Source organism: the organism of the source record quoted next, unplaced genomic scaffold (assembly GCF_019419815.1).
Source record: "Pyrus x bretschneideri cultivar Hongxiangsu unplaced genomic scaffold, Pyrus_bretschneideri_v1 Contig5, whole genome shotgun sequence".
NCBI lineage: Eukaryota > Viridiplantae > Streptophyta > Magnoliopsida > Rosales > Rosaceae > Pyrus > Pyrus x bretschneideri.
The window spans coordinates 10,803,175-10,874,617 of NW_025999787.1; the positions used below are offsets into that span (position 1 = coordinate 10,803,175).

General features: G+C 35.0%; 6 protein-coding genes, 1 long non-coding RNA gene and 1 pseudogene across 13 annotated transcripts; 4 read left to right on the forward strand and 4 right to left on the reverse strand.

The window, feature by feature from the left end:
• Positions 1-373: 373 nt before the first annotated feature.
• On the reverse strand, positions 374-8,377 carry LOC125470198. Of its 7 annotated transcripts, none has more exons than XR_007252436.1 (5): positions 8,167-8,377; positions 8,000-8,056; positions 6,800-6,858; positions 3,862-3,975; positions 374-580 (listed from the first exon to the last, which is right to left on the reverse strand). It is a non-coding gene; the product is annotated as an uncharacterized LOC125470198 (long non-coding RNA). The 7 variants fall into 7 exon arrangements; XR_007252435.1 differs by having other exon boundaries at positions 3,862-3,972; positions 8,000-8,040; positions 8,167-8,376; XR_007252434.1 differs by having other exon boundaries at positions 8,000-8,040; positions 8,167-8,376.
• Positions 8,378-13,788: 5,411 nt separating this feature from the next.
• Positions 13,789-17,184, forward strand: LOC103956911 (pentatricopeptide repeat-containing protein At3g61360-like). The gene is given in 3 exon segments (XM_009368969.3): positions 13,789-14,402; positions 15,503-15,871; positions 15,874-17,184. Coding segments are annotated over 2 exon segments (1,533 nt in total). The 5' UTR covers positions 13,789-14,402; positions 15,503-15,588; the 3' UTR covers positions 17,124-17,184.
• Positions 17,185-17,971: 787 nt separating this feature from the next.
• LOC103927470 (heterogeneous nuclear ribonucleoprotein 1) lies at positions 17,972-20,700 on the forward strand. Its single transcript, XM_009336396.3, has 6 exons — positions 17,972-18,136; positions 18,417-18,457; positions 18,813-18,976; positions 19,103-19,202; positions 19,359-19,528; positions 19,800-20,700. The coding sequence occupies exons 1-6, from the start codon at positions 18,081-18,083 to the stop codon at positions 20,322-20,324; spliced, it is 1,056 nt and encodes a 351-aa protein (XP_009334671.2). The 5' UTR covers positions 17,972-18,080; the 3' UTR covers positions 20,325-20,700.
• A 1,421-nt stretch (positions 20,701-22,121) lies between these two features.
• On the forward strand, positions 22,122-24,895 carry LOC125470237 (ER membrane protein complex subunit 8/9 homolog). The gene is made up of 5 exons (XM_048569013.1): positions 22,122-22,429; positions 22,576-22,722; positions 22,818-22,877; positions 24,322-24,485; positions 24,581-24,895. The coding sequence occupies exons 1-5, from the start codon at positions 22,223-22,225 to the stop codon at positions 24,609-24,611; spliced, it is 609 nt and encodes a 202-aa protein (XP_048424970.1). The 5' UTR covers positions 22,122-22,222; the 3' UTR covers positions 24,612-24,895.
• Positions 24,896-25,525: 630 nt separating this feature from the next.
• Positions 25,526-27,357, forward strand: LOC125470403 (annotated as a pseudogene).
• A 110-nt stretch (positions 27,358-27,467) lies between these two features.
• On the reverse strand, positions 27,468-30,989 carry LOC125470461 (oligopeptide transporter 1-like). The gene is made up of 6 exons (XM_048569564.1): positions 30,509-30,989; positions 29,968-30,065; positions 29,258-29,830; positions 28,757-29,024; positions 28,414-28,596; positions 27,468-28,280 (listed from the first exon to the last, which is right to left on the reverse strand). Exons 1-6 carry the CDS (start codon positions 30,968-30,970, stop codon positions 27,660-27,662), a joined length of 2,205 nt encoding a protein of 734 aa, XP_048425521.1. The 5' UTR covers positions 30,971-30,989; the 3' UTR covers positions 27,468-27,659.
• An 888-nt stretch (positions 30,990-31,877) lies between these two features.
• Positions 31,878-37,898, reverse strand: LOC103927474 (oligopeptide transporter 1-like). Its single transcript, XM_048569159.1, has 7 exons — positions 37,436-37,898; positions 36,496-36,938; positions 34,194-34,291; positions 33,527-34,099; positions 33,153-33,420; positions 32,803-32,985; positions 31,878-32,663 (listed from the first exon to the last, which is right to left on the reverse strand). The coding sequence occupies exons 1-7, from the start codon at positions 37,500-37,502 to the stop codon at positions 32,043-32,045; spliced, it is 2,253 nt and encodes a 750-aa protein (XP_048425116.1). The 5' UTR covers positions 37,503-37,898; the 3' UTR covers positions 31,878-32,042.
• Positions 37,899-63,950: 26,052 nt separating this feature from the next.
• LOC103940709 (oligopeptide transporter 1) lies at positions 63,951-67,806 on the reverse strand. Its single transcript, XM_009350874.3, has 7 exons — positions 67,648-67,806; positions 66,813-67,258; positions 66,610-66,707; positions 65,848-66,420; positions 65,347-65,614; positions 65,083-65,265; positions 63,951-64,735 (listed from the first exon to the last, which is right to left on the reverse strand). The coding sequence occupies exons 1-7, from the start codon at positions 67,718-67,720 to the stop codon at positions 64,115-64,117; spliced, it is 2,262 nt and encodes a 753-aa protein (XP_009349149.2). The 5' UTR covers positions 67,721-67,806; the 3' UTR covers positions 63,951-64,114.
• Positions 67,807-71,443: the final 3,637 nt, after the last annotated feature.

A 71,443-nucleotide genomic window follows, 5' to 3' on the forward strand; every position in this document is an offset into this window, starting at 1 on the left:
TATGCTCCCTAATATATTGTATATGTATGTGTATATATATGTCTACATATATACACACACAACATATATATACACACACACATGGGTATATTCATCAAAATTAACAAAAAAAAAAAAAAAATTGTACCAAAACAAGAGCACACCATACATTCTTCAAAACCACCAAGAATAAAAAATAGATATTAGGCTTAATGACACTAGTAAATTTCAATTAAACTCAACATAGATACATTCTCAAATCAACGAAAAAGAATGTACCCATATAAAGTTTAAAAATGAATTAGAAAAAAAAATTGAATTGATTTTATATAAAAAAAAAAAATGGGTACATTTTCCACATAATAAATTGGTACATTTAATAATGGGTAAATTTAGGATTAAAAAATTTGAAAAATTATATGAATGGCTAAATAAAAGTGATAATGCATGGCATGTTCAAAGCATACTACTAATTCAAAATACAAGTAGAAGGTTATTAGAAAGTGCGATTACAAGAAGCATGGATCCTACATTGAGAGGACTCGAAGATACCAATGCGGGAGTGCCTTAACGCCAAGATTGTGCGCCTCAATTCTAAGTCCTAAGAAGGCGCAAAACAAAACATAATACTAAACACTTAATCTTCTATATGCTAACCCCCAATTTAAAAAACTCATATAGCATAATAAGTATTGGTTTTCCTAAAACCCTTGTATAACATAACAACACACCTTTCATAAAACGTATATCATATATAATGTGCCTGGTAGTGGTTTCACAATCTATATTGCCCAACCGAAGCCATATATAAACATCATTTGCCCGTAGGCATATAGTATGAATAATCACTAAGTAAGCACATAAAATCTTGAATGTAATCTTTCCTAAATATATCTCAGTAAACAGCTATTCAATAAAACATGATATTTCATAAAGCGTAAATCTAATATACTAAAAAACTTAGTTATAAACTCATGCTTTTCATGTATGCCTTTCTAGTAGTAAAATAATGCATTTTGAAAGGGATCCATTCATAGATACTCCATTGTCAAAGAGCCATGTGAACTAGGAAGGACGTAACGCACCTAAACACATAAAGGGACCAATTACTAAAACCTTACTAACACAATCGAATTTGGGAAAACGAACGTCATAAACACAATTAGGATGTTGGAAAACCTAAGGGGGAACCTCCCGTACCCCCATGCACTACCACGTGCTGAGTTGGGTCACTAGAAAGTTGCCTTGAAAAATCGCCATCAACGAAGCACAGTACCTTCGACGGAGGCGCGTGTGCTCCACGCACTGACTAGAAACTAAGATTCGGTATGGTCTGATCTAATTCGAGTTTTGGGTATAGAGCTTGATTTCTGGGCTGGGTTAGGTAGTTGGGCTTAGGCCAAAAGCTAGGGGTTTGGACCAGGTAGCAAGTTGGGTTCGAATCCAGGTCTGGTCAACCCGATTTCAGGCCGTTAATAATGGGATGGCCACATGCTGGCCGACACCCGAGGATGACACAAGCCATTTTATAAATGCATATGCCGAAAACATGTTATGCATTATCACTTTTAAATTGTTGACAGTTGAATATTATATCTTATTAAGGTTTGTACTTGATTATTACATTGCATGATTACATGCAAAATGCATGTTTCACATGTTTTCGGTATATGCATTCATGAAATGCCTTGCGTTACCTTCGGATGTCGATTAGCACGTGACCATCCCGTTATCCTTCAAACACTAGGATCGGGGCGTCTTTAATTCTACAGACTTCGATCAAAATTAACAAGGTCTTAGTGAATGAACATTTGTAACTAGGAACTACAAACAAACTTTCTTAAAATTATATACCCTTTGGTTGGTGACATTTATGACTGGTGCATTAGGACTTTCATTTCAATTGTCTTTAACGATTGGAATTGCTCTAGACTTCAAACGTTTATGATTATGTAAGTTAACGTATTTAATGTTGCTGCTCAATTTAGTTTTGTAAATCTAAAGGTGAAACTGCTCATGAGAGGCGAGGATTTTGAAACAATGGGATGAGTTTAGAGGTAACGCGATACATAGTACATGTTAAGGGATAAAGTGAGACAAATCTAATATTGGTCTTGCTAAGTCTAGTTTTAATTAATTTGTTTATTGTTTTTTACTCGAGTACTTGCACCTTATTTGCAATTGCAGAAACAGTTCAAGATGCACACTTTTTAGCTTAAAGAGGAGAACGTTTTACTCTCTCCACGTGATTTAGCAATGAATGTCGGTTAGCTATATATTTACTACAAACGTAAAACGTACAGGACGATAGCTATTTTGAGGATGCATTTTCTTTCATTGAGCATGAGGGTGTTCTATTGGAGAAAGATTGTCGTTACTCTGATGATTGGATAAAGGAGGCAGCATTCAAATGAAAGAAAATTGAGAGAACAGGAAAATACATTTTTATTAACTCGTATGAGATACTAGAGGACAAGGAAAGTCTTTTTGGAGCTTTGATGACTCAACCAAAAAAATCGAACATAAAGGTCGCAACAAACAAATCAGTTACAACTGATTGAGTCGTCAAAGCTCTAAAAAACCTTTCCTTATCCTCTATGACCTCATACGAGTCAATAAAAATACATCTTCCCATTCTCTCAAATTTTCTTTCCTTTGAATGCCGCCTCCTTTATCCAATGATCGAAGCAACGACAATTTTTCTCCAATAGAACGCCCTTATGCTCCATGAAAGAAAATGCAACCTCAAAATAGGCATCGCCCCGTACGTTTTATGTTTGTAGTAAATATATGCCTGGCCAACATTTATTGCTAAATCACATAGAGAAAGTAACACGTTCTCCCCTGTAGCTAAAAAAACGTGAATCTTGAACTGTTTTCACAGCTACAAATAAGGTGCAAGTATCCGACTAATAAACAATAAACAAATTAATTAAAACTAGACTTAGTAAGACCTATATTAGATTTGTTTCACTTTACCCCTTAATATGTACTATGTATCACGTTACCCTCTAAGCTTGTCCCATTGTTTCAAAATCCCCACCTCTCACAAGCAGTTTTAACGCCAAACTTGCAAAACTAAATTGAGCAGCAACATTATATATGTCAACTTACGTAGTCAAATTTCCAATCATAAGCCTTATAAGTCTGGAGCAAATCCAATTGCTAAAGACAACTAAAATGAAAATCCTAATCCCAAACATGAAGCACCATATAGTGATAATCTAAACATATGAAGAAAAAAAAAAAAAACCAGTAAAGAAACAGTGAGCAGAAGAATCACAAGATTCATAACCAAATCAAGTAATTATTATCTCAAACTGAAGCTTCTAAACTCCAATTCCTTGATTTGAAAGTTGAGTGAAACCTCTAAAAGTTGGTGACAACTTAAACAAAAAACGTCGGAGCTCAGATGGATCAGGATTCAAGACAAAAAAGGTACGTAGCATGATTCTTCTGGAAATGCAGCCAGACTTGGGGTTTTGGCAGCTCACAACACAATTTCCTTGCAATGAAGGTTTTGGCAGCCACATTAGAAAGCTCAGAAGCATGCTCTGCTCATTTAAGGGGACATGGCCTGTGGCAGAGACGACTCCTAGCTCATTTAAGGAGAAGGAAAGAATCCTAGCCACATCATCCGCACCTTAATGGAAGAATTGGCAGATTTTGGTGGTAGGAGAACTTTAAAACATTGAGAAGAGTTTTGAGTGAAAGCCTAAGTTGCAAGGGTAAAGTGAGACATGTGCAATAGTTGAGGGTGAATAGATCTAGGTACTTTGTGCCAATCGAAAGGTTCTGATTAGTCAAAAGGAAAACTGTACATTTACAGTTCAATAGAATGAGAAGTTTGTCCATATTTCAAATTAAGTTAAAGATACTCACCCCAATCAACTTTACTATGAACAACTGGGCTTACATACCCACACGAACGCCAGTGAAAAGGCTTCAAAGTCATGCTATTAGCGGATGAATGATGCCGAAAACCTCATGTTGCTGCTGCAAATAAAGTAAAGTAGGATTGGTCAGTCAAAACGGCAACAAGGCAATCAAAGAGGCATATAACACACACAAAAAAAAACATACAAGTTGAAGTAGCGCACCATTAACAAACTTTAGCCAATATAGCCATAAACTCAAGTAGCTTTCCACTAAAACCCGATATAAACACAATGGGTTAAAGGTTCGACATCACGTGGATGCCCAAACGAATTTAAGAAAAAAATAAAAAAGGTTACAAGATGTTCTAACAATCATAAATTTGAAAAGTTTGAAGTTAAATGAAAACTGATCCATCAATGTACAAATAAAGTGACAAAAACGAGAGCAATACTAAATATCAGTGGGTTTGGCATATATCATGCTCTATCAATATTGCTCAACAAGTCCAACCAAACAAAGGCAGCAGTGCTACAATCTTCTTCCCTAAATGACGTTTCACTTTGTTGTACTCAATTAAACCGCATTCCATTTGGGAAAGTTACAAGTAGAGTAGGTACCCTAATTGATTCTAAACAAAAATTGCTATGAAATTCTGGGAGTTTTATCTTCTGTTTGTACTTTCTAGATATATGATGCAAATGACTTGGAGCTTGTTTGGATGTGCTTTTAAAATAATTAAAAGTATTTTTGGAACCAAACCTTAGTAAAAATGCAATTAAATTCTTCAGACACCGGGATTGGGGCGTGTCTTTAATGGTACAAACTTCGATCAAAATTAATAAGGTCTCAGTGAATGAACATTAGTAACTGCAAACAAACTTTCCTAAAATTATATACCCTTTGGTTGGTGATATTTATGACTATGGTGCATTAGGTTTAGGATTTTCATTTCGATTAGATTTGCTCTAAACTTATAAGGTTTATGACTGAAAATTTGACTATGTGTAAGTTAACGTACTTAATGTTACTGCTTAATTTAATTTTGCAAGTCTAGAGGTGAAACTGCTTGGCAATGATTTTGAAACAGTGGGATGAGTTTAGAGGGTAACGCGATACATAGTACATGTTAAGAGGTAAAGTGAGACAAATCTAATATTGATCTTACTAAGTCTAGTTTTAATTAATTTGTTTATTGATTTTTACTCGGATATTGCACCTTATTTGCAGTTGCAGAAACAGTTCAAGATGCACACTTTTTAGCTAAAGAGGAGAACGTTTTACTTTCTCCACGTGATTTAGCAATGAATGTCGGTCAGCCATATATTTACTACAAACGTAAAACGTACGGGGGGACACCTATTTTGAGGATGCATTTTCTTTTATCGAGCATAAGGGTGTTCTATTGGAGAAAGATTGTCATTATTCTGATGATTGGTTAAAGGAGGCAGCGTTCAAAGGAAATAAAATTGAGAGAATAGGAAAATGTATTTTCATTGACTCGTATAAGATCATAAAGGACAAGGAAAGTCTTTTAACAGCTTTGACGAATCAACCAAAAAAATCGAATATAAAGGTCGCAACAAACAAATCAATTACAACTGATTAAGTCATCAAAGCTCTAAAAAAAACTTTCCTTGTCCTCTTATGACCTCATACGTGTGAATAAAAATACATTTTCTCATTCTCTCAATTTTATTTCCTTTGAACGCTGCCTCCTTTATCCAATTATCAGAGCAACGATAATCTTTCTCCAATAGAACACGCTCATGCTCAATGAAAGAAAATGCATCCTCAAAATAGGTGTTACCCCGTACGTTTTAAGTTTGTAGTAAATATATGGCGGGCCAACATTTATTGCTAAATCACATGGAGAAAGTAGCATGTTCTCCCCTGTAGCTAAAAAACGTTCATCTTGAACTGTTTTTGCAACTACAAATAAGGTGCAAGTACCCGCGTAAAAAACAATAAACAAATTAATTAAAACTAGACTTAGTAAGATCTATATTAGATTTGTTTAACTTTACCCCTTAACATGTACTATGCATCACACTACCCTCTAAACTTATCCCATTATTTCAAAATCTCCACCTCTCACGAGCAGTTTCAATGCCAAACTTGCAAAACTAAATTGAGCAGCAACATTATACATGTCTAACTTACATAGTCAAATTTCCAGTCATAAGCCTTATAAGTCTGGGGCAAATCCAATCGCTAAAGACAACTAAAATGAAAATCCTAAACCCAAACCTGAAGCACCATATAGTCATAATCTAAACATATGAAGAAAAAAAAAACAGTAAGGAAACAATGAGCAGAAGAATCATAAGATTCATAACCAAATCATAAAATATAGAAAGTAATTATTATCTCACTGAAGCTTCTAAACTCCAATTCCTTCATTTGAAAGTTGAGTGAAACCTCTAAAAGTTGGTGACAACTTAAACAAAAAAGTCGGAGCTCAGACGGAACAGGATTCATGACAAAAAAAGAAAGTAGCATCAGATGACTATTCTTTTGGAAATGCAGCCAGATTTAGGGTTTCGGCAGCTCACAACACAATTTCTTTGCAATGAAGGTTTTGGCAGCCACATTAGAAAGCTCATAAGCATGCTCTGCTCATTTAAGGGGACATGGCCTGTGGCAGAGACAACTTCTAGCTCATTTAAGGAGAAGGAAGGAACCTAGCCACATCATCCGCACCTTAAAAGGAAGAATTGGCAGATTTTGGTGGTAGGAGAATTTTAAAACATTGAGAAGAGTTTTGAGTGAAAACCTAAGTTGCAAGGGTAAAGTGAGACATGTGCAATAGTTGAGGGTGAATAGATCTAGGTACTTTGTGCCAATCGAAAGGTTCTGATTAGTCATAAGGAAAGCGGTACATTTACAATTCAATAGAATGAGAAGTTTGTCCATATTTCAAATAAAGTAAAAAAATACTTACCCCAATTAACTTTACTATGAACAACTGGGCTTACATACCCATGCGCGCCAGTGAAAAGGCTTCAAAGGTATGGTATTAGTGGATGAACGATGCCCAAAAACAAAAAACATGCAAGTTGAAGTAGCGCACCATTAACAAACTTTAGCAAATATAGTTATAAACTCAAGTAGCTTTTCATGCCCAAACGAATTTAAGAAAAAAATAAAAAAGGTTACAAGATGTTCTAACAATCATAAATTTGAAAAGTTTGAAGTTAAATGAAGACTGATCCATCAATGTACAAATAAAGTGGCAAAAACGAGAGCAATACTAAATATCAGTGGGTTTGGCATATATCATGCTCTATCAATATTGCTCAACAAGTCCAACCAAACAAAGGCAGCAGTGCTACAATCTTCTTCCCTAAATGACATGTTTCACTTTGTTGTACTTAATTAAACCGCGTTCCATTTGGGAAAGTTACAAGTAGAGTAGGTACCCTAATTGATTCTAAACAAAAATTGTTAGGAAATTCTTGGAGCTTTATCTTCTGTTTGTACTTTCTAGATATATGATGGAGCTTGTTTGGATGAGATTTTAAAATAACTAAAAGCACTTTTAGAGAAAATATTTTTGGAATCAACCCTTAGTAAAAATACAAGTAAATCTTGAAAAAAAAATTTCTCTAAAAACATTTTCAAGTGCTTTCGGAACTTAAAAACATTTTCTCTAAAAACATTTTCAGTCATTTTAAAAGCACATCCAAACGAGTTTTTGATGAAAAGATTGAATTATCTTGACTATAAGAATACTCACGTGTTACAATGTGCCGTTTTAACTAAGGCCGGATTTTTTTTAACTAAGCCACTTACCTATCCAAAATTCCATCTAATACCTACCAAAATTTAACACCAAAAATCCCAACTTTGAGCTCAAAACATATGAAATAGCAATACATATTATATATAATCTAGGTGATATATGACCAACCAATCTAACCATACATGGTTATCAACTCATTTGGGAAGGAAAACATACATACAAAGTTTGATAGAGAAGATGAGTTTGCTAGCTCTAGGCGTTTCTTTTTGAAAATGTGTTATGGATAAAAAGAGGAGAGAAAGACTGTACAAGACAAAGAAATTGATGCTAATGAGGCAAAACTAAAACATGTATACATAAAACTAAATAAATCAATAATCACTTGGTTCGTTTACTTACCAGTCAAATTAGCGTCAATGCTTTTTCTTTCTTTCCTAACCCTTCCATTCCAAAAATCTTGTTATGATTAAAATGACATACAAAACACAAAGGAAAGAAAAAAAATTTACAAAATAAAAATGCAGCTACAAATATAGGTCGCATCAAAGGATAAAGAAGGATCTTACCACGTGGAGAGAGAGCGCCCTCGGCGTGGGTGGAACGATGGGAGGGAAACGTAAAGCTTTGTCATGGCACCTTTTATAGGCTTACAACCTTCCGGAGGAAGGTTTAAACATGTGGTGATGGACAAGCCACCAAGTCCAGAATGAGGTGGATCCGCGCAAATAAGATATTATGTGGTCAATAGGTTTAATAGGTCCACACAAACCTACGAGAGCTTGAAATGTTTTTTAGTATAAGTAATGCAATAGAAATTGAATTTGTATATTAATGATATGCAAAGTGAAGATTAGATTATTACTTAAATATTAATAAATATGTTTATTTTTTATTTGTGATACATTATTTAATTTGTAAATTTAATCAATAGATTTAGTTTCTCTAACTTTACCTTTTGAATGTTTTTCCTTTCTCTTGCACATTTTGGATTATGTACAGATGAGCACAAGTAAATGCATTCTATCTTACAGATCCAGATCCTCTCTGGATCTAAGGATCCTGAGCCTAAAGATCAATTGATCCGGTTCGTTGAAATTTGATCTAACGGCTACAAACAGGAAATTCCACTAAAAATTATAATAATTGTAGCCGTTAGATCAATGATCAATTTTCAATGAGTCGGATCAATTGATCCCTAAGCTCAATATCCTTAAATTCGAAGAAGATCTGGATCCCTATCTTACCAACCACCGCATCATGCAGAGTGTAAAGTTTTACAACCATTTGATCAATAAGAATGTTATAAAGAATGACTAATGAAACTAGAAAATATACTTAATGGATGTGCTCAATTGGAATTAGGATCCTAACCGGATCCTCTTTGTAGGAATTTGGATAATCAATTAATTGTGTTCGTTCATCATACATTGTGCATTCATAAATTATTTAAAATTTTTTATTTAAAAATAAATATAAATAGTACCTAATGAAAACTGACTACACGATATACGATTAACGAATATGATTGATTGATTCTCTATATTCTCACAAAAAGTATCCAAGATCCTTTCAATTGGTCCCTAATTAGCGTATATCATATACATGGCAAAACGGTTTATCTACAACTGTCTTTCAATGATAGACCATCAATCGTTTTTGGTTTTCGCTATCGGTTTTTCCTTTTTTCACGTGGGTTTTTTACAAAGTTTCTTTCGGCTATGTTTGGTGAGAGATTTCCAGGTGCCGAGGGATAGAGGAAAAGTTAGTAAGAAATAGAGAACTTCATGTTACAAAGACATGTATGAGATAAAATATTTATGAACGAATATGCTCATAAAATACATTTCTAATTCTTTCTAATATTTTATGTTCGATGTATTCCTTATACTAACCACACCCCAATTCTTTTTTATAGCTAGCTTATGACCTCTACGTCAAGTGGCATGGGAAGATATATATGTTAATCTTAGCTTTGCAAAAATTTGAAACATCACTTTGTATTTTTTAAGAACAGAAGTTTACAGGAAGAAACACTACTTAAGTGAAGACTTGATCGATGTAGGGTTTAGGGCTTAATCATGTCCAATTTATGAACCTCACCTATAAATACATACCTAGGTTAATGGTCATCAATATCTAAAACTGCATGAAGTTTTTTTTTTTTTACAAAACCCTAACCAAATTACTTAGATTAACGTATATAAATATGTTTAAAACATTTTAATGCTTAAAAATCTTTATACTTATATTTACCCCATCGTAGAAATTAGAAGTGACGAAGCCAAAGATTCTACTATGGGAGTTAAGCTTAAATATCTATAAGCTTAAAATGAAAAAGAAAAAAAAAATGACGAAAGATTATATATAATAACACAAAATCATAGTTTGAAAACTCGTTAAATACAATTTAATTTGAATCTATATTAATTAATTCTATATTTCTAATATGACATTATTAGACATAAACCGTATAATTAGGGTTAGGTGCATGATTGGCTAATTAGTGATCGTTGACACAATTAAGAGAAAAAAAAAAAAACTACATGGTAAATTTCATTCATGAGTTATATTTATGAGGATACGGATCAAAGAATGAAAGTATCATACTTTTCAATGGACAAAAATGGCCAAAACCTTACAGACTTTGATATGAAAAAACCAAATTCATAAAATCATATAATAAAAACTTAAAAGTAAAAAGGGTCAAAAGATCCAGCCTTCATTGGCTCTGCCAGTGGAAATTAGCCTTCTCACATCTAAAGCCCTTATTTTCCCACACCAAAGTATATTTTCAAGGCAGAAGCCACGCGTTGTTAAAATACTATCCTATATATTCTACTAAAAAATTCTTTTTCTGTTCTTATAGCTCATCCCTTTTTTTACTCTAATTGCACCAAGACAACTTTCAGTAAAACCTCAGATCTTATGTAGGTGATAAGACTTAAGATGAAGAAAATAACGGGATAATAACAGTGTAATTAGTAATAAACCAATGGTTTAATCCCAAAATAATTTAATTGTACTTGGCGTAAGTTATTTGGCCCCATATGGCATGGGAAGATATATATGTTAAAACTTTTGAAAGTTTTGATTTCAAATTGGTGAAACTAAAGAGGTTGAGTACATTCGAGATAAAACTACACAGGGTTCACTCCCAATTTCTTTTCTTTTTTCGTTGGTGAGTGGATTCACATGCACCATTAAATATTCACGTGGTAATGTTACAGTAGTCCATGCATGCACAGAGAATCGAGTACGTACGTCCTTATTTTGTAAGCATGCAGGAGTTTCATCACGATTCACGTGCTTCCCCAGGCTGCATAGCTGAGAAATATTAAAGAGCATGCATGTAATGTCAATTTTTATGCAGCGAATCTTCATTCTTTTGTAGTTGAGTTGAAGAAATATCTTGGTACTTCGGTAGTTGAGTTGAATAAATATCTTGGTACTTTGGTAGTTGAGTTGCATTATATGACCAGCTCTTGAAACTTTATCCTTTTGAATTCAAGTTAACTAATTATAGTATGACAATTGATCTATCGTGTTCTTAATATACTATTTGTTTTTTCCTAATTGATGGCCATTAACCTAGGTAGGTAGGTATAGGTGGGGTTCATAAATTGAAGCAATGATGTTTGCAATTAGACTGCCAAAAGCAGAATCATTGATGAAGTTGTGGAGAGTGGTTGGTATTACCAAATGCACTTATGAATTGGTGAGCTTTAGAAACCAGGAGGATCCTCCGGATTTTCTTTATGAGGATCCAAGGAATTCTTAAATTGTGTTTGTTTATTATATATCATATGACCGGTTTTTATCAAGTACTATTCATATTTAATTTAAAATAAAAGTATTTAAAATGATTTCAAACTGCAATTTGAGAATCTTATTCTCCAAATAATACAAAGTCTATTAGGAAAGATCTTCTAGATCCCAAAAGATTCCTAATCTATCTCTACTTAGGATTTATACAATCACAATAATTTGAGAATTTTTAGGATCCTTACAAAAAGGATCCGAAGAGGATCCTCGTTCCTTTACGAAGCCATTGGCCATACTTGAGCTTGAATTGGTGTAGGCCTAACAAATCCAGCTTTTGAAAATTCTTGTATGACTTTTTCTGTGATGATCAGGAGAAATGATCAAATCAATATGTATGTAGATATTCAACTGGAAATATATGTTTTCTATATATAACAAGGGAACTTGTCTTTTTATTTTAATTTTTTTTTCTCTCAAACAAACGATATTATTTAAACTAAAGGGATGGAGATGGGCTTAGCCTTACAATGAGCTAGCAATAATGTAGTTCAAATTCGCCTTTGACGAGAATCAAACCCAAGACCTCTCACTTATAAGTGAAGATAAATACCAATAAACCATAATAATACAAGAAAAAAATAAAAAACTGTTGTGGCCTATATTTAACTAAGGGGTGCGGAGATTGTAGGATAGACTTGAGGAATTGTGCGTTAATTCCCAAGTCATGTGTCTTTATTTATAGTAATAAGGATGAGAGAAGCTTATTCTCCAAGTAATACAAAGTCTATTAGGAAAGATCTTCTAGATTCCAAAAGAATCCTAATTTATCTCTACTTATGATTTATACAATCACATGTATTAGAACGTATGTCACAACAAAAAATACATTCTTGAAAACCCAGAGTCATCGAAAATCCTGATGGGGTTTGGAACATTACGGCCTAGAAGAGTGACTCCCCTCCGTTGCCTATAATTCTCGACCTTGTCAGCCGTATAAGAGGTGCCACCAGTAGTAATTTCTCTCTTTAGGTGGTCCTGTGTTTCAGACGTGCCGCCTCAAGCGGTAATTTTCCTCCACTGCCTCCTATACTTCTTCGCCGCAGTATTTGAGGTGACTTGAGCAGCATCAACACCATAATGATGTGATAACCGAGTGACGACAACCGCCCATAGCACCACCGCCAACAACATCCAACCCACTGAAATAAACAACACAAATTTATAAAGAAGAATGCTAGGGAGATCAAATTTTCAAATCAAATGATGTGTGACCAATAAGAAGTAAACACGTTAATCAACATTTAAGTAATAAACCAATAATCAACATTCTCATCATTTAGTTTAAAATTTATTCTCCCTAGCATTACCCATTTATAAATGAGAACTTGAATGAAAAGTTTCCGGTATTGTTTACTTTAACGAAAAACCATATTTTTACATTAAAAAGTCAATCATGATATTATTCATTTTGCTATTTATTGTGTTTTTATCGTTAAAACTCAAAGTTTTCAAGCCATTTTCATTAGTTTTCCATTTAAATCCCTCAAAATTTTAATTTAATACGCTCTGCTAAATTCATATCCAATTCCCCATTCGAGAGAGTTACCTTCTTCTTGTCCAAGAACAATAGTCATTGCTGGAGATAGCTAAGCTAGGGTTTCTAATTTTTTTTTAAATTTTATTATTATTAAAGGGAGGAGAAAGTTCGAAACTCGATATTACAATAATTTAGGGTTTAGGGAGTTTTAAACTTGAAACTCATAAGTGGAAGTCCAACATCCTACCAACATCTTATCTACTAGGATATTAGACTATATACCTGAATTTAATGATCGAATTTTTAACCAATTAGGAATTTATTTTAGTTTTTATTTAGGTTTCTGATCGCACTTCCAAACCACACTTCTAAACCGCACTGAACGAATGAGTTTGTGTAATTTTTTTTTATTTGAACTAATTTTTGTAAACCCGAGCTTCGAATTTCTTGTCTATAATTGTGATCTCTTGTTCATGTTGCTTTGTCTGCAAGCTTTCTATTTTGTTTCTCTGCAGCCAATCAGCTCCGCATTCACACGTGAAAAGTAATGTTCGGGGAGAAATTTTTCATTGTGATCGGAATACGGGTAGTACATCACTTGCTTTTATACAAGTGGTGGAAAATTTTACTTTTTAAGCTATTAACTTTTTAACACATATATCCTAGTATTTGCATAGTAACACGTGGTATACTATCTCGCATTCTGATCGCACTGAAAAATCTCTCATGTTCGGGGAAGTATTTCCAATGGAATTAAAGGCTGTTTCACCACCAATAAGACCAAATTCCAATCTACTAGGGGTTTAATGTTATTAGTCTACTTTGTACAAATTCATTTTAGATCAGTTTATTGATCACTGAAATTATGTACTCAATGACACTATGTAATTGCATGGTGTTGATTAATGAAAGGCTATGATATTGTTTCTGGTCAAAAAAGGAAGCCCGATGCCAAATTGGCAAATTAGCCCAAACAAATCTCAATCCTAAGTGCCGATCTTTATAGTGCGAGCTTGTAAAGTGATTAGTTGTATGAAAATTTAAGTCGAGAGTGTGAGAGACCATTCTCAGTTTAGGTCACATTAGGCATGCTGCAAGTTTCTGAGTTATTTGAGCATACTCACTGTTCATAGTTGCGTAACAAATTAAAAATTGATAGTCAGATAAAAAAATTGGAAAAAAAAAAAGAGCTCAATACTGAGTAAGGGATTGTGATTCTCTCTCACTCTCTGAAGTCTAACAATTAAGAAATTCAAATCGTTTAAGAGAAAGAGATCCGGACCTTTATTATGTATAAAATGGATCAATAGGAACCGCATAATTCAATTTAAGTGATTCAGATTTCTTGATGCTTGCTTTAAACGGTGAGATCCGGAGAGAGGATCTCTCAAACTGACTCTCTGGTTGACATACTTGTCCGCTTCTTTAACCACCAAAAATTGAGCACAACGGAAAAAACTGTAAAAGCTGAAGCACGCAACACAGCACCAACACCTTTTCCCGGTAAGTGCTTCTGCGGCTCTGCCTCGTGTTTGTATTGAACTCTGATTCTTTAGATTCCACTTTCTGGGCTTATGTTTCTTATATTTCTCTGAGGCATTCCGTCGAACAACTACAGTGCGCACTATTTTTGCTTGCTTTATCTCGAAATTGGTATGAAAAATGTGTCACTGGCAAGATTTTGATATCTGGGTTGCTCGTGTGTTGCCTGAATATTGATTCGGGTTCGTAAATATATTGTCTTTCATCGTTTACACCGTTCTGCTTTGGTTTGTAGAACATAATGTTGTGTTTGAATGGTTTGTATAACAGCACTCTTTTTTTATGATTTTCTGTCGTTATGTTGAATTTTGTAGAGATGAATATGGCTTATATTAATTGAATCCTACTCTCTCTCGCTACACAAACGTATGGATAGATGGATGAATCTTTGTAGTGGTAAAGTAACAGAATGAACCAAAGCGAGCTAAATTGGTTCCCGAAGGTTTTAGTTTAGGGATTTTTCGTTATAATTTTTTTACGAGAATGAAATTTGTAAGTCCTATCCAGTCATCTTGTTCAGTATACGTTTTCTTACAAGACTTTCAGGATATGCAAATATTTATTTCAGAAATCACAGAGGTAGTGTACGATATGAATGATTGGCTTAGAAATAATTAGTGCTGTACTTTTTCTTGTGGTGCTTGTCATGCTCGGTCTCATTACCTTTTCCTGATTAATCTTGGATCAGCAAATATACGGCTGATGTTGAAATCCCATGAAAGCATTATTCTTCCTGTGAGTTGGTTGCCTCTTTGAGTTTATTGGCCTCTTTGAGTTAATCATTACAGTTCATGAGCCCGAAATCAAATTATACCAATTTAATAGTTTGTTTGTGCTTGTAGCGTATGAATCAATGTGTCTAATCACCGTGGTGTGATTATTTTTCTTAATTCTTATGCTGCTTGAAGTGATTCATTTGTTTTAATACTAGGCCTTGAAACTTAGCCATAGATTGCACTGTTATAGTTGCTTTCCAACTTCCCGCTCGTACTTATAATGTTTTGTTTGTCTAACTGTTAAGCTTTACTGGACCTTTAACTTTCGTTTGCTTGGATATCCAGGGTATTGAGATCAGTGAGCGTTTCCAAATGGAAATTTCAAGTTGCCGACTCAGTTGTGCTTATTGTTAAGTTCAACTGAGGAGAGAATGCTCCATTTGACGAGACTAAAGAGATCCAATCAGCTTACTGAAATTCCTCTAAACCTAAAATTTTCTTTCATTAACGCCTTTAAATTGTCCACCCAAATTCTACCGTCGTCAGAAACCAACATTGAAATTGATACGATCGCCAGAATAATTAACAACCATGCTTATCCTGATCAACCACTTCACCCGACTCTTCTCCAGTACATCCCACCACAAGTTCTTTCCACCAGTTTTGTGGAGAATGTTCTTGGTCACCTTTTCGCAGCCCATTCCAACGGTCTTAAGGCCTTGAGTTCTTCAATTATTCCCTCAATCATTCCCAGTTATGTCCAAGCTCAGACGGTTTTGAAAAGATGCTGCACATCCTTACCAGGATGCGTTATTTTGATAACGCTTGGGAGTTGATGGCCAAAATAAGCAGGATGCACCCATCCTTGCTTACCCTTAAGTCAATGAGCATCATTCTGTCGAAAATAGCAAAATTTCAATCGTATGAAGATGTCCCTGAAGCATTTGAAAAACTGGAGAATGATATTTTTGCTGGGAGGAAGTTTGGTACTGATGAGTTCAACGTACTCCTTATAGCATTTTGCACCGAAAGGCAGATGAAGGAGGCACGTTCAGTGTTCATGAAGATGCGTTCTCGCTTTTCACCCAACACCAAGACCATGAATATCTTGCTCCTGGGGTTCAAGGAATCAGGAGATATTACTGCAATAGAACTCTTTTACCATGAACTGGTTAAAAGAGGCTTTAAGCCAAACAGTGTAACTTATAACATCAGAATCGACGCTTACTGTAAGAAAAGTTGCTTTGCTGACGGATTGAGGCTTTTTGAAGGAATGGAACAGGAAAACTTGTTGCCTACTTTAGAAACAATCACTACACTGATCCATGGAGCAGGGGTTGCTCGAAATCCAATCAAGGCACGACAGTTATTTGATGAGATTCGCTTGAGAAATTTGCTTGCGGACATTGGGGCTTACAATGCTTTGATGAGTTCACTTATTAGATCAAGAGATCTGAAGTCGGCAGTCACCTTGATGGATGAGATGAAAAAGAATCATATTGAGCATGATGATATGACTTACCACACCATCTTCTCTGGCTTGATGAGGACATATGATATCGAAGGTGTTTCCAGACTAGATCATAAAATGGTTGACAGAAGTTTTGTGCCCAAAACACGAACGGTGGTGATGATAATGAAATTTTTCTGTGTAAATCATCAGCTTGATTCGGGTTTGCATTTGTGGCAATACCTAGTGGAGAAAGGATATTGTCCTCACGGTCATGCATTGGATCTTCTGTTAACGGGATTGTGCTCCTGCGGTAGGGTAAACAAAGCATTTGAGTGCTCGACACAAATGGTGGAGAGAGGGAGACGTATGAGTGAAGCTTCATTTCGGACATTGGAAAGCTTTCTGGCTCAGGAAGGTGAGATGGAGAAGCTGAGGAAGCTGAAGCAGATGATAAGGAAATTGCATATCCTGTTGCCCCCTGTAAAAGGGCATACGATCGCTGATCCTGCATAGACAGACACAAAATTGTAGGGACGTTCTTTGTTATAAATGGATGATCTCCATGCTTTTTGTAGTTTGTTTGTTGTTGTTGGTATCAATCCATGATTTACTAATCACGAAAACAATCACTTGGTTAAAAGAGCATATTTACTAATCACGAAAACAATCACTTGGTTAAAAGAGCATATATTGATGGCATGTTGTCCATCTAGTCTTCTAGAAGAATAGAAGTGCTTCTTGGCAGCCAAAAGCACTTTTGATTGCAATTTACAGAAAAATTAGAAGCAGTTCTGGCCCAAAATAGCGCTTCACAGAGAAGCACGTGCCGTAGGTTTCTTCATGAATCACTTGCGAGTGATTTTCTAATTTAGCTTGTTTATTGTTAAAGTGCTTCTAATAGAACCGATAATGAGCACAATTGCTTTATAGAGAGAATCTCAAAGGGGTAGTGGTTACACGATGCACTTGAGATCATGGGTTAAGTTTCTCTTCCGTGGATTTTATTACTAGAAATTTTTAGAAAGAAAATCATGAATAAGGAAATTTATTACCACCTTTTATAGATAAACTTATCCTTAACGAAAATCCTTAATAATCCAATAAAATCATGCATCGTATGTAACTTAGCTTACATAACAATATATGAGTAGTTGAAAATACTGCTTTAGTTATATTCCCGACTCATATAAGTTGTTTTCCGTGTTTGGATGTGGCTTGTTTGCAAATTCGCAATAGAAGTCGGTGTCAAACCATAGTATATATCCCTTTCGATGTTTTCATATCGTACGATATGAGGGGTACGGTTGACATTTCACATACTGTTACACCCTCCAATATATATGGGGGAAAAATAATGTTCTCCACCACTCAAAAACCCTAATCTTGTTATTCTCTCTGCGCTTCCAACTCTTAAAGTTCATACCTTTTTTGTTGATCAAATTTTCCCGAGAAAATCCGATATCGAGCGCAATGGGTTCGAAGTCGAATGCCGGCCATCCTCACTCAGGCGATGGCGCCAGCCCTGGGTACGTCTTCCTTCCCTCCCTCCTTCCCTCTCTCCCTCCCTCCGTCTCTCTCTCTCTCTCCCTTCCTCCCCATACACCCAATTTAGCTGTTTTCTGTTTGGTATTCGAGAAAATTGGATCTTTCTGAGAAAATAAAATTGAAGATTTTATGCATCTTTATATTTTCTAGCTGGAGTTTCTGTTGTTTCCTGTATTTTCTCGTTATTCAAACATTGGGGCATCGTTTGGGCGTTTCCTCACGTTTGCTAATTGTTTTTAATATTTTATCGGTAATTCGCAGAAAGATCTTCATCGGTGGATTGGCAAAAGACACTACAAATGGTGAGTTCTCTTTTCCAACGTAAAGATTTATAATTTATTTTATTTTATTTTTACCTTTTTGTTGTGTTCGCAAAGTTAATTAGCAAAGGTTATTCTTTTTCTTCCCTGTAAGAAGTAAATTTAAATTCAAGTTGTGGCATTGTGCGGCGAAATTATGTGGCATGAAATTAGTGAAGTTTATAGAATCCTTATGGTTAATTTTTGGGTTTATAATTGACTTTGGATGATTTTAGATTATTTTTCAGCTTGCTTGGTTAGTTGGCTTTGTATGGTTTTAGATTAAATGCAATTTATCGTTTTGTTTTGTTACTAATGTGTTGCGCTTTCTTTTATTTTGTTTGCTTGGGATCAATAGCAACATTTACCAAGCACTTTGGGAAATATGGAGAGATAGTGGACTCAGTGATAATGAAAGATCGCTTCACCGGTACCCCACGGGGATTTGGGTTTATTACCTATGCCGATCCATCAGTTGTTGATGCAGTTATTGAGGAAACTCATGTTATTAATGGAAAGCAGGTAAAGTAGATGTTTAAGACTGGATCTTTGTATGGTTTACTGTAAATTATGGTGCTCAGGAATTGATGCTATTACTTATTTATACTCTTTATTTTATATATGACATTAATTCTATGGATAATGCAGGTTGAGATCAAGCGAACCATTCCGAAAGGTCAAGGGCAATCAAAGGATTTTAAGACAAAGAAGATATTTGTTGGTGGCATTCCATCATCAGTCTCTGAGGGTATGCTTTTATGTTTTTATTCTGCTTTAGTGTGTTTACAACACGGAAGTTTGTCACTTTCCTATTAGTTTCACACTGAACTTTTGCTCGACATTTACTTAAGCTTGTTTGCATTACCATCTTCATCCCTTTTACTTGGTTGCTAAATTTGCGCAGATGAGTTGAAAAGTTTCTTCTCTGAGTATGGGAAAGTGGTTGAACACCAGATCATACGAGACCATGAGACCAATCGTTCTAGAGGCTTTGGGTTTGTTATTTTTGACAGTGAGGAAGTTGTAGATGAATTGTTATCTAAAGGAAACATGATTGATATGGAGGGTACCCAGGTGAGCTTGTTTAGAAGGTCTCTGTGTAAACAGCATGTATACAAAATCCTTTTTGACATGGAGCATCAATTTTTGCATTCTGCTGTTTTGTTAAATCTATGCATTAAAGGTTGTTATCTTTCGTTTCCGTTAGTTATTATAATAATTCAAGTTAGTTATTTGGAACTAATTTTAGGTGGAGTTTGTTACAGGTATAGATCTTCTCAGGAAAGGGTGATCACAGTAGCTCCATTTCTAAATAATCTAGGTTAACTAAGTTGCTTTGTTGTAGGTGGAGATCAAGAAAGCTGAACCAAAGAAAGCCTCAAATCCACCATCTGCTCCTGCATATGGTAGCAATTCTAGGGCTCGTTCTTTCAATGATGGCTTTGGTGGATATGGCAGTTCTTATGGTAGTTTTGATGGAGGGTTTGGCCCTGGACCCTATAGGACACCAGGTGGTCTTGGTGGTAGATATGGTGGTGGTTATGGCTACGGTTATGGTAGCGATAGTGGCGAATTTGGCAGTGGTTATGGGAATTTTGGCAGCAGTAGCTTAGGTGGCTATCGAGGTGAGACTTCCCTTGGTTATTCTAGCCGCTTTGGACCATATGGTGGTGGTTATGGTGGGGGCTATAATGCGAGTGGTTTAGGTGGTTATGGCCGAGGCAATGAAGGCTATGGAAGTTATGGAGGTTCAAACTATGGTGGTGGCTATGACTCTGGTCCTGGTGCTACTTATGGTGGAGGAGCAGGTGGACCATATGGAAGGGGGGGATATAGTAGCAGTAGTCGGTACCACCCCTACGGAAGGTAGAAATAGAAGGTGCTAGTGAGTACCATCCCTATGCAAGATAGTAATGAAGGATTTTCGATGCAGTTGCTTAAGCTTTGCCATAGAAGTTTCACACAGGTTGCTTAGATTCGTCTGGCACTCGGTTAGGCACTTTCTTGGAACTGTTAGAGACTCCCTATGGTGGCAGTTTGAGAAACTTTTATGGCGAGAAGAGTTTATTAGTCTATTTCTATATTGTATGGTTTAGAAAAACTATGCAGATTGAAACACCTGGTGTCTGCTGCAGACGTCGTGTAGTTTCATTATGATTTAGTATGTTGTAGACTATAGTATCGGATGATGGAGTTTATTACAATCTAATTAGTGATCTAGATAGATGCTCTAATGGTTTAATTTATCTGCTTAGCCTAGCCTGTGATGTTTACATTAGCATTTGGTCACTTAATAGTTATATTTTGATGCGTTAGTACTATTATTCGTGTTTCCTGTCCAGGGCTGTAGTTTTGTATGTGCTCCTTCGTTAGGGTTCTTCATTAGGGTTCTCTTCGTGTGCATTCGCATACGGCCTTGTGTTGAGATTCAGGTGAATATTTTTTAACTTGCCTTTGTAAGATGGTACTCTTTCATCTGTGATTCTACTTTCCAAATCATTAAGAAATTATACGAGATGCAAGTTTCAAGTGTGATTTTCCAGTTTGGCAAACGCGGTTGATTGCTTCCGGTAGAGGGAAAATTTGACCTTATCAGTTTGCCCAAGTTCTGTTTTCAAATTTCTTTCTTTGTATTTAAGATTGCTGTGTAGTTTTGGTTGAACAATGTGATGCATTTAACTTACTAATTGCTTATACAATTATATTTACCCCCGATTTCTTCCAAGTTTTTCGAACTTTGGGAGCAAAACTTCCTTCTTCCAAATGGTCGGGCACTCTTTTTTTCCCTTTTTTCTGTTGATGCAACTGCCCTTGTTATCGTTCTCTTCGCCAGCCGAAACCCGCCATAGTCCAAATTTCATGCCCAAGTTTGAGTCAAGCACCTGCTGCGCTAGCATGGTTATTTAAACATTGATGCTAATTACCATCAAATAAATAGGAAGACAATGATGGAACTGTGGGCAGTGAGCAAGGATGGAACTAGCCACATGGTTATGGTTAGGTTCGGCCTCCAACTGTTTACGAATGATTCTAGAAGTGATTTTTGCACGTTTTTAAAAAAGAAAAAAACGATTTTCACACTTTTATTTGACCTTTTGGCTTCCCTTTTAAACAAGGTAGTCATTAAATAAAAAATTAGACAAATTCAAAATTATTGAGACTAGTAAGAAAATTGACGAACACAATTCAACAAAGAAATTCAAAACTCTTCAACGATTGTATGATTTTAGATTTGATGATTGTTGGCAAACATGATTTTTGAGAGAATATTTAAACTTTACAAAAACGTGTGTAAAAATTATGTAAAAAAATAATGTCTTGGATCCATTCATTGATTTATGTGGGGAAAAAAAATTGAGAAAAAAAAAAAAACCAAGTTTGGTTAAAAAAATAAAATAAAAGGAAAAGGATTCGGCGCGAATCCTTTTTCTGGAAATTCTAGAGATTTCGTAATCGTGATTGTTTATTGTACATCGTGCGGTCAAAAATTATTTTAAAATTTAAAATTTAAAATAAATAATATTTAATAAAAATTGTTCGCATAATGTACAATCAACGATCACGATGATTGATTCCTAAGATCTCCGGGAAAAAGACTAGAAATATTCGCATAATAACGATCAGATCCCCAAACTTACAAAAACACTGAAATTTTGGACTCTCTCTCTCTCTCTCTACTTTGCCTTCTCAGTCTCTCTCTCTCTCTCTCTCTCTCTCTCTCTCCTCTGTTGCCGGCGATTCAGCAAGTGAAGTCCAACTCAGTGAGTGATGGGTGGCCAGTTACGTTACGAGATCGCACAAAATGCCTACGTAAAGCTAGTGCTACACGCTCTCAAGCACAAGACCTCCGCCGTCAACGGCATCCTCCTCGGTCGCGTCTCCCCCCACAACGACATCGTGGAGATCACCGATTCCGTCCCTCTCTTCCACTCCCACATCGGCCTCCTCCCCCAGCTCGAGATCTCCCTCATCCTGGTGGGTCCCAAAATCCTCTCTTTTTCTCACACCACTTTGTTCCTCTAGGGTTTCAGACACTCGAATTGGGATTTTCCCGGGAAACAAACGGTGCCCTAACTCTGTAATTTGATTAATTTTTGGTTGTTGTGATTGAATTGGGACAGATAGAGGAGCACTTTGCTGCTAAAGGAGTGAGCATAGTGGGGTATTTCCATGCTAACGAGAGGTTTGACGATCACGAGCTCGGCGGCATTGCCAAGAATGTCGGCGATCACATTTATCGCTACCTTCCTCAAGCCGCAATTCTTTTGGTATGCAATTTTCAGTCCATGAAGTCCTGTTTGTGTTGTATGTTTGCTTTTTTGGTATTGGGTTTTAACATTCATGTCTTTTCATCCATTTCTAGCTTGATAACAGGAAGCTTGAAGCTTTGCCGAAGACTAAGGACCGGAGCCCCGTAGTGCAGGTGTGTTTCTTTAACTTTATCTGTTTGGGGGCGATGCATATTTATTTATGAAAAGCATTGATCTTTTTCTTTGTCTGTTTATATGATAATGGGTGCATGAGTGTATGAGTGTATTTGATTGTATGAACCGCTTGTCGGTCTTAGCTAAAAAAATGTGAGAAATGAGAAATTTGTGTGAGGTATGCGTTTTTGTTTTCCTAGCGTAATAATTGGACATTATGTTTCAAAGTTGTTGGTGTCGATTGTTGTTGATAAACTTGGGAAGTTAACCATGAGCTTGAAGAACTAAATAATTTGGTATGTATGTACACGAAGTTTTTGAGATGTCTTTTCTAACATTTAGAAGACTATATTTTGATGCCAATCTGTGCATCTCACAGTTTTTTTTTTTAGTCATTTTACTGAAATAGAAATGAACTAGATAAAGGCATACTCCATGAGCAAAAGTTTCTTGAGAAGCGGAACATCCACAATGGGATTGCAGGTCAGCCCTAATTCCTAACCCAAATGTAAGGTGAATGAGATTACCTTTTGGACCTTCCTTTCAAACCAACTCTAAGCTACAAAAGCTTGGAGTGTAATGTGCTTTAGGCTAAGTTAATAAAGTTTTTATTTTTGGGGCTGACGGAGTTGTTTCCTTCTTTTGGCGGCCCAGACAGAAGCTAACATATTTTTAATAGTCTCATACACTGTCATATTTTTCATCCTCACCCACCCTTCATAACATTTAGTTTTCTTGTATTATTTTAGGATTATCATTTAGCGAACCCGCATTTTTCTAAATTATAAGCTATTGCTGAATTTGGGGATACTAGATTTCACCTACTTCCTGCAGATAACCACAGACACCATCTTTTCCCATTCCTAATCTATGTTCTAGAGTATCTGTGTGACCCTCACATTTTTCATTGTTTTCTTCATTAGATCAATTTTTAATCAAATTGGTGTTTACTACATCTTGAAGAGCTCCTTCAGAGCATCTCTTAGAACTCTTTACCTTATCACTATTGCAGAGCTCCACACTGTTTGAACTATGCCCTGACATGGCTTCCCTTTAATATCTTTTGGCTTTGATATATTCAATTGTTTGGAAAGCTAGCATGGTGAGGATTTGCAATAGAGTTTTGAAGGAATTGGCAATAGTCCTTATTCAGGAAACAACAAAAATGAGATATTATTATCTTTTTGGAAATACCGAGGACTTAGATGGACAGTCTTTGTTAAATCTTCCGGAGGTTATTTGTCTTGAATTGATTCTATGTTGAAACCATCTTTGCTTCTTTAGTGACCTCATCTTCTTTTATATTAACTTCGTTTTATGTTAATCCAGTTTTGTATTACCTGATTGTTAGTTGGATCTGATTCTAAGTGATTTCATCTTCGTCGACACTAACTTCGTCTTCCTCCTATTTAATCTTTGTTTTTCTACCTTTTGAAAAATCAGCTCTACACGAAGGATGCATCCAGGACTTGGAAGTTAGTTGGATCGGATGGAAACCAGTTGACCATCAAGGAGCCATCAGCAAATGTTGTTCTATTGGATTACATCTCTACTGAAAAATGGCAGGATGTTGTAGATTTCGATGATCACCTCGATGACATTAGCAAGTGAGTGCAATACACCTTAATTTTTGTTATCTTATTTTCAACTAATATTCGTATTGATAGGGTAAACTGATGTTGATTCGAAATGTAAATGACAGGGACTGGCTGAACCCAGAACTATTCAAGTAAATCGGCCATCCCTGTCGTTATTGCAAATGGCTCCATGCTTAACTCAGTTTCTCGTGCTGGGTTTAGAGGACAAGGGGGCATACATTGACGTCAAGCTCATCACTTTCTTTTTTGTAAGGAATTTTCAGAGATGTAAAAAACTGGATATCAATTATCTTCTCATACTTTTACGTTCGACGCCATAGGGTTTCAGCATCTTCTTTTGTGGACCACTTCAAATGAGGTTTATGGTTTGGTTGTAGAATTGGAACAAAAATGTCAATTCAGTTTTGCACCTCAAGTTATCTTTCCTTTGCATCAAATTTTCTTGTTAACTGGTTTTACAATGTTATGTTGTTAGACATTGGGTTAACGTTGTCGACGCAATCATATTTACGTGGAGATTGTAGCTTAAGTGATTAAAAACATTGACTGGAAGTCTTTGGTTCGCACTGTTGGTATAAAACAGGTGTATATGATTTCGTCCTACTTCCTTCGTTCCCTGTGTCCATTCTTTATTAAAAGATGAAATGTCGATATAGAGTAGTTGACTTGTTTATAGCACTAGTAGATAATATGTGGACGGGAATCTGCTCTTTGCTAAAGTACAAGCTACTGATTTTACGCAGACGAACTGTTGGTAACATTGGTAAATAAGCGTTGGTAGCAAACGGATGGATGAAACGTTTTATCAAATGCATTATTTTACTTGAAATGCTTCAAAAGTTTTAAAATAACTAAAAGTGAAAGTGTTTATTTTCAGCGAAAGTGTTTATAGCCGAAGCTCTAGAAACTGCACACTTATCTAAGTGCGCCCAAAAATATATTTTGCACATTAAGTTCCCATTTTACCCTCACTCGTGTATAAAACCCAAAGGCCGACGCTTCAGAAGAGAAGAAAAAACTGAAACTCAACTACCTTTTGAAAAGTCTCGATGCTTTCAACGGTCACTTGCCTCCATCTTCATCCTCTGAACCACATCACAGACTCTCACACTCCCCAAAGCTTACAGCAACCCACCTCCTCCACAGCTTCGCCTCCCCATCCGAGCTCAAACAACTCCACGCCCACCTCATCATAACGAACTCTTCCCTCACCTCCCTCCCTCCCTCTCGAATCGCCTTGGTCTGCTCACTCAACCCCAGCTTCTCCTACGCCCGGAAACTCTTCCACCACCTTGATACCTCCGAGACCGAAGCCTGGAACTCGTGCCTGAAAGCCTTTGCCGAAGGCAAAGACTCCATTGAGGCAGTTCTGCTTTTTAACCAGCTGCAGAGCTTTCGTGTTTCACCGGATAGTTTTACGCTGTCTTTCGTTCTGGAGGCATGCACACGTTTGTCGGATGTTTCCATTGGAAGGGTGATTCATGGGTATGTGGAGAAACTTGGGTTTCAGTCGAATTTATTTTTGATGAATATGATTCTGAATTTGTATACATTGTCTGGTGGAGAGATGTGTCCAGGAATACATTGATGTCACAGTTGGTAAAGAGGGATGATATTAAGGGAGCGTATGACGTCTTTTTGCGGATGCCTGGTAGAAGTGTGAGGTCATGGACGTTGATGATTTCAGGGTCTGTTCAATGCGGGAAGCCTAAGGAGGCGATTGGTTTGTTTTCGGAGATGGAAGAGGCTGGCGTGAGGCCAAATGAGGTGATGGTAGTGGCTGTTCTTGTGGCGTGTGCTGGCTGGGGGGACTTGGGTTTGGGTAGGAGAATTCATGAGTTCTCGAACCAAAGTGGGTTTAGCAAAAATGTTCGGGTTTCCAACACTTTGATTGAAATGTATGTCAAATGTGGATGCTTGGAGGATGCCTGCAAAGTTTTCGATGTGATGAAGGAGCGAACGGTTGTGTCATGATCAGCTATGATCGCAGGGTTTGCCATGCATGGGCAAGCTGAGGAAGCTCTTAAGACTTTTCTCTAAAATGATTCAGAAAGGCATGGATCTGAATGATGTATCCTTTGTTGGAGTGTTGCATGCTTGTAGTCACATTGGGTTTGTGGATCAGGTCGTGATTTCTTCACCAGCATGACTAACGATTATGGTATAGTTCCTAGAATTGAGCATTACGGTTGCATGGTTGATCTTTTAAGTAGGGCAGGGCTCCTTCAAGAGGCTCGCGATCGAGTTTATCACAAACATGCCTATCAAGCCCAATAGTGTCGTATGGGGACCTCTCCTTGGCGGATGCAAAGTTCACAAAAACATTGAACTGGCTGAAGAAGCAACAAAGCACCTTTCGGAATTGGATCCACTTAATGATGGCTACTATGTGGTTCTGTCAAACATTTATGCAGAAGCACAACGGTGGGAAGACACAGCGACGGTGAGAAAGATAATGAGGGATCGAGGGGTGAGAGGACGCCGGGGTGGAGTTCAATTACAGTGGATGGAGTGATTCATGAGTTTGTAGCCGGGGATGAAACCCGTCCTCAAGCTCAAGAGATCGTCCAAATGTGGGAGAAACTACTTGAGAAAATGAAGCTATGTGCCTAACACCTCAGTTGTTCTGCTAGACATGGAAGAGGATCGGAAGGAAAAATTTCTCTATCGTCATAGAGGGAAATTAGTGCTGGTTTTCGGGTTGATCAACACATAACCTGGAACACCAATTCGAATTATGAAGAATCTTCGTGTTTGTGAGGACTGTCATGCTGCTTTCAAACTTATATCAGCAATTGTTAGCACAGAGATCGTTGTGTGTGACCGTAACCGGTTCCATTGTTTCAAAGATGGTTTTTGTTCCTGCCGGGATTACTGGTAAGACGATCTACACTCCTAATTAAGAACATTATAGAGTTCAACTAACATCATTTTCAATGACAATACATTTTTCAGTTTTAAAGATTACTTTGCATCTCTGGCTCCAAATTATGAAAAATAAACAAACTATTTAATTGCACAAGAATAAAACTTGTCCGTAAAGTAATTCAAACTAATTCACTAAGCCGCTACATCTTTCTGAACTGCCATGATGGTGAACAACATCATCATCATCATTATCATAAAAAACTAGAAGACTGGGCTATGATTTGCAAACATTCTAGGATGATTTTGAAGCATATCTTAGAGAACTGGACACCCCTTAGTCTTTATCCCTGGTGCAGTAGGACACTTGGCCAACGGACAATGGTCGTCTTGGTCCAGACCCCACCACTTTGGACCCATAATTTCCTTGGATTGGAGGGTGACATATAGGGTAACTGCTGTAAAGGCCACACCGGCATCCAAAGCAGCAGATAGGATATAGTTATGCCTAGCCCACCACCCCTTGTGCTTTCTGTAAACATACAAGTTGAAGACGAGTGCAACTGAAAACCATGACAAATAGTTTATGGCTTTCGCTGGTGGCATGACACCCGTTGATCCAAGGATTATAGGCATGTTTATGTGCCGAATCCACTTCTTATTGGGGAATTTTTTGTGGAGTAGCCAACCGGGAATAGGTGACAGAAAGCCGAGGAGGAAGAACCAGTTCAACTCTGGGTAGTTTCCTTTCTTAGTAAACATTCTGAGTGGGCCTATGACTCCCCATATGATTGAAGCATTGTAGAACACATCATCACCCGGGCATGTCCACGGACTTCCCGCTGGCAAGTTTGCTGGATCACAGATGTTCTTCACAGTAGTGAGAAGCCACCACGATGTACCAAAGAAGGCACTTGTAGCCGTCACTGTTCCGGCTAACTGAACATACAAAAATGGACAATTGCATGTAACTATGTGTTTCTGTTTCATTATATCATATGAAAAACGAAACAAACATTACTAATACTATTATTACTACTAGGACCATCGCACTCATTCTGTCGATGGTTACCTGCACTATAAACATGGACTTAGGGGGGATCTTCATATAGTGGCCTAATTTGAAGTCACCAAGAAACATGAGTGCCTGTGACATGCTGATATATCCATAGGTCTTGAAAGCCACATTAGCCAGAGGCCTCCCGGGATAAATGTACCCGATAATTAACTCTGTAATTATGTTGAGCCCTGGTTGCTGCACAGTAAATATTGAAATGAGCATAAACGGTATGAGTCGTCCTTGGAACACGCTTCGACTTTATTAAACCCGGGTATAGGTAAGATATTTGCAGGCATGTTCATGTATCTACGTATTCAATGTAATACACAAATGCTGTATCTAGGGTTGGCCATACCATGTTTGTTGTAGCGGCAATAACTCCGATGGGTAGGGTGAAAGCTAGTGCAATGGTACAGGCGAGTAAAACTCCCCACCATGGAAGTTGGAGCTGTTTGCCGAAACCTTCACAGGTAAAGATGGCAAGACCAACCATGAAAACAAGGATTATCTGGAACCACCATTCTGGGACTGGTTCATAGTTCCTCTTCATAAGTCTTGTGTGGACGTCGCCGAGCTGATTTTTCACTGCACCGGTCGTCTTTCTCCACAGATGCCAGATTTCTCTGTTTTTCATGATCCATGTCCCATAAAAGAAGATAACAAGGAAAAAGTTATTAGTTCTTAAGAAATATTACCGAGTTCGTGTATAGGAGATTACGAGCGATAGGTTAGGTTTCAATTTCTTCGTCTGAGTTAAGGTAATGTTAGGGCGATCACATTTCTTTACCGCATTATATCATGCGAGTTATGCTAGTAACTATCCCAACTTTTAACGTTGAAAAAGAGAAAAACTTACTTTCCATGGTAGAGTCCAACATGTGAAATAGTCGATGTAAGAGTGGCAAATCCCCAGCCATAGGTGAGGGCAAAGAAGGTACTGAGGTGGAGTTTACTGTAACTGTTATACCGGGGCAAATCGATATCGAAAGTTTTCTTATTGAGAATTCTCGAAACGTTGTACTTTTGGCCATCAACATCAAATGTGTGGGAGGAAAAGATTGGGAATTTCTTTGCATCATAGGTATTGGTCCAATACGTAATAGGCAAAATGATGTAAAAAATCAGAACAAAGCCAATTAGCATGTTGATCACAGCAACATCTGGGTAGGCTAGAGGGCTGCCCAGGAAGGCGGCGATGGTGGACCAGTCGAGGGCAAACGAGCCAATTCCGAGGCCCTTGAGGCCGGAACCAATCTGTTGCGCAGTGATGGAGTCCTTCCAAATCCAACAGACGAAGGAGAGAGCTGTTAGGGAAGGGAAGAATAAGCTTGGGACAATGTAGTACGCAAAGCTGCATACGAAAACAATGATGAAGAATTGCATCCTGGTTCTGCCTCCTTTGGGTCTCTTTTCCCTTTCATGCAATGCCCTGCCATTAATTCACATTTTATGATTTAGTTAATTCAAGGAGCGGGAATCAAACACAGAACTTTGAAAACAGGTCTGGATACTCTTAACTGCTTGAGTTACGATCGTCTCTTTTGATAAAATCGATCATATATGTACCTGAATAGAGAGACTTGAACAAGATTTGAAGGCCACCACATGTAGGGTGAGTCAACAAGAAATTTTCTGAATAATCCAGCCCATCCATATCCAAGCATCTGAAAAAAATATTCATAAAAGTAATGCTTGATGTGGTTTAAACTGGCATATTTGACCATAGAATTTGACCCAACGGTTTAAACAGAATGACTAAGTCCGTTGAATCAAACCCAACAGTCAAATATGTGTTGACGTTAAATGCCTATGGGTATTTAAGAAAAATTGTGATGCGATGCCCATTTTAGAGAAAACCCTAGGCAAGGATCTTACTTCCCCTGCCACGTGTTAGTTTGAGTGACATTCGTGTTTTCCAATCAAAACATAGCTTGTGTTATAAGTTTTTCTCAATGATTCAAATTCTGTAACACATATTATCTTTTAACTAAGGTGTACGGGCCGCTCCACATACCAAAAGTCTGGTCTTAAGGTTTTCTTCGAGCGGGTCCCGCCTATACTAACTTTTATTCAAAGTGTGGTATGAAAATGGGGTACAAAAACTTGCCTGAGTGGTTTGAGATAACAAGAAGGCTGCCATGATGTGAATATCTCGGTGGTAGTAAGCCTTTACAATTGTGATAATGTTAACTGCATAAACACTGTTTGATCCAGAGTTTGCAAATATAGTGATCAAAACATGTTCTTTCATACTGAAAGGCCCCGGATTCAAAGAAAACGACCATTTTGTAAATGGGACTTGGAACTCCGTCGCAGGAAGGACCGCCGCCATCAGCTTTCCTAGGGGGAGGACTACGATTTGGGCCGAGACTGAAGAAACGTATAGATGATTTTGCCGGTACCCGAAAAATTGGTTCACGAAAGCAAGAATAACGCATGATAGTAGGCCGAGAACCCATGTCCGGAACGTCATGGTCGGCTCCGATGGGTCGTCTGTGGTTGGAACCGTTAGCCTAACTTGCTCAATTGGGCAGTCATTCACTTCTTCATCTGTTTGCATGTGCGACATGTATACAAAAATGACTCATTAAACGCAACAAAAACATAAAAGAAAAAAAAAAAAAAGGAATGTGTGCATGCATCAAAGTGCGGTATGACTGTAAGAAAAAGAAATGGATCGATTTTTTCTTTTTTTTTTTGTTGTTTGGGGGGGGGGGGGGGTCTTACCGACGGTGACGTCGATGTTGAAGTGAGACTTCCCACCAGGGATGTCATCGTCGTACTTCACCGTCATCGGTCCTTCTTTGCCTCCTTCACTGTCTTTGTTTCTCCTTCAAGCAAATAACAAAGCCTCTCACACCTGTTTTATGTATGCTAGTTTCTCCGGTGCACACTTAGGTTGAATTCATGGTTCTTTCATTTTCCAAGAATCAAATTATTTGAAGTACATTTATTGATCATCTTGTTGATGAGCTTTTATAGAGTTAGAGAATCACTTAGTGCAATTGGTGTCACTTCTTCTATTCGAGATCTGACCAGCGGAGATAGTGGTGAGAAAAAATTGTGGTCCAAATAGCAACGCTCTTTAAAAAAAAACCGTTTTTTAGGCCTAAAATCTGGTTCAGCCTAAACTCTCAATTTGTAATGAAGGTATTGGTCAAAGACACAAAAATCTAAATTTGGAAAACAAATGTAACGTTGAAAAATTCTTATATGCATCAGACCGGAAAAGTCTTGACATAATGTAAACTTGGCATTAATAACATCATCATGTATATTTCTTAAGTACTATGCATAATAAAATGTCCCATGTATTGATCTGGAGAGAGGGAAACCAAACACTAACCTTGAGTTTGGTTGTGAATACTACTGACCATTTGAGTTGCTAGCTCATTATTTGGTTGGTTCGTATTTAATAATGTTATGTTGTCACACTATCTAGTACTTGTTACGTGCCGCTTATTCAGAATTAAATATACATTCACTAGTTTCAAATTATGAAAACTAAAACCAAATTTGTTCAATTAACTATACAGATTCATATCTTTCTTCGCCAATCTGCCAGAACTGGCCTACATATGGTTTTGCAATATTACATTGTCACACATTTAGGGTTTAGGGTTTGATTTCCGAATCATATCTTAGCGAACCGGACAGTCTTTGGCAACTACACTTGACGCCGTGGGGCACGTTGCCAGCGGACAATGGTCATCCGCTTTGAGACCCCACCAACTGGGCCCCGTTATATCCTTGGATTGAAGGGTGAAATACAGAAGAACAGCAGTGAATGCCACACCAGCATCCAAAGCAGCAGATAGAATGTAGTTATGTCTAGCCCACCACCCCTTGTACTTTCGGTACACGTAGAAGTTGAAGAAAATCCCAACTGAAATCCATGTCAAATAGTTCACAGCCCTAGCAGGCGGCATGTTTCCCGTTGCCCCCAGAATGATCGGCATGTTTATGAGCTTAATCCACTTCTGGTTGGGGAACTTTTTGGAGAGGAACCAAATCGGAACGGGGGCAAGCAAGCCAATGAGGAAGAACCAGTTCATTTCCGGGTAGACACCTTTGCTGCCGAACATCCTGAGTGGGCCTATGACCCCCCATATGATCGAAGCATTGTAGAACACATCGTCACCAGGGCATGTCCACGGACTTCCCTCTGGCAGCTTCGATGGATCGCAGATGTACTCGATGCTTGTGAGAAGCCACCACGATGTGCCAAAGTAGACACTTGAAGCTACTAGCGTTCCAACTAACTGAAGAAGCAGATAAGGGGGAAAATAGGTACAAGTAATTATGTCACAAATATGAACAATTAGAGCCCGTTTGAGAGCTGAAAACTGAAATGGTTATCAAACCAACTGTTAGTTAATGCGATAAACGTAATTAAATTACCTGCACAACAAACATGGACTTAGGAGGGATCTTCATATAGTGGCCTAATTTGAAGTCACTAAGAAACATGAGTGCCTGTGACATGCTGATATATCCATAGGTCTTGAAAGCCACATTAGCAAGAGGCCTCCCGGGATAAATGTACCCGATAATTAGCTCTGTGATCACATTAAGCCCCGGTTGCTGCAGAACAAACATAATCAAATGAGAAATCAGAACTTAATATGACACGCTTCAAAGAAAATGTGCAACAAAGGTATGTGGTGCACTCTGATTATATCGTTCATAATTAACATTTTCTTCTTCTGTTTGATGCATACAAATGATTTGTCCGTGTGTTATGGACGTACCTGGTTTGTTGTGGCTTGAATAATGCCGATAGGTAAGGTGAAAAATAGGGCAATGCCGCAACCCATTAAAACTCCCCACCATGGAAGTTGGAGCTGTTTTCCGAAACCTTCACAAGTAAAGACAGCAAGAGCAACCATAGAAACAAGGATGATTTGAAACCACCATTGAGGCACTGAATCATAGTTCTTCTTCATCAGTCGGGTATGGATGTCACCGATTTGATCTTTCACTGCACTAGTTGTCTTTTTCCACATCTTCCAAATCGTTCTGTTCATGTATACATGTCACATGAAAAAAAAAATGTTCAAGTTTAGATGCAAAGAAATATTTGTTCAGTTGAGTTTAAAACTAGTGTCGAAATCTACTTAATTACCTTCCGTGGAAGAGAGCAACGTGCGAAATAGTAGCCGTCAGAGTGGCAAAGCTCAGCCCATAAGTGAAGGCAAAGAAGGTGCTGAGATAGAGTTTACTGTAACCGTTATACCCTACCATGTTAATATCGAAATTTTTCTGATCTAGAACTCTGGAAATGTTATAGAGCTGGCCACTGGAATCGTAAGTGTGTGACGTAAAGATTGGAAATTTTTGAGCTTCGTATGCGTTGTTCCAGTAGGCAATGGGGGTGACAACGTAAACAATCAATACAAAACCAATTAAGATGTTAATGATCGCAAATCCAGGAGTGGCTAAAGGGCTGCCTAAGAAACCGGCAACAGTAGACCAATCAAAGCCGAATGAGCCAATGCCAAGCCCATGCATGCCGGAACCAATCTGTTGAGCGGTGATGGAGTCCTTCCATATCCAGCAAACAAAGGAGAAAGCGGAAATGGAGGGGAAAAGAAAACTCGGAACAATGTAGTAAGCAAAGCTGCAGATGAAAACCATGAAGAAGAACTGCAGCCTAGTCCGGCCTCCCTTCGGCCTCTTCTCCTTTTCGTGCAATGCCCTGCCATTCAAATCATTAAATTCTTCCATTATTTACAGAAAATTGAAGAAATGCTATTCGGTTTCAAGTGAAAAAAAAAAATCAATAAAAATACCTGAAAAGAGAGACTTGAACAAGATTTGAAGGCCACCACATGTAAGGAGAGTCAACAAGGTATTTTCTGAAAATGCCAGCCCATCCATACCCAAGCATCTGAAGGTTTTCACATTCTGAACACATGAATTTCACAACACGAAAACTTGCACATTTATCAAACAACAGTAGTCACAACCTAGGTTCAAAAAGAAGTTAGGCACCAGTTGGGCGTTGGACTAGGGACTAAGCGCTTATAGACGGAATTAAGTAAATTTATTATGGGAATTTTTATTTGAACCCATCTAACCTCTTTTTACACTCAACTTACTCTATTCACCCATATTGTTTTTTTTATGGGGCTTTTAGATCTAGGTCCAAAAACATAGATGGTTTTTAGGAGAGAGTCCAATTATCTAATTACATGTTTTTATTTCTTTTATACTCATTTTATATTTTTTTTAAATATTAAAAATCAATTAAAAATCTTCTAATATTATGCATTTTTCAACTCCAAAAAATCTAATTAATATCTTACAACAACAAAAACTAATATGCTAACATAAATTATCTACAAAACATTCTACCTTAACTCAAGTAACAAATATATGAATATATATTATACCTGTAAATGAGATATGAAACCTAACTAAAAGATAGGAAAAAACATAATATACCTACAAGCAAGACACATTAATTTGTGACATGTTGATTATAAAAAAAGAATTTGTCATATAGATACATAAAAATAATTAACCTGTGATATAGGTTGATTATAAAAATTAAAAATAAAATCTATAAATGGGGTTTAAAGCAAGAGGAAGAACAAGAAATAATAAAAAATAAAAATAAAAGGAAATAATCAAAGAGATAATTAGGAAGAAATTTGATTTTTATAATAAATCTTATCATTGAATAGATAATTATTGATAATAAAATAATTAAATTTAAGGAATTGGACTTATTTTAAAAAATTGGACTATTCCTACTATTGACTAAAAAAATTGGACTTATATCAAGTTTCCCCTTTTTTTTTATTGAATAATTAATATCTCTTTAAACCCAAATTTATTACCTAAACTACCCTCTCAAACCCAATTCAAAATGTAAAAGTATATTTACACTCATTCCCTTTATAAAATAACATCTCTAATTAAATGTTTTTCTTTTTAAAAGAGACGTCATTTGCCCCTCTATAATTGCATATGCCGTATAGGATTAGCATTTCCATGGCTGCTTTTTTTCTTTTTGCTACCACAACCCATCCATGGACTTGGGATCCAAGAGATCATTCCATAGACTTGAATTTGCCAAGAGAATGTTATGCAAGCTCCTGTTCAGTCATTTTTAAATCGAGCCTTTTTATGTTCTTTTTAAGAAACTTTGAAGTGACATAGGATTGAGTGTTTTGCTGCTATGTTAATAAACAAATAAACAAATTGGAGCTACTTCGAATAAAAAGGGTGCAAGACATGCCACCCACTAGTTCGTGGTTAAGGTTGAGCAATCTTTATTTGCACCAAGAATCAAGTTTTATGTCTTTGCAATACTAATCAAAAGTCCTTGCACTCGTGTTTTGGGGCGCATACAGACAGCAGAGAAAAACAAATACAATATAATATAAAAAAGTATGAAATTTTTAATCCAAAGAAGAAGCAAACAAACAAAATATCCATAAATTGAGTCATAACTTAGTTGGAGAATTAAAAACTTCAAAATCACCATCCATCAATAGAAAAACTTGTTTTTCTCTATCAGAGTTGTTAGGGTTTTAGTCTATTTAAACGTAGGATAAACAAAAGGTGATGATAGGGTTTAATTATAGTATGTGGGTCTATTGATAAATTTGATTTTTATTATTAATTTCATTTTGTACTGAATAGTAATTATGCAATAGGGTAAAATAAACAATTAACATTTAAAATTTAAGTTGGGCGTAGAAAAATGTTAGATGGGGTTAAATAAAATTTCTCATTTATTATATATCGTATAAATATGTGGCAGCTTATACTTAAAAAATATATAATTACATTGAGATACATAAATTGCATAATAGAATAACATATAGATTATAAAGTATTATAACATAATGCAAAATAGAAGTTATCCATATTCTGTCTAAGTGAGAGTTACGACCTAAGAGAGTCTGGGCGAGCTAGGCGGGAGCCTAAGTAGGCCTAAGCGCCCTTTCTTAATTTTCAAACGCTTAGGGATTAATCATATGATGATCAGCCGCCGGCCGCCTAGCGCCTAAGCGGGATCTAGGCGAGATTTTTAGAACAATGGTCACAACTCACAAATTAGCAATTGGTGTCTAAATTTACCTGAGTCGTTTGTGCTAACAAGAAGGCAGCTGCAGGATGCAATTTTCTGTTGTAGAAAGCCATGACAATCGTGATGATGCCAACAGCGTAAACGCTGTTCGATCCAGAGTTGGCGAAGATGGTGATCAGCACATGTTCTTTCAAGTTGAAAGGCCCCGGATTCAGCGAAAAAGACCAATTTGTAAACGGGAACCGGATTGGTTTCTGCGGAAGGGTAGCAGCCATCAGCTTCCCCACAGGCAGGACAAGAATTTGCGCAGAGACTGAAGAAACGTAGAGTTGATTCTGGCGGTACCCAAAAAACTGGTTGACAAAAGCAAGAACAGAGCATGAAATGATCCCAAGAACCCATGTTCGAAACGTCAATGTCGGCTGTGAAGGGTCATCGGTTATTGGAACTGTTAGCCTCACTTGCTCTATTGGGTTGTCATTCACTTCATCATCTGATGCATCAACAAAAAATTGGCCACATTGCAAATTAAAATTTGCAAGAACCGCTTGTTCTTAGAAGATTTGCTAAAAATAAATAAATCCTATTTCTTTAAACTTATGAAACATTTCAAAAAAGTGAAGAATACGTCAAAACTTGGAAAGTTCATAATTCTATCAAATCTTGATCCAGCTTTGACATTACCAGTTCTGCATAAACATGTTGAGATAATAAAACAGAGAGATTCGAAAGGTAGAATCTTTTGTTTTAGACTGATTAAAATTTCATGGCTCTCAATCCTCTCTCTTTGACATCTGTTCAAGAACAAATCTTTGGCAATTGTATATAGATTTTTTACATATAAAATGCATATTTATACATCAAAACATGAAAAAAATACACAACTCCATGAAATCTTTTTTAATCTTTGCCATTTTCCAGTTTTGCATAAACATATTGAGATTAATAAAACAGAGAGAGATTAATTACTACTGGCTTAGAGGGACTTACCAATTACATCAACATTTGATTGCTGCCTTGCTTCACGAGGAACTCCATCCTCTACATAACTACCCATCTCTCTCTGTCTCCTATCTCTCTCTCTCTCTCTCTCTCTCTCTCTCTCTCCTTGCAAACCCCTCAATGGCTGCAAACCCACATAACCAATTTTATAGAGATGCAAACCTTCTTCTTTGTTTAGTCAAATTTTGCGGTTCACAAGCTTGAAATGGGGTGCCTAGAAATAAAGCAATGCCGGTAGTTTCTTTTTCACGAAACCAGTTTTTTACTTTTCTTTTGTCCTCAGCTCTCTGGTGTGTGATGCAGTAGTAATACTACTAGCTTAGCTAAGGGACAAATACACAACCTCCCCTTCTTTTTGGGTTTATGTAATTTGATGATGGTTATTGTGTACTATAGCATGAGTATTTGACTTGTAAAATGGAGCTGCATACTGTGGATTTTTTTAAGGATTCTAAAATATGTTCTTGGGTAAGCAGGAATCTTGGACAAATCTTCATATGCACTGTGCAGGAGATGAGGGGACGAGAAAATGAAGAAAAGGACAACTTGTCTTTACCCCCAAAGATTAATACAAACTACTTATAACCCAAAAGAGAAGAAATTTTCAGTGTAAGTGATATTAGTTCAGTTATAATAAATTTATTTATTTATTAATGTTATATATATATATTTATATATTTATCTTATACTTTTGTGAAATATTAAAGTTATTGTCCACTTATTTTATGTTACGTAAATTGGTAATATAATGTTAGAAGAAATCTCGAGGTCGATCCTCCTTTTGCTCTCAAGAAAAACTTTCAATACAAACATTTGAACCATGCCTCACCCGACTACCTGCACAAACAAAAAATACGTCACACCCCTGTATCAGGTATCACCACCCAGTGACTTATGGTCTTGAACCTTTGTTCGTAATGCGACAATCTCACTGAATACTAGTCTCATGTTATAGTGTAACTGTCACGCTAAAAAATTTGTTCTTCATAAAGAGTTGAAAATAAATGAATTTTAGGATGTTGGATCTGTCTACAATGAAAACTACTGATTTCGTCAAAAAATAATTCATGTGGAAGATAAGATAGTATGTGGACAGCGGAGGAGGCTTGTGTGCTGACAGTGAGTGGTAGATATGGACTCCAATCTTGGGGGATGACAGCTAAGTGTAATAAAAAAGGAAAAATTAAAATCAGAGGTGGTTGGAAAATTGAAATTATTATGGGACTAATTGAGAGCTGCTATAACTTCCAACTCAAGTGATGTAAGTCAATAGTTTGGAAGATGGCAAATAATAATGTTTTAAAAGGTTAGCCCGTGATTTAGTCGTAACAGTTTACTTTTTTTAGGGTAATGAAGACTCATAAAGTCATTTGAACCTTCTCTGGTCACTACCATATAATTCATTAGTGCTAAGAATCAAATGTATAACATGTTGTGTAAAATACATGTCTGAAATTTGTTTCCAATTATTAAATCATCCCGTGATGGTAAACAAATAATAATTAGGGTTACTATTGTTGGAGAATTGTAATGTGAGGTGTGAATATTAAAACGTGGAAGCTTTCTTGCCCATGATTCCATCACACATGGGAAGGGAAGGGGCATTGTGATACTTTATCTAGAAAGACATTAAATATAATACCACTTTAACTTGGTTTTATAGTATTAATTAAAGTAAAGAACTATTTAGTATATTGACTTCCAAATTTCAGGATCTGGCGTGTAAATTTTATGAATGATGGACATGTTTAAAAGTAGACGGATTAAAACTGTTGTCTGACAACTTAATGAGTGGTTAATTGCGTTTTACAAAAATACTTAAAAGGTCTTATGAGTCATATAAACGGTTTCTAATGAAGCACCTAAAACTTTCTTTCGAAAGCACTTCGAGGTGTGTTTTACATACAGAACTTAATTTTTTTACATGCAATCGGCATTCTTCCAACAAAACACTTCTAACCAAAGCATTTCCTATAAAAATAATTTCAAACAAGCCTAACTCAGTGTAAAGGTTGGTCATTAGATTATTATTATTATTATTATTATTATTATTATTAAACTCGTCATCTATGAGATTTGAATATAAAATTTTTCATTTATTAATGAAGAAGAATATTATTATACCGTAGTATTAAGTACCAACTATTCAAATTTATATTTACCAATCTGCCATGATGGTCACCATCAACAAGATAAATTAAAAGGAAAACTAATGAAAAATGCTTGAAAACTTTGAGTTTTAACGATAAGGACAAAATAAAAGGTAAAGTGAATAGTACCAGAATTGACTTTTTAGTGTAAAATTGTGGTTTTTCGTTAAAATGAACAGTACCGTGGGCTTTTCTTTAAAACTCCCTAAATTAAAAGGACTATAATTTGAAAAATAACATGCCCATCGTATATCGTGCAGCCAGTTTTCGTCAGGTACTATTTGTGTTTAATTTTAAATATAAAAAAAAGAAATAATTTCTGACCATATGACACATGATGAATGATTGAAATGTGAAGATTGTTAGAATCCTCACAATTTGGATCTGGATGGAATCTTTACCATACCCCTTGGTGCCATTTGGACTTTCAAGGTTTAGATTGAAAGAAACATTCCCTCGTCGCAACTTGGTTAGAGCCCGTCCTTCACATACCACGCCAATTTTCTATCTTCGTAAATCAGATAAGAATATCTTTCTGCATTATTTATTGGGACGGATCCATGATATGTTTTTTACACAACTTTTAACAGAGAGTTTTTATAAGACTTATTCTCTAATGTATTTTAACAACTCAAACTGTCTATCTTTCATAACATTATTTATAGATCATCCTTATAAAAAATTAGATAAATCTAAAACCATTAAGACATTCATTTGTAATGAAGAAAATAAACGAATACGGTTATATAAAAAAACCTAAACTCTTAGAAACCCTAAACCTTTATCTAACAGTCATGTGATCTTAGATTTGGGTGATTTTTGGTAGATATGACCTTTGAGGAAAAATCTTAAAGATTAACGGGTCAGATCATTAAAATACATTTCGGAGTGAGCCTCACAAACACTTGTGTCAAAAGTTGTGTAAAAAAATAATGTCACAGATCCGCTCCTTATTTATGTATACATCCTATTTCTTTCTTTCTTTTTATCTTTTATTGCTAATTTATTTTTAATTTCTTTAGTTTATGTGTAACATCCCACATCGCCTAGGGGAGTGGATCATATAAGCTTTATATGTATATTCCCATCTTTACCCAGCACGAGGCCTTTTGGGAACTCACTGGCTTCGAGTTCCATAAGAACTCCGAAATTAAGCGAGTTCGGGGCGAGGGCATTCCCAAGATGGGTGACCCATTGGGAAGTTCTCGTGTGAGTTCCCAGAAACAAAACCGTGAGGGCGTGGTCGGGGTCCAAAGCGGACAATATCGTGCTACAGTGGAGTCGAGCCCTGGATGTGGTGGGGGCCCGGGCCGGGATGTGACATTATGCCTTATAAAAGGGTTTGGTCTAAGTTTTGAATGCAGTTTTTTGCGGTACACAACCATCTAAATTTGGTTGTAAGCAAAAGAAAAAACAAATACACACCATCCAAATTTGACTAAACAACGTGATTCCTCACTTGTAGAAGTACATAATTTGTTTGACCATCTCATGGAAGTGGGTGGGAGCTTAATGCCATCAAGCAAGCCCTTGACTTCAAGCATGCTCGAACCAAAACTAGATAATTCACATTCTATCAGCCGAGAAGGGCTAAGAGCGAGTCGGGGTCCAAAGCGGACAATATCGTGCTACAGTGGAGTCGAGCCCTGGATGTGATGGGGGTTCGGGCCGGGATGTGACATTATGCCTTATTTGGTCTAAGTTTTGAACGCAGTTTTTACGGTACACAACCATCTAAATTTGGTTGTAAGCAAAAGAAAAAACAAATACACACCATCCAAATTTGACTAAACAACGTGATTCCTCACTTGTAGAAGTACATAATTTGTTTGACCATCTCATGGAAGTGGGTGGGAGCTTAACGCCCTCAAGCAAGCCCTTGACTTCAGGCATGCTCGAACCAAAACTAGATAATTCACATTCTATCAGCCGAGAAGGGCTAAGAGCGAGGAGTGATCCACTTGAAGCAAGCTTCTTACCTATTCACGCTAAACCAATTCGTAGAAGAAAGCTTCACTAATGCCCAATCGGGCACCATAGACTTTAATAAGATGTCCCAATCCCCATAGGCAGCGGTGGCATCACGACTTCAAGCCAAATCTACTAGAGGTCGATCTCTTAGAAGGCCGAACGGCGAAGTTCGGTTTTTGAATAAAAGATATTACTACACTAACGAGAATCAAACCTAAGAACTCTCACTTACAAGTGAAGAGGAATACAGCTGTAATAACAAGTAGTGTAGAAGTACATAATACTACAAACAAACGAATTAAGCATCTTCAAGTGTATGAGTGTACGTAAGCGTGAAACTGTGACTATTTTTAGCGCTCTTTTGTTATTGTCATGCAACAATGGGTGGGGAAGGACTAGGATTTTCTCCTCTCCTCTTTCAATTCCCTTCTATCCACTCCTCTCACATTCTCTTATTTTATCTTTCTCTTGCTATAAAAAATTAATATAAGATGTTCACGTGGCTTAACTGCGACCGTTCAATTAGGACGGGAGGGAATGGGAGGGAAAAAAAGATGGGAGATAATCCTACTCTGGAAAAAAAAAAAAAAAAAAAAAAAAAAAAAAAAGTGAAATGACATCTGGCCGGACTATACTCGCAACTTCCCTTAACCTATAACTTCTGCTGCGCCAAAATGGAAACTTCTAATAAACTCTAATTTCCTATTTTTGTTTTGGACCATTGAAGATGCTCTAATAAGAGACAAATATGTCAACTCCATCCCTCACTGTCTAGACTAATCTTCACGACAGGAAAATAAATAACATAAAGGGATTTGAAAATAAACGTTTTCAACCCTTTAAAAACCTTTATATTATATTCACGACACAATTGAAGAAAAGAGAGGAGGAAATTTAATAACGGAAGGGGATTTGAAAATAATCGTTTTCAAATGAGGATCCTCTTTGGATTCTCTTTGTGAGGATTTCGGAAATCCTCTTGTGAAGATTCCGAGGATTCTCAAATCGTGTTCATTTATAGTATATCGTGCGACTAATTTTCGTCAAGTACTGTTCATGTTTAATTTTAAATAAAAGTATTTAAAATAATTTCTGATCGCATAATGCACAATAAACATACACAATTTGAGAATTTTTAGAATCTTTACAAAAAGGATAGGATCCTCATTCATCGTTTTCAACCCTTTGAAAACCTATATATTATTTTTTATTCTTAGATCCTAAAGAACAAGATTAAAACTTGGGGATTTGAGCCCAGAAGAGGGTTGGTATTTTATAAGGTATAAACAAAAAAGTCAAAAGTAACATGTGGATCAACAATAAAGTTGGCCTATTAATTCGGAACGAATTTTGATTTTGTACTTCCCACAATATATTTTGGATTCGATTTATAACGTTAGTGAATTATATGATGATAGTTAAAAGAATGTTGAAATGCCTATAAATTTTCCTAACTCTTAAAAAGATGGTTCTGGTCCCTTTTGAATCCTTTTTCAAAGAAAAAATTGTGGACCAAAGAAAAAAAAAACAAAGCATCCACGTTATTTAATATTTATTATAACCCAAAAAATAAAGGAGCAAAAAGGAATAAGAATCTTTGTGTTTTATATATCGAGATTACGATGGGTCTTGGTCATCCATGCATGACAAATGTGATATTCTATAGAATTGAGAAAACGAGTGATGTCAGCGGTCCATGTGCCCAATCTCTTTCGAAATTGCTAACAATTCAAAAGTCGAACATTCTTGGCCAAGATGGGAATATGGGAATGATTTTGGATATTCTTTACGAAAACTAATAAAAAATGCTTGAAAATTTTGAGCCTTAACGATAATAACAAAATAAATGGTAAAGTGAATAGTACCAGTATTGATTTTTTAGTGTAAAAATGTGGTTTTTCGTTAAAGTGAACAGTATCGGGAGCTTTTCGTTAAAGTTCCCCTCTTCCTTTTTTGATGCAAATTAAAGATACGAGAAAATTTTATTAAAGCAAATGAGAAAGAGTTTGTTCATGACATTATTTAATTAAGTCGGATGTATCACCGTATCTTTGAGAAAATAAGTTTAAACATCTTAAACTTCACTTCAACTAATATCAAAGCATTTTGTGATAAACCTCACACTTGACAGATTGTGTAGGTGATAACTACCAAATTGGGGACAATATCGGTGTTGTTGAAAGTGGGCATCGGCCCCTCTCTATGATAATTTTACATGGTATTAGAGTCAAAGAGTGGGCTTGTACTGTATTGCCACGTGATGGGTCGATCCCCTTAGCCCCGTACGATAATGGTGGGTCTTGTGGTCTCGCATGTAGGGTGAATCTTGTTGGCTCTATATGGTAGTTGATATATGGATCTCTCACGTGTGACCCACTAATTAGGTCCCACGTAAGTGGGTGTGTTGAAATATCACACATTGACTGTATCTTTGAGAAAAGAAGTTTAAATACCATAACCTCACTCTAACTAATACCAAGCCTTTTATGATAAAATCTCATACCTGACAGATGTACAAGTGGTAATTACCAAGTTGGGAACAATGACCTATCTCTATGATGATTTTACAGATTCGTATTTAAGAAAGTTGATGAGTTATAAATTCATGCTGACCAGGTGTTTATGTCTAAAATTATGTGGTTATGACAAACTTCAAATTTTTGTGTTTTTCAATATAGTTCATAGAAAAAAAAAGAAAAAAAAGTTAAGAATTTCTTCCCAATGAAATAAATAGTTTGCATGTGCAAAATGTTTGTTAGAGCATTTGATCAGAACATTGTGATCATCGCTTTGTACATGAATTTGAATCTTTTTTCTATAAATTAAAGTAGATTAATTTGTAAACTAAATAATGTGTCACTAATAGAAATGAGCACGTTTATCAAAACTTAAGTAATAATTCAATCATTAACTTCTATGTTATTTAGTTTTCAAAATTTTATTTACAAATTTGATCTCCGTATCATTCTCTAACTATAACGTCGTATTGTAAAAAGAAATAAATTCACACTTGTTCACACTAGATAGTCGCATATACATGACTTTGCAAAAGCCCTAAATCCAGTACAAGTTAAATTGAGATCGAAATGTAGATAGTATAGTCAACCCTTGGAGTTGTTCACCCTTTCTTGGCATTATTCATCTAGGACAACAATTGATTTCAGACCTTTAGAACAAGGGCCCATGACCATGAGCCCTAACCGTGTCACTTTAAAACGTCTCATTTTCATATAATATAATAGTGGAGTTGGATTAACTTCACACAACTTTAATATCGAATTCGACATTTATGAAAGTTAAGTTTAAGATCTCATACACTTACTAGCAAGTTGAAAATTATATAACTATACCTAGGGACCATATCGAGACATTAAAAAATAATTAAATTGTATTAGATTGTTCATCAACTCTAATCTGAAAAATTAATGCACAAAGGAAAATTGATAAAACTCCACCATGTTCTTGATGCAATTCAAATGCATGCTTCTTAAACTAAGAGCCATCCCTGACAACAATTTTTAAACATTCATAAAACATAATACGTGTGAATTGAATCGATTGATCAAGATAGCATGTTCATCTCTTGTACTCGACATCAAAATACATTAGAAAAGTTACCATGTGTTGTAAATTAAATTAAAATTGTCCCTTTTAATCTCATCTACAACTTTCGGACCCCACTTATAAAGTTGTAAAATCAAATGTTTTATTCATGAATTTTATATTTTAGTGGTAGAGGATGTGTGAGGTGAGTGTTCTATTTTATGAATATGAATTTGACTACTATACTTACATTGTTAGACGAGATGTACAACTTAAGGGTTTTCATTAGGAAAATTAATAAAAATAACTTGAAATTTTTGAGTTTTAACGATAAGGACAAAATAAAGGGTAAAGTGAATAATACCAGAATTGACTTTTTAACGTAAAAAATATAATTTTTCGTTAAAGTAAATAATACCAGAAGCTTGTCGTTAAAATTCTCCTTTTCATTATCCTCGATTATTTATTGGGGCTTTTAGATCTAGGTCCAAAAACATAGATGATTTTTAGGAGTGAGTCCAATTATCTAATTACATGTTTTTATTTCTTTTATACTCATTTCATTTTTTTTTTAAATATTAAAAATCAATTAAAATCTTCTAATATTATGCATTTTTCAACTCCAAAAAATCTAATTAATATCTTACAACAAAAACAAACTAATATACTAACATAAATTATCTACAAAACATTGTACCTTAACTCAAGTAACAAATATATGAATATATATTATACATATAACCAAGATATGAAACCTAACTAAAAGGTAGGAAAAAAACATAATATACCTATAAGCAAGACACATGAATTTGTGACACGTTGATTATAAAAAAGAATCTGTCATATAAATACATAAAAATAAATTAACCTGTGATATAGGTTGATTATAAAAATTAAAAATAAAATCTATAAATAGGGTTTAAAGCAAGAGAAAGAACAAAACATAACAAAAAATAAAAATAAAAAGAAATAATCAAAGAGAGAATTAGGAAGAAATTTGATTTTTATAATAAATCTTATCATTGAATAGATAATTATTGATAATAAAATAATTAAATTTAAGGAATTGGACTTATTTTAATAAATTGGACTATTCCTACTATTTTCTAAAAAAAATTGGACTTATTGTGACATCCCACATCGTCCAATGGAGTGATCTTTAAATGTATATTATCATCCTTACCTAGCACGAGGTCTTTTGGGAGCTCACTGGCTTCAGGTTCCATGGGAACTCCGAAGTTAAGCGAGTAGCGTGCGAGAGCACTCCCAGGATGGGTGACCCATTGGGAAATTCTCGTGTGAGTTCCCAGAAACAAAACCGTGAGGGCGTGGTCGGGGCCTAAAGCGGACAATATCATGCTACGGTGGTGGAGCGGGCCCAGGAAGTGGTCCCCCCCGGGCCGGGATGTGACAATTTGGTATCAGAGCTTAACCCTGGTCGCGTATGTGCCGATGAGGACGTCGGGCCCCTAAGTGGGGTAGATTGTGACATCCCACATCGTCCAGGGGAGTGATCCTTAAATGTATATTCCCATCCCTACCTAGCACGAGGCCTTTTGGGAGCTCACTGGCTTCGGGTTCCATGGGAACTCCGAAGTTAAGCGAGTAACGTGCGAGAGCACTCCCAGGATGGGTGACCCATTGGGAAGTTCACGTGTGAGTTCCCAGAAACAAAACCGTGAGGGTATGGTTGGGGCCCAAAGCGGACAATATCGTGCTACGGTGGTAGAGTGGGCCCTGGAAGTGGTCCCCCCGGGCTGGGATGTGACACTTATATCAAGTTTTCCCTTATTTATTTCTGGTCATACCATTATTGGACTAGTTGACCATATGCCAGACCTAGGACCATTTATTTCCTCTCATCTTTTTTTTTTTCAGTCCAAATGTGCAAATGTTACTTAGTAGTCAATAAAAGGCTACGTCAAGATTACAATGCTTCCCGCTTTGCTAAGATTGAAAAGAAGAACATTTATTGTACACAAATTTACTCTTATTTTATAAAAAAATTGTTCCACAACTCGAACTCGTAACCTTTCAATCACAAAGAAGTAACGTTTCTATTACGCCAAATTTCACCCTCACCAAATAGTCAGTACTAATAATAATAATAATAATAATAAGTTATTGAATATTAACAACATTTATTTGATACGAGTATATTGTCATTGAATGCATTGTGGCTGAACAATAAGTTACATATATTTTTGTATAATTGATATTAGACATCAGGATAATGATGTACTTGTGATATGGAAGTCCTGTTAAATTTAAATAAGCGGATATCCGCAGTTACCCATAACCAATGGGTATTTGCCCATCCCTATTTAAATCCGAATTTTTTTAGCACATGAGCTATCTTCCGAATACCTTATGACCACATGGATCATTTATCCGATTTGGCCAAAATTAATATAAGATATTGACGTGACTTAATCGTGACCGTTCAATTAGGAGGGGAGGGAAGGGGGAAAAAGAGGGGAGAGAATCCTAGTCTGGGGAAAAAAGGAGTGAATCGACATGTGGCCGGACTATACTCGCAACTTCCCTTAGGAGGTAGATTGTCTGCCCTCCTGTTTGGGTGCCCTTCCCATCCCTTGCGGTCATGGTTAAGCCACGTCAACATTTTATATTCCTATTGCTTTTTGTCTTATTACCTCTATAAAAAAATCAATAAAAAAATTTTGATATGATTTAATCGTGATCACACAAAATAAGAAGATATGGGAAGGGCACCCAAACAGGAGAGCAGACAATTTGCCTCCCTTCCCTTAACCGATAAACCATTGAAAATGCTCTAATAAGAGACAAAAATGTCAACTCCATCCCTCACTGTCTAGACTAATCTTCACGATAGGAAAATAAATAACTGAAAGGGATTTGAAAATAAACGTTTTCAACCCTTTAAAAACCTTTATATTATATTCACGTCACAATTGAAGAAAAGAGAGGAGGAAATTTGATAACGGAAAGGTATTTGAAAATAATCGTTTTCGAATGAGGATTTTCTCTGGATCCTCTTTGTGAGGATTTCGGAGATCCTCTTGTGAAGCTTTCGAGGATTCTCAAATTGTGTTTATTCATCGTACATCGTGCGGCTAATTTTCGTCAAATACTGTTCATGTTTAATTTTAAATAAAAGTATTTAAAATAATTTCTAACCGCATAATTGTACGATGAACAAACACAATTTGAGAATATCTAGAATCTTCACAAAAAGAATAGGATCCTCATTCCTCGTTTTCAACCCTTTGAAAACGTAATAGGGGCATTTTGATATAGATACCTCAAATTTTTAATCAAACATTCTATAACTTTTAAACTTTTGATCAAAAATTCTTCTACTAATTTTTAATTAAAAATTATGATTTTTATTGTATTTAATTAACCAACTAGTTCAGAAAATAATATCACAAATATTCTAAAATCACCACAAACATCCTATCTTATCTTATCATAATTCGTTCAAAATGAATTTTTTTTATTCAAATAATTTGTTGTTTTAAATTCTAAAAACACATAAATATCCTATTAACATACAGTTATGAAATATAACATGCACATATATTAAATATAACGTACCAATCATTTGGTACGTTATATAAATTTAATCTGGGTACGTATTAGTATTTTGGTACGTTATAAAATATTGCTTTTGGTACGTTATGCAATTCTTTATTTAGTACGTACCAAGTTATTAGTATGTTGTATTATCCTTATTTTGGTACGTACAAAACTTATGGTAAGTTATGTGTAAGTTGTGTAACCCAAAAAAAAAGATAACTTTTCACATTAAAACATTGCACTAAAAAATATTTTGTCAACCCTTAATAATTAATTGTTGGAATATGTACTCATTTTAAATAAAAATGTGAAATCTCTTAGTTCACGTTTCTACTATAAGTAGTTGTTAAAAAATTCAAATTTATTTTCAGTTGCATGAAATTAGACAGTCTAGTCTACATCTCAATTTTAATTATAAACGAACTCTTGTTTTTTTATAATCTCTGTAAAATGTTGAGTTGGAAATTGGAAAAACTATATTTCATCCAATTAATCTTGAACCCCAGTAGATATAATTGAATCCTTAAATTGAGGACGGGATGAGATTCCATAAAAATAGCAATAAATTAATGAATATTATTGAGTGCATTTTTTTTTACATAGAAATGAATTTAAAAGAATTTATAAAAATACTTAAATTAAGAATATACCTGGAATATACAGTTTAATTAAAAGTAAAAACACTTTAATCAAAAGTTGAAAAGTAATAGATGTTTAATCTAGAAAAATCTAAATTGAGGCATCTAATTCTAATTTATCCTACTTTTTATTCTCAGATCCTAAAGAACAAGATTAAACTTGGGGATTTGAGCCCTACAGAAGAGGGTTGGTATTTTATAATGTATAAACAAAAAAGTCAAAGTATCAAGTGGATCAACAATGAGGATGGCCTAGTAATTGAGAACGAATTTTAATTTTGTACTTTACATAATATATTTTGGGTTCGATTCATGACATTAGTAAATTACATGATGGCAGTTAGAAGAATGTTGAAATGCCTATGAATTTTCCTAAGTCTTCAAAAGATGGTTCTGGTCCCTTTTGAATCCTTTTTTAAAGAAAAAATTGTGAATCAAAGAAAAAAAAAACAAAGCATCCAAGTTATTTAATATTTATTATAACCCAAAAAATAAAGGAGTTAAAAGGAACAAGAATCTTTGTGTTTTATATATCGAGATTACGATGGGTCTTGGACATCCATACATGACAAATATGATATCTTATAGAAGTGAGAAAACGAGTGACCTCTGCGGTCCATGTGCCCAATCTCTTTCGAAATTGCTAGCAATTCAAAAGTTGAAGATTCTTGCCCATTATGGAAATATAGGAATGATTTTGGATATTCTTTTCTTGATGCAACTCGAAGATACGAGAAAATTTTATTAAAACAAATGAGAAAGAGTTAGTTCATGACATTATTTAATTAAGTCGGATGTATGACCGTATCTTTGAGAAAATAAGTTTAAATATTTTGTGATAAACCTCACATCTGATGGATTGTGTAGGTAGAAATTACCAAATTGAGGACAATATCGATGTTATTGAAAGTGTGCATCGGCCCTTCTCTATGATAATTTTACATGGTATCAAAGTCAGAGAATATGCTTGTACTGTACTGCCACGTGATGGGTGGATCCTTTTGGCCCCGCGCGATAATGGTAGGTCTTGTGGTCCCGCATATAAGGTGAGTCATGTTGGCTCCATATGGTAGTTGATGTACAGATCTCTCACGTGTGATCCACTAATTAGGTCCTACGTAATTGGGTGTGTTGAAATATCACACATTGATTGTATTTTTGAGAAAAGAAGTTTAAATGTCCTAACCTCACTCCAACTAATACCAAGCTTTTCGTGATAAAATCTCATATCTGACGGATGTATAAATGGTAATTATCAAGTTAGAAACAATATCGGTATTGTTAAAAGTAAACCTTCCACGTATCTCTATGATGATTTTACATATTCGTATTTAAGAGACTTGATGAGTTATAAATTCATGCTGACCAGGTGTTTACGCCTAAAATTATGTGGTTATGACAAACTTCAAATTTTTGTGTTTTTCAATATAGTTCATAGAACAAATAAAAATAAAAGTTAAGAATTTGTTCCCAGTGAAATAAATAGTTTGCATGTGCAAAATGTTTGTTAGAGCATTTGATCAGAACATTGTGATCATCGCTTTGTACACGAATTTGAATCTTTTCTCTACAAATTAGAGTAGACTAATTTATAAATTAAATAATGTGTCACTAATATAAATGATCACGTTTATCAAAGTTTAAGTAATAATTCAATCATCAATTTCTATGTCATTTAGTTTTCAAAATTTTATTTACAAATTTAATCTTTATAGCATTCTCTAACTATAATGCATTGTAAAAAGAAATAACACCTGTGGGAATTTTTTTAATCAAACATCTATAACTTTTAAACTTTTGATCAAACATTCTTCAACTAATTTTTAATTAAAAATTATGATTTTTATTGTATTTAATTAACCAACTAGTTCAGAAAATAATATCACAAATATTCTAAAATCACCACAAACATCCTATCTTATCTTATCATAATTCGTTCAAAATGAATTTTTCTTATTCAAATAATTTGTTGTTTTAAATTCTAAAAACACATAAACATCCTATTAACATACAATTATGAAATATAACATGCACATATATTAAATATAACGTACCAATCATTTGGTACGTTATTGGTACGTTATATAAATTTAATCTGGGTATGTATTAGTATTTTGGTACGTTATAAAATATTGCTTTTGGTACATTATGCAATTCTTTATTTAGTACGTATCAAGTTATTAGTATGTTGTATTATCCTTATTTTGGCACGTACAAAACTTATGGTACATTATGTGTAAGTTGTGTAACCCAAAAAAAAGATAACTTTTCACATTAAAACATTGCACTAAAAAATATTTTGTCAACCCTTAATAATTAATTGTTGGAATAAGGACTCATTTTAAATAAAAATGTGAAATCTCTTAGTTCACGTTTCTACTATAAGTAGTTGTTAAAAAATTCAAATTTATTTTCAGTTGCATGAAATTAGACAGTCTAGTCTACATCTCAATTTTAATTATAAACGAACTCTTGTTTTTTTATAATCTCTGTAAAATGTTGAGTTGGAAATTGGAAAAACTATATTTCATCCAATTAATCTTGAACCCCAGTAGATATAATTGAATCCTTAAATTGAGGATGGGATGAGATTCCATAAAAATAGCAATAAATTAATGAATATTATTGAGTGCATTTTTGTTACATAGAAATGGATTTAAAAGAATTTATAAAATACTTAAATTAAGAATATACCTGGAATATACATTTTAATTAAAAGTAAAAGCACTTTAATCAAAAGTTGAAAAGTAATAGATGTTTAATTTAGAAAAATCTAAAATGAGGCATCTAATTCTAATTTATCCTACTTTTTATTCTCAGATGCTAAAGAACAAGATTAAACTTGGGGATTTGAGCCCGACATAAGAGGGTTGGTATTTTATAACGTATAAACAAAAAAGTCAAAAGTATCATGTGGATAACAATGAGAATGGCCTAGTAATTGAGAACGAATTTTAATTTTGTACTTTACACAATATGTTTTGGGTTCGATTCATGACATTAGTGAATCACATGATGGCAGTTAGAAGAATGTTGAAATGCCTATGAATTTTCCTAACTCTTAAAAAGATGGTTCTGGTCCCTTTTGAATCCTTTTTTAAAGAAAAAATTGTGAATCAAAGAAAAAAAAAAACAAAGCATCCAAGTTATTTAATATTTATTATAACTCAAAAAATAAAGGAGTAAAAAGGAATAAGAATCTTTGTGTTTTATATACCGAGATTACGATGGGTCTTGGTCATCCATACATGACAAATATGATATTTTATAGAAGTCAGAAAACGAGTGACGTCTGCGGTCCATGTGCCCAATCTCTTTCGAAATTGCTAGCAATTCAAAAGATGAAGATTCTTGCCCATTATGGGAATATGGGAATGATTTTGGATATTCTTTTCTTGATGCAACTCGAAGATACGAGAAAATTTTATTAAAACAAATGAGAAAGAGTTAGTTCATGACATTATTTAATTAAGTCGGATGTATGACCGTATCTTTGAGAAAATAAGTTTAAATATTTTGTGATAAACCTCACATCTGATGGATTGTGTAGGTAGAAATTACCAAATTGAGGACAATATCGATGTTATTGAAAGTGGGCATCGGCCCTTCTCTATGATAATTTTACATGGCATCAGAGTCAGAGAATATGCTCGCACTGTACTGCCACGTGATGGGTGGATCCTTTTGGCCCCGCGCGATAATGGTAGGTCTTGTGGTCCCGCATGTAAGGTGAGTCCCGTTGGCTCCATATGGTAGTTGATGTACGGATCTCTCACGTAGGATCCACTAATTAGGTCCTACGTAATTGGGTGTGTTGAAATATCACACATTGATTGTATTTTTGAGAAAAGAAGTTTAAATGTCCTAACCTCACTCCAACTAATACCAAGCTTTTTGTGATAAAATCTCATATCTGACGGATGTATAAATGGTAATTATCAAGTTAGGAACAATATCGGTATTGTTAAAAGTAAACCTTCCACGTATCTCTATGATGATTTTACAGATTCGTATTTAAGAGACTTGATGAGTCATAAATTCATGCTGACCAGGTGTTTACGCCTAAAATTATGTGGTTATCACAAACTTCAAATTTTTGTGTTTTTCAATATAGTTCATAGAAAAAATAAAAATAAAAGTTAAGAATTTGTTCCCAGTGAAATAAATAGTTTGCATGTGCAAAATGTTTGTTAGAGCATTTGATCAAAACATTGTGATCATCGCTTTGTACACGAATTTGAATCTTTTCTCTACAAATTAGAGTAGACTAATTTATAAATTAAACAATGTGTCACTAATATAAATGATCACGTTTATCAAAGTTTAAGTAATAATTCAATCATCAATTTCTATGTCATTTAGTTTTCAAAATTTTATTTACAAATTTAATCTTTATAGCATTCTCTAACTATAATGCATTGTAAAAAGAAATAACACCTGTGGGAATTTTTTAATCAAACATCTATAACTTTTAAACTTTTGATCAAACATTCTTCTACTAATTTTTAATTAAAAATTATGATTTTTATTGTATTTAATTAACCAACTAGTTCAGAAAATAATATCACAAATATTCTAAAATCACCACAAACATCCTATCTTATCTTATCATAATTCGTTCAAAATGAATTTTTCTTATTCAAATAATTTGTTGTTTTAAATTCTAAAAACACATAAACATCCTATTAACATACAGTTATGAAATATAACATGCACATATATTAAATATAACGTACCAATCATTTGGTACGTTATTGGTACGTTATGTAAATTTAATCTGGGTACGTATTAGTATTTTGTTACGTTATGCAATTCTTTATTTAGTATGTACCAAGTTATTAGTATATTGTATTATCCTTATTTTGGTACGTACAAAACTTATGGTACATTATGTGTAAGTTGTGTAACCCAAAAAAAAAGATAACTTTTCACATTAAAACATTGCACTAAAAAATATTTTGTCAACCCTTAATAATTAATTGTTGGAATAAGGACTCATTTTAAATAAAAATGTGAAATCTCTTAGTTCACGTTTCTACTATAAGTAGTTGTTAAAAAATTCAAATTTATTTTCAGTTGCATGAAATTAGACAGTCTAGTCTACATCTCAATTTTAATTATAAACGAACTCTTGTTTTTTTATAATCTCTGTAAAATGTTGAGTTGGAAATTGGAAAAACTATATTTCATCCAATTAATCTTGAACCCCAGTAGATATAATTGAATCCTTAAATTGAGGACGGGATGAGATTCCATAAAAATAGCAATAAATTAATGAATATTATTGAGTGCATTTTTTTTTACATAGAAATGAATTTAAAAGAATTTATAAAATACTTAAATTAAGAATATACCTGGAATATACAGTATAATTAAAAGTAAAAGCACTTTAATCAAAAGTTGAAAAAAAATAGATGTTTAATATAGAAAAATCTAAAATGAGGCATCTAATTCTAATTTATCCTACTTTTTATTCTCAGATCCTAAAGAACAAGATTAAACTTGGGGATTTGAGCCCTACAGAAGAGGGTTGGTATTTTATAACGTATAAACAAAAAAGTCAAAGTATCAAGTGGATCAACAATGAGGATAGCCTAGTAATTGAGAACGAATTTTAATTTTGTATTTTACACAATATATTTTGGGTTCAATTCATGACATTAGTGAATCACATGATGGCAGTTAGAAGAATGTTGAAATGCCTATGAATTTTCCTAACTCTTAAAAAGACGGTTCTGGTCCCTTTTGAATCCTTTTTAAAGAAAAAATTGTGAAGCAAAGAAAAGAAAAACAAAGGATCCAAGTTATTTAATATTTATTATAACCCAAAAAATAAAGGAGTAAAAATGAACAAGAATCTTTGTGTTTTATATATCGAGATTACGATGGGTCTTGGTCATCCATACATGACAAATATGATATTTTATAGAAGTGAGAAAACGAGTGACGTCTGCGGTCCATGTGCCCAATCTCTTTCGAAATTGCTAGCAATTCAAAAGTTGAAGATTCTTGCCCATTATGGAAATATGGGAATGATTTTGGATATTCTTTTCTTGATGCAACTCGAAGATACGAGAAAATTTTATTAAAACAAATGAGAAAGAGTTTGTTCATGACATTATTTAATTAAGTCGGATGTATGACCGTATCTTTGAGAAAATAAGTTTAAATATTTTGTGATAAATCTCACATTTGATGGATTGTGTAGGTAGAAATTACCAAATTGAGGACAATATCGATGTTATTGAAAGTGGGCATCGGCCCTTCTCTATGATAATTTTACATGGCATCAGAGTCAGATAATATGCTCGTACTGTACTGCCATGTGATGGGTGGATCCTTTTGGCCCCGCGCAATAATGGTAGGTCTTGTGGTCCCGCATGTAAGGTGAGTCCCGTTGGCTCCATATGATAGTTGATGTACGGATCTCTCACGTATGATCCACTAATTAGGTCCTACGTAATTGGGTGTGTTGAAATATCACACATTGATTGTATTTTTGAGAAAAGAAGTTTAAATGTCCTAACCTCACTCCAACTAATACCAAGCCTTTTGTGTTAAAATCGCATATCTGACGGATGTATAAATGGTAATTATCAAGTTAGGAACAATATCGGTATTGTTAAAAGTAAACCTTCCACGTATCTCTATGATGATTTTATAGATTCGTATTTAAGAGACTTGATGAGTTATAAATTCATGCTGACCAGGTGTTTACGCCTAAAATTATGTGGTTATGACAAACTTCAAATTTTTGTGTTTTTCAGTATAGTTCATAGAAAAAATAAAAATAAAAGTTAAGAATTTGTTCCCAGTGAAATAAATAGTTTGCATGTGCAAAATGTTTGTTAGAGCATTTGATCAGAACATTGTGATCATCGCTTTGTACACGAATTTGAATCTTTTCTCTACAAATTAGAGTAGACTAATTTATAAATTAAATAATGTGTCACTAATATAAATGATCATGTTTATCAAAGTTTAAGTAATAATTCAATCATCAATTTCTATGTCATTTAGTTTTCAAAATTTTATTTACAAATTTAATCTTTGTAGCATTCTCTAACTATAATGCATTGTAAAAAGAAATAACACCTGTGGGAATTTTTTTAATCAGACATCTATAACTTTTAAACTTTTGATCAAACATTCTTCTACTAATTTTTAATTAAAAATTATGATTTTTATTGTATTTAATTAACCAACTAGTTCAGAAAATAATATCACAAATATTCTAAAATCACCACAAACATCCTATCTTATCTTATCATAATTCGTTCAAAATGAATTTTTCTTATTCAAATATTTTGTTGTTTTAAATTCTAAAAACACATAAACATCCTATTAACATACAATTATGAAATATAACATGCACATATATTAAATATAACGTACCAATCATTTGGTACGTTATTGGTACGTTATATAAATTTAATCTGGGTATGTATTAGTATTTTGGTACGTTATAAAATATTGCTTTTGGTACGTTATGCAATTCTTTATTTAGTACGTATCAAGTTATTAGTATGTTGTATTATCCTTATTTTGGTACGTACAAAACTTATGGTACGTTATGAGTAAGTTGTGTAACCCAAAAAAAAGATAACTTTTCACATTAAAACATTGCACTAAAAAATATTTTGTCAACCCTTAATAATTAATTGTTGGAATAAGGACTCATTTTAAATAAAAATGTGAAATCTCTTAGTTCACGTTTCTACTATAAGTAGTTGTTAAAAAATTCAAATTTATTTTCAGTTGCATGAAATTAGACAGTCTAGTCTACATCTCAATTTTAATTATAATCGAACTCTTGTTTTTTTATAATCTCTGTAAAATGTTGAGTTGGAAATTGGAAAAACTATATTTCATCCAATTAATCTTGAACCCCAGTAGATATAATTGAATCCTTAAATTGAGGATGGGATGAGATTCCATAAAAATAGCAATAAATTAATGAATATTATTGAGTGCATTTTTTTTTTACATAGAAATGGATTTAAAAGAATTTATAAAATACTTAAATTAAGAATATACTGGAATATACATTTTAATTAAAAGTAAAAGCACTTTAATCAAAAGTTGAAAAGTAATAGATGTTTAATTTAGAAAAATCTAAAATGAGGCATCTAATTCTAATTTATCCTACTTTTTATTCTCATATCCTAAAGAACAAGATTAAACTTGGGGATTTGAGCCCGACAGAAGAGGGTTGGTATTTTATAACGTATAAACAAAAAAGTCAAAAGTATCATGTGGATAACAATGAGGATGGCCTAGTAATTGAGAACGAATTTTAATTTTGTACATTTAACAATATGTTTTGGGTTCGATTCATGACATTAGTGAATCACATGATGGCAGTTAGAAGAATGTTGAAATGCCTATGAATTTTCCTAACTCTTAAAAAGATGGTTCTGGTCCCTTTTGAATCCTTTTTTAAAGAAAAAATTGTGAATCAAAGAAAAAAAAAACAAAGCATCCAAGTTATTTAATATTTATTATAACCCAAAAAATAAAGGAGTAAAAAGGAATAAGAATCTTTGTGTTTTATATACCGAGATTACGATGGGTCTTGGTCATCCATACATGACAAATATGATATTTTATAGAAGTAAGAAAACGAGTGACGTCTGCGGTCCATGTGCCCAATCTCTTTCGAAATTGCTAGCAATTCAAAAGTTGAAGATTCTTGCCCATTATGCGAATATGGGAATGATTTTGGATATTCTTTTCTTGATGCAACTCGAAGATACGAGAAAATTTTATTAAAACAAATGAGAAAGAGTTAGTTCATTACATTATTTAATTAAGTCGGATGTATGACCGTATCTTTGAGAAAATAAGTTTAAATATTTTGTGATAAACCTCACATCTGATGGATTGTGTAAGTAGAAAATTACCAAATTGGGGACAATATCGGTGTTATTGAAAGTGGGCATTGGCCCTTCTCTATGATAATTTTACATGGTATCAGAGTCAGAGAATATGCTCGCACTGTACTGCCACGTGATGGGTGGATCCTTTTGGCCCCGCGCGATAATGGTGGGTCTTGTGGTCCCGCATGTAGGGTGAGTCCCGTTGGTTCCATATGGTAGTTGATGTACGGATCTCTCACGTGTGATCCACTAATTAGGTCCTACGTAATTGGGTGTGTTGAAATATCACACATTGATTGTATTTTTGAGAAAAGAAGTTTAAATGTCCTAACCTCACTCCAACTAATACCAAGCCTTTTGTGATAAAATCTCATATCTGACGGATGTATAAGTGGTAATTATCAAGTTAGGAACAATATCGGTATTGTTAAAAGTAAACCTTCCACGTATCTCTATGATGATTTTACAGATTCGTATTTAAGAGACTTGATGAGTTATAAATTCATGCTGACCAGGTGTTTACGCCTAAAATTATGTGGTTATGACAAACTTCAAATTTTTTTGTTTTTCAACATAGTTCATAGAAAAAATAAAAATAAAAAAGTTAAGAATTTGTTCCCAGTGAAATAAATAGTTTGCATGTGCAAAATGTTTGTTAGAGCATTTGATCAGAACATTGTGATCATCGCTTTGTACACGAATTTGAATCTTTTCTCTACAACTTAAAGTAGACTAATTTATAAATTAAATAATGTGTCACTAATATAAATGATCACGTTTATCAAAGTTTAAGTAATAATTCAATCATTAAGTTTTATGTTATTTAGTTTTCAAAATTTTATTTACAAATTTAATCTTTATAGCATTCTCTAACTATAATGCATTGTAAAAAGAAATAAATTCACACCTGTTCACACTAGATAGTCGCATATACATGACTTTGCAAAAGCCCTAAATCAAGTACAAGGTAAATTGAGATCGAAATGTAGATAGTTTAGTCAACCCTTTGAGTTGTTCACCCTTTCTTGGCATTATTCATCTAGGACAACAATTGATTTCAGACCTTTAGAACAAGGGCCTATGGCCATGAGCCCTAGCCGTGTCACTTTAAAACGTCTCATTTTCATATAATATAAAAATGGAGTTGGACTAACTTCACACAACTTTAATATCGAATTCGACATTCATAAAAGTTAAGCTTAAGACCTCATACACTTACTAGCAAGTTGAAAATTATATAACTATACCTAGGGACCATATCGAGACATTAAACAATAATTAAATTGTATTAGATTGTTCATCAACTCTAATCTGAAAAATTAATGCATAAAGGAAAATTGATAAAACTCCACAATGTTCTTGATGCAATTCATTTTTTTCCCACTTGATGCATGCTTCTTAAACTAAGAGCCATCCCTGACAACAATTTTTAAACATTCATAAAACATAATACGCGTGAATTGAATCGATTGATCAAGATAGCATTTTCATCTTCTTGCACTCGACATCAAAATACATTACCAAAGTTACCTATAAATTAAATTAAAATTGTCCCTTTTAATCTCATCTACAACTTTCGGGCCCCACTTATAAAGTTGTAATAATCAAATGTTTTATTCATGAATTTTATATTTTTAGTGGTAGGAGGATATGTGAGTTGAGTGTTCTATTTTATGAATATGAATTTGACTACTATACTTACATTGTTAGACGAGTTGTACAACTTAAAGGTTTTCATTAGAAAAATTAATGAAAATGACTTGAAAATTTTGGGTTTTAACGATAAGGATAAAATAAAGGGTAAAATGAATAGTATCAGGATTGATTTTTAACGTAAAAAATATGATTTTTCGTTAAAATGAATAATACTGAAAGTTTTCCGTTAAAATTATCTCTTTCATTATCTTCGATTATTTATTTCTCATCATACCATTATTGGACTAGTTGACCATATGCCAGATTCCACTACCAAGAATCTCTCCCCACCCGCCAACCTAGGACCATTTATTTCCTCTCGTCTTTTTTTTTTTTGGGTCCAAATGTGCAACTGTTACTTAGTAGTCAATAAAAGGCTACATCAAGATTACAATGCTTTCCGCTTTGCTAAAATTGAAAAGAAGAACATTTATTGTATGCACTTTTACTTTTGTTTTATAAAAAAATTGTTTCCATAACTCGAACTCGTAACATTTCAATCATAAAGAAGTAACGTTTCTATTACGCCAAATTTCACCCTCACCAAATAGTCAGTACTAATAATAATAATAATAAGTTATTTAATATTAACAACATTTATTTGATACGAGTATATTGTCATTGAATGCATTGTGGCTAAACAATAAGTTGCACATATTTTTGTATCATTGATATTAGACATGAGGGTAATGATGTAAAGTCCTGATAGCTTAAACATTAGAGCCTATATATTTACGTATACAATTTTGCTTGTTTTGAAAGAGATTTACAGATAAGTTCCTAGTCGTTATCCTTCCAAGCATGAAATGTATTTAATGTTTTGGCACTGTCTCGTTGGACCTTGCCTATTTCGGTGGGTCAATGCTTCAGTGCTGCGTAATGTCCCATGCCAGCTTTGATCACGCCTATCTCCAAGTGGGAGCTCTGTCGAGCGGGGGCCCTGGCCTACCCTTAGTACAAATTCACGTCAACCTAGTTGATTCACGTGTTTTAGAAATCTTAAAGTGTGAATGTGTTCACGCACGACTGATCTTTGTATTTTTTTTAATTTTTTATGAAAACTCGGAATCTTGTTGGTGTGTGCGCTCTTTCTGATTACAAATGTATGCAAATCATAATTTCAGAAGCACGAGAAATAAGATCCAGAATGCTCAAAGGCGCTCATACGCAACCAACCTAGATAACCCTTATTTAGTGAAAATTGTGTGTCATGTCGGTGCGTACGTTCTTCCTGACTACAAATAAAACTAGAATACGCCCGCATACAGCTAACCTTCGTAATCATGTGCGCCCTTTCGTGTTGCAAATGTATGTGTGCCCTAATTATCGTAAGCAAAGGCAATATGAGCCAGAAAGTTTGACACGACTGATCTTAAACCTATTCTTTCATGGTTATTGTCAGCCATATTTGCGTGTGTGTTCTTCTTGACTACAAATGCTAAAAAACCCTAATTATAAAAGTACGAAAAGTAAAAGTTGAAAGGGGTATGTTATCCACACATCTCATTTTACTTTTTACACATCATTTGATAATTTTTGTCCGTTGAGATCTTCTTCAATTCATCCGATCTGACGGTCGAAAATTAAAAAAATATGTGAGAAGTAAAATGAGATATATGAATATCACATCCCAAATTGAAAAACTTCAAACACCTTCACGAACTACTGATCTTAGCATTGACAAATTTTTTTATCTGACAAATTTTTTATCTTTGCATTGCTGGTTGTTTGCTACTGGTGAGCAGTGTGAGCACTGACAGCGTTATCTGTCAAACGGTTATCCTTTGTGGCAAAAGACAAAGTTGTTGAAGGGATTGAGAAGATATGATGATGCTTTAAATTTTCACCCAATGGAAGCCAGTGATGTTGCATAAGTGTTGGTGAATAAATTACTGGTTTTAGAAACGATGTCAATGATAACAATGATTGTCCTTACTTATTGATGATATCCTGTTTTTATGAGCCGTCTATTGATGCTTTGAGTTTGGTGATCTGTCGCTTTGAAAGCTGGAAAGGTTATCTTTTAATTCTTATCTACCTCCCTGCTTCCACCAAGTGGGTGAGCTCGTTTGGGGACTCTCAAAATTTAAGATAGTTCACCATTTCTTTGGATTTTAGCAAAGAGAAACATCATATGTATGGAGATGTGATGCAACCATGACGGTGAGTTTAGAAAGAACAATGCTTAGGTGCACGTTCAATGTCTCATTGTCTATGCAATTGTGATTTTTAGTGTACACATGTTATAATACGAATTGTTAATTTATGTGATCATCATTTAAAGTTCACCACTTTATTAAAAATCAAACGAATTTAATGTTCGTTTAACATGAACGTTTGGTTCTTTAAAGAGGCGTTTTGATATAGGCTCTTCGTTTTTTAATTTTTTAGATCAAACATACACTCATTTTGAAAATTTGATCAAACATTTTCCTAAAATTTTTGTTATTAATTTTGTTTTTCACATAAGTTCAATTTTGTTTAGAATTTTAGTTTTTCACAACTTCTCTTGGACATTTCATTTTCTTTTTTTTTTCTTTTCCTATTATCCCTATATTTTTGCATTTATTACCCATCTCTATGCATTTTTTTATTGTTTGTTATCATTTTTACTTTTTTTTTTTGTGAATATAGTAGAATATTTATAAAAAAAATTGTCAGATTTTATTATTTAGAAAACCCAACACATAATAAAGATTTGTTTGATTATATAGCTATGTCTAGTTACCTATAATATGGACACATTTAGTTTTATGGTGGATTTGATTTTTGTACATTTGGAATGTAAATGTACCAAAAAGGGTTAGCTAATAGAGACATTTGGTTTTGTGGTACATTTGAGATTTTTTGTTCATTTGGTCTTTTGGTACGTTCGGAATCTAAACGTACCAAAAGGGTTACCTGACAATGGGCACATTTGAAATTTTGGTACATTTGGTTTCTCTATACATTTGAAATCTAAACGTACCAAAAGGGTTACATAACAATAGGTACATTTGGTTTTATGGTACATTTGAATTTTTGGTATATTTGATTTCTCGGTACATTTGAAATCTGCACGTATCAAAAGTCGATACTTTTGTTCTCAAATGTACCGTAAGTTTTAAGTATATTTTTTATATATCTATAATTGAAAAAAAATATATGTATTGAAGACTTTTTATTCAGACATTTTTAATAGAAGGAGAATTTTTTTTAAAATATTATTAATAAGGAAATGTGGAATTAGCTAATTAATTTTTTATTTTATTTTATTAAAAAAATATCACTTAATGCGTAGAATGGGATTGACGAAATTAAATTCCTATATTATAGGCAATTAGTTGCTAATATACATTATGCCTCTATATAAATGCATTTAAATTAATGACATGAAAATTAAATAAATAGAAAATTATCGAGGTGACAATTGATCAAAGCACCTTAATCAAATCTTTAAAAGGGATGAATGTTTAATCTAACAACTATAAAAAAGATGTAGAACATTCTAATTTTCCCTTCTTTTCTTTAAAATGGTAAAATGATTTTGAAGTTTAATGACTTTTTTGTTGTTGTTGGGATGATTCTTAGATGGAGATCTAAAAACTAGACAATGGATTTCAATGACTCTTTGCAAGACAGATTATTTGATGAAGATCTAAAAAGTAGTCAGTTTAGATAATTGAACCGCACTGCGGAATGCCCGGAAGCATTGAATATTTTAAACTATTCGTTGTGGGTGATGCATCACATACACATTGTCACCAATAACATTTTCTCTGTTTTGGGCTTCATGTTCAACTCAAAACCCATTTCTCATGCTCGGTCTAAGATGAAAAGACATAACTAATTGGAGAAATTAGATTGAATGCGGTCTTCTTACAATATTAGAGTGAGCGAAAAGAGAAACGGTAGTGCAAACAACACGTCGCTTGTTACTGGAGGTAGGTCTAATTGAAGAACATATACTCGTAAATGTAGCCATCGTCGTTTATAAAGACCAGATTTCAATATAAAAGCATGCTCAATTGAATTAACTAGCTCCAAATGATAGAAAAATGAAAAGAATTATTTATCAACAGAACGATTAAAATCTTAAAACTGTAATTAAAGTAGTTTAATAACAAATCACACTGTACGTAATGAAACATGACATTCACAAATGTAGGATCTGGAGTTCGGAGTAGAAACTGGGATGTGACATTCACAATGAAATAAGAACACAAATGCAGGATTCCTCGAAAGCATATCTCATTGGACTGGGCAGCCTTTGGCAGCTACCCCGGGAGCCGTCGGACACTGGGCCAACGGGCAGTGGTCACTGCCTTCCAGACCCCACCATTGAGGCCCATTGATCCCATTGGATTGGAGGGAGAAATACATGAGAACTCCCATGAAGGCAAGGCCAGCATCCAAAGCAGCAGAGAGGATATAGTTATGCCTAGCCCACCAGCCCTTGTGCCTTTTGTACACATAAAAGCTGAAGAAAATACCAACCGTAAACCATGTTATGAAGTGCACTGCTTTAGCCGGCGGCATGTTGCCCGTTGCTCCGAGGATTATGGGCATGTTGATAAGCCTGATCCACTTTTGGTTGGGGAATTTCTTGGAGAGGAACCAAACCGGAACAGGTGCAAGTAGGCCGATGAGGAAGAACCAGTTCATCTCCTTGTAGACTCCGTAACTGGTGAACATTCGGAGGGGGCCTATGACCCCCCATATGATCGAAGCATTGTAGAACACATCGTCTCCCGGGCATGTCCACGGACTTCCCTCTGGCAAATTTGATGTATCGCATATGTGCTCAATGGATTCGAGAAGCCACCATGCTGTGCCAAAATATACACCTGAAGCCACTACTGTTCCAACTAGCTGAAGATGCACAAAACGGAAATGATCCAAATCACATTAAGTGTCTGTATCATTATTATGAACGATTAAAGAATGAATACTTAAATTGGAAGTAAAATTGGGAGGGATTAAGTAGACAATAAGTTGTGTGTAAACTAGGGTTTAGTGTGCTTTTATTGTACAAGGGATGACTTTCATCAAATGAGTGTAATTAACTAAAAATTCTCTATGCAAAATGTCCGTCCTTAGTTAAAGGATGGATTTTGTATCATCGATCCTTTAATAAAGAATGAAGAACTGTAAGTGTAATTATATCACAAATATGAAAATTAAAACAATTGCTGCTACTATCGATAAATTTCGGTTACCTGTGCAATAAACATTGACTTAGGAGGGATCTTCATGTAGTGACCTAATTTGAAGTCACCAAGAAAAGTGAGTGCTTGTGCCATGCTGATGTATCCATAGGTTTTAAAGGCCACATTAGCAAGGGGCTTCCCTGGGTAAATATACCCAATAACTAGCTCCGTGATCACATTAAGCCCCGGTTGCTGCACAACAAATACAATTAGATGACAAATTGAAACTTATATGAGTCTCTTCGGACGAAATTTGCAACATGTTGATCATACCTGGTTTGTTGTGGCTTGAATAATGCCGATGGGCAAGGTGAAAAATAGGGCAATGCCACAAGCCATTAAAACTCCCCACCATGGAAGTTGGAGCTGTTTTCCAAAACCTTCACAAGCAAAGATGGAAAGGCCAACCATTAAAACAAGGATGAGTTGAAACCACCATTGAGGGACAGAATCATAGTTCTTTTTCATCAGACGGGTATGGATGTCGCCGACTTGATCTTTCACGACACTAGCTGTCTTCTTCCACATGTGCCAAATTGACCTGTTCATGTATGTACAAGTTATTAGCTTTGAACAAGAGTAATAATCGAGTGTACTGATTTTCACGCTCCTGTTTTCTCCTTCTGCACTCCTCTTATTGTTTTTGTCCCTTGATAAGTCTCCTTCAATTTATTCAATCAAATGGCTCGCAAAAAGGAGTGCACATGAAGAAACAAGAGTTCAAAAATCACTTCTCGAAGTTGAAAGTGATGCTGAAAAGAAAAAAGAACGTACTTTCCATGGAAGAGGCCAACATGTGAAATAGTGGCTGTAAGAGTGGCAAAGCTCAAGCCATAAGTAAAGGCAAAGAAGGTACTGAGATAGAGTTTACTGTAATTGTTATACGCTTCGAGGTCAATGTCGAAAGTTGTTTCGTTCAGAACCCGTGAAATATTAAAGGTCTTGCCCGTGGAGTCGAAAGTGTGAGAGGTGAAGATTGGAAACTTCTTAGCATCATACGCATTGGACCAATAAGAAATGGGGGTGAGAACGTAGAGGATCAAGATGAAACCAACTAACATATTGATGATGGCAAATCCAGGTGTGGCTAAAGGGCTGCCCAAGAAGCCGGCAATTGTGGACCAATCGAAGCCGAAAGAGCCAATGCCAAGGCCACCCATGCCGGAACCGATCTGTTGGGCGGTGATGGAGCTCTTCCATATCAAGCAAACAATGGAGAAAGCAGAGATGGAGGGGAAAAGAAATCCGGGAACAATGTAGTAAGCAAAGCTGCATGCGAAAACAGTAAGGAAGAACTGCAGCCTAGTCAGGCCTCCCCTTGGTCTCTTTTCCTTCTCATGCAATGCCCTGCCAATCAAGTTATAATTTTTTTCGATAAAGATAGAAAATCAAAGAAATGCCATGCGATTGTAAGTGACAATTTTTTTCAATCCTATCACACACTGATATGGGCTGTAACTTAACCAGATGACGGTGCATGATTGACATGGAATGCCAAATAGTATTCTCAATAAGGATGATTTAATAAGAAAGTACCTGAAGAGAGAAACTTGAACTAGATTTGAGGGCCACCACATGTAAGGGGAGTCAACAAGGTATTTTCTGAATAAGCCAGCCCATCCATACCCAAGCATCTGAAAGTTTTCAAATTTCACAACAAAACAATTACTTGCCGAGCAAGAAATCAAACACACAAAAGAAAACCTAGTCATAAATCAATCAGTGGTGCCAAAACTTGCCTGAGTGGTTTGTGCTAACAGGAAGGCTGCTGCAGGATTCTGCGGTCTGTGGTAGAAGGCCTTGACAATCGTGATGATGTGAACTGCATAAACGCCGCCTGCTCCCGAGTTAGCAAATATGGTGATCAACACATGTTCCTTCAGATTGAACGGCCCCGGATTCATTGTAAACGACCATTTTGTGAAGGGAACTCGGAATTTTCTGGTTGGAAGGGTCGCAGCCATCAACTTTCCTAGAGGAAGGACAACAATCTGCGCCGAGACTGAAGAAACAGAGAGCTGATTTGTTCGGAACCCAAAGAATTTGTTGACGAAAGCAAGAATTGCACACGATAAAATCCCCAGAACCCATGTCCGAAACGTCAAGGTTGGCTGTGAAGGGTCATCGGTGATTGGAACAGTTAGCCGAACTTCCTCGATGGGGCAGTCATTCACTGCATCATCACCTACGTCGACAAATACAAAAAAAGTTCAGATTATAATTCCAGAATTATTTGGCCCGTCATCATCTGCGATGTTAGTCATGAATTTTCAGGACAACTGCACATACATCTCTACATTATATTAAAATAAAAATTTAGTAAAATAAACACAAACAAAATTGGTTACAAACTTTTTACAAAAAATAAAACTAGAGAGAGACGAAAAGACAATAAGCCATCCATTTATTGCCATTTTATTAGTGTCCATTGAGATCCTTTTTTAATAAAAGTTTGTAGCCATTTCACTTTATGTATATTCCCAGAAAATTTAAGATTTTTCTGGATAAAAATGTTGACAAAACAAAATAATGTACAGGGATCATAAGGAGTACTACTCGGCTAGGGTTACTAACCAATGACATCAATGTCCGAGTGAAGCTTGCCGGGCAAGTTTGCTTCAGAGACTCCATCGAAGCCGCCCATCATCTTTCTCTCCGGGCTTCCTCTCTGCTCTCTCTTCCACCTTTTTTCGGTCGCAATGTGCTTCAAAACCTTCAATGGCTACAAAAAAATGGAAATGGCACTCTTTATATACAAATGCTTATTGTTTATTTTGTTGATTTTCTCTGGTAAACAAACGTGTTAGGGGATGTTTCTTAAATTAGGAAAGTGATATGTGCATGTTTTAGCCTACTAACCATGTGCTGTAGTGCAGATTAGTCAAATATACAGCCATGCATCTAAATTTGGAAAAATTAAATTTTAACGTAACGAAAAACATGTAACGTGTTAATTATTCCTAATGTCGCATTAACTCTGCGAGTAATTGGATTCACATTAGGAATCGAATCGGTACGTTATGAATCTTGCAAGAATTCTGAATCATATTCAATTTGCTCACCAGGAATTTAGGCTAATTAATATTCATTTCCACGTAAAGTGGCAAGAAGATAAACAGAAAAACAGAAAGGAAAAAACAAACAAAATGAACCTAGACTAGTATTGGGCCTCAAAATAAAACACAATCCGAACTGCTTAACCAAAAAAGGGAAAGAAAAATTGGAAATCGATCCGGGTCCTTTAGGTAAGAAGATATTTGATATTCTTTTTACCAAAAAAAAAATAAACTTATGCTAATATGGACCTTCTCTGCACACAGAGAGTGGTAGATGAGAAATCCAGTTTTGGGGGGATGACAGCTAATTCAATTCAAATAAGTTGTGAAAATATGAAATTATGTGATACATTTAAGATTTAACCTGTGAGTGAGGTATATATAAAAATAAATAAAATTTATGAAAATAATTCAAAGAAATTTCATCTTCCATACATTTATAAATCCAAATATATGCAGATATATATACTTAGAAAATTGGATTAAAAGAAATTATACCTAGCCAAGAACATAAACCTTATCATAATACAAGAAGAATAATAAATTGAATAAGAAAATAGGAGAATAAACCTAATCCCTCTTAAGAAAACAAACGAAAATACAAGAAAAGAGGGGGACGTCAAACCTAAACCCCTGTAAAAAAACTAGAAGGTCCAACACAGACATGCGGTGTTTATTCCACTCCAATTATACTGTAAGACTTTTATTTTTCAAGATTATTACAATGATTTAGAGGAATAGAGAATTTTGAACTCGGAGCGCATGACTGAAATTGCAATAGTTTATATTGTCAGACTTTTTTTTTTTTTTTGAACAAACAATATTATCTACACTAAGAGGTGGGGGAGTAAGCTAAGCCTCACAATGAGCTATTAATAATATAGTTCAAGTTTGTCTTTGGCGAGATCAAACCTAAGACCTCTCACTTACAAGTGAAGAGTAATATCACTAGACAGTTTGCAAAATTTTGAGATGATACTTATACATTAATAAGGATAATGTATCACTAGGAATGTATAGCTGATGTAGTCCTGGTACGATTAGAAAACCTAATTCGATATGAATAGTGAATACTAAAGTTTTGATGATAAAGTCATGTTCGAGTAGAATTACATGATGGGCTACTCAAATTCCACCTCTTTTACTATATGACAAGGGCATGTGGCTATGCTCTCACATTTTACCTCTTTTACTATGATGTCGTCACAATACAAAGAGCAATGTAGAACTATAAAGATTGTTTCTAATCCACATAAGTGTTTTTTAGTTGATTACGAATTTTAGTCCAACAATTATAACATATATTTGTTTTTTATTAGTGTACTCCATAAATGATATCAATCATATGGTCCACCATTCATAATTTTTTTTTCCATATTAGACACAATTTTTTGTTTATTACCATAATATTCTAATCTAATTTTATTATGACAAGGAAACCTAAATGCAGATAGATCACACTGCTTTAAAATAAATTGATTGCAAACTCGTCATTCTTAAGATATTTTTAAACACAATTCTGACAAAGAGCCAGCCGGGGTGGAAGAGCGCCAATCCTCCTTAGAAAATTGCTGATAATTAAGACACTGACCCAACGTCTTCAATTAGCTTTCAAAGTCTCTGCCTTTGCCCATTTTGCACTTCTCTTCATTAAAACTTGTCTCAAAGCTTAACGTGTAGCACAAGTTTTGGGACATCTGTGGAAAATTGCTGATAAGAAATTGTCGAATATTTAAGCTCTTTGAGTCTAAACGAACAAATGTTTGTGTTAGTAACAGGGGCAAGTGGCAATGGTGCAGCCACATTTGAATTGTCAGCATGTAGATGGAGATACATGCATGATCATAGATGGAAGTGTTGTATTTTCTTGAGGTAGATCTGTGATTGCTGAAAATTTTCTTGAGGTAGATCTGTGATTGCTGTAAATTTGAGCCTTTGAAAATGTCAAGCACATCATGGTTCTGAAAGCTCGCAATACAACATAAATAGTTAACTCGTAGGCAGTAATTCAAAGTACAAACCAGAATTACAGCGAGACACCAAAATATTGGAGATGGTCCATTGCCTAACAGCTTTCTCATCATTCTAAAGTTTACCAGCACTTTTTATACCTGCAAATAACATCATACATGAATATTTACTCACCACATGAATTATGACAACAAATCCTGGCAAAAGCAACTACTGTGCAATATATACATGAATATTTCCAATGGTTCTCAAGCAACTGCTGTGCAATATATACTTATTTGTATCGTCAGGCATTTGTAACAGACTGGTATGCCTTGCAGATGATACAATCATACAATGTTGCAGCTTTATAATATGGAACCCTTCTGTTAGCATGTCAGTGACCCTTTCCAGGGTTCGGTTTTACCCATGGAACCAACCATAGCTAAGGTTTATTCACTAGCCAAAGGCTCATGGAGCAGTTCTGGTTCCGTTTCCCTTCACAGTGAAATATTTGGAAGAGAAGAAGCAGCTTTTATCAAAGGGGATCTTCATTGGCCTGCAACACAGTAACAAATGAAGATTATTTTACCGCATTTTCCCCATACTAGTTTTGAAGACTGTCCTTGTTGAATTTTCACAACGTTGATGAATTTTTCTATCCATTTTTTATGAGCTATCTTCTACTCATCAAGCATATGAGGGAGTTCCATGCAAGTGTCAATGGATATTATTTTGTGTAATTTATGCTTCATAAGTGGGATAAGTTTTGTGAAAATTGTGTATTTCAACTAAAATGAAATTCGTAGGTTAGGCCAGATGGCCAGGTTAATGTGCGCTATTGTATCGGTAATTACTTATTGCTACCAAGACTCACTTGAATGCGACTGGGGTGTCCTGAATTAATAGCCGGATGCCATATATTTCTTTTCATTTAGAAAAATTACACAAACCACATCTCAATTAAAGAAAAATTTTGATTCCAGACTGCTAGACAACGTTACCCGTTCAACACACCCTTCAAAAGAATGAAACCCTCTGTATTTAGTCTCACCCAACCCTCACATTTTTTTTTTTTAAAGGGGGACAACTGGTGGCAAGCCACAGTTACCTAACCCCTCACATTGGTTTCACACGTTTAAATTGTTGCCCTACCTCACATTGGTTTCACACGTTTAAATTATTGCCCTATATAGGGGTGGGCTAACAATAGACTAGCAATAATATGATTCAAATTCGTCTTTGACGAAAATCGAATCTAAGACCTTTCACTTACAAGTGAAAAGAAATACTACTAAACTGTAATACTAAGTGACTTCAGCGTTGCTACTTGTTTTAACTCAATAGTACAAGATTAGTTTGAG

Coding starts and splice junctions, on each gene's coding strand:
- LOC103927470 (XM_009336396.3), top strand. CDS start 18,081: ATGGGTTCGAAGTCGAATGCCGGCCATCCTCACTCAGGCGATGGCGCC. Junction 19,203..19,358: donor TCCATCATCAGTCTCTGAGG/GTATGCTTTTAT, acceptor AAATTTGCGCAG/ATGAGTTGAAAAGTTTCTTC. Junction 19,529..19,799: donor TTGATATGGAGGGTACCCAG/GTGAGCTTGTTT, acceptor GCTTTGTTGTAG/GTGGAGATCAAGAAAGCTGA.
- LOC125470237 (XM_048569013.1), top strand. CDS start 22,223: ATGGGTGGCCAGTTACGTTACGAGATCGCACAAAATGCCTACGTAAAG. Junction 22,430..22,575: donor TCGAGATCTCCCTCATCCTG/GTGGGTCCCAAA, acceptor GAATTGGGACAG/ATAGAGGAGCACTTTGCTGC. Junction 24,486..24,580: donor CACCTCGATGACATTAGCAA/GTGAGTGCAATA, acceptor TGTAAATGACAG/GGACTGGCTGAACCCAGAAC.
- LOC125470461 (XM_048569564.1), bottom strand. CDS start 30,970: ATGTCGCACATGCAAACAGATGAAGAAGTGAATGACTGCCCAATTGAG. Junction 30,066..30,508: donor TGTTATCTCAAACCACTCAG/GCAAGTTTTTGT, acceptor TATTTTTTTCAG/ATGCTTGGATATGGATGGGC. Junction 28,597..28,756: donor TTGCCGCTACAACAAACATG/GTATGGCCAACC, acceptor TTTACTGTGCAG/CAACCAGGGCTCAACATAAT.
- LOC103927474 (XM_048569159.1), bottom strand. CDS start 37,502: ATGGGTAGTTATGTAGAGGATGGAGTTCCTCGTGAAGCAAGGCAGCAA. Junction 34,100..34,193: donor GTTCAAGTCTCTCTTTTCAG/GTATTTTTATTG, acceptor TTTGAATGGCAG/GGCATTGCACGAAAAGGAGA. Junction 32,986..33,152: donor TTCAAGCCACAACAAACCAG/GTACGTCCATAA, acceptor TTTGTTCTGCAG/CAACCGGGGCTTAATGTGAT.
- LOC103940709 (XM_009350874.3), bottom strand. CDS start 67,720: ATGATGGGCGGCTTCGATGGAGTCTCTGAAGCAAACTTGCCCGGCAAG. Junction 67,259..67,647: donor CTCGGACATTGATGTCATTG/GTTAGTAACCCT, acceptor TTGTCGACGTAG/GTGATGATGCAGTGAATGAC. Junction 66,421..66,609: donor GTTCAAGTTTCTCTCTTCAG/GTACTTTCTTAT, acceptor CTTGATTGGCAG/GGCATTGCATGAGAAGGAAA.